This window comes from Macrotis lagotis, chromosome X, assembly GCF_037893015.1.
Source record: "Macrotis lagotis isolate mMagLag1 chromosome X, bilby.v1.9.chrom.fasta, whole genome shotgun sequence".
Lineage (NCBI taxonomy): Eukaryota > Metazoa > Chordata > Mammalia > Peramelemorphia > Peramelidae > Macrotis > Macrotis lagotis.
In genome coordinates, this window is record NC_133666.1 from 156,358,823 (window position 1) to 156,430,911 (window position 72,089).

The window sequence follows — 72,089 nt, forward strand, 5'->3', positions numbered from 1 at the left end:
GTTTCCATTTTATTGAGTGTGTAAATTTTTTTCCACTGTCAAACTAAAGTAAGTCTTCAATGAAGTCAATTTATTTAAGTAGGACAAGGACATAAATGAAAATTTGCCAATAGAAAGGATTTCTTTTAAAAATAACTTATTTATAAAAGGTTATATATTTTAATAGAATTTTCCTGTTATTTTTCATGTATCACTATATATTATCTTTGTTTCTTTGCTCTCTTTCATGCCCTTTAGTAGATTCTATCTCTTTTTATTCAGATTCTGGAGACATGGTCTTTAACAGTCATATTAGGTTGATACCCTAGCCCCAATCAATCAATCAATCAATCAACCAAAATATATTTTAAAATTATTGCCAAATACTAGGCACCATGTTAAACATTTGAGACACAAAGACAAAAATGAGTCTTTGACTTTAAGGAGTTTACATTCTACTATGGGAAAGAACATGTACACATACAAATATAGTATATTTGTATAATATATGTGCAATACATATATGTGATAAATTTTTATTTTTGTTTAATTTGTGACTAGTAGCTAAGCTGATCAGAAAAAGTTTCATGTAAAAGTTGGGCTCCTAAGGGATTTCAGGAGTCTAAGAAGTATAGAGAGTGTGTTCCAGAAATGACTAACTGGTGGTGCAAAGGCATGAGGGTAAGAAATAGAATGTAGAGAATGAAGAGCAAGGTAGCCAATTTGATTGGGAAATAGGGTGTCTGATGAGGACTAAGATGCAAGACTGAAGGACTCTGAATGCAAAACAGAGAAATTTGCATTTGATCCTAGAAGCAATTGAAATCTCCTAAAAGCTTTTTCCTTTTAAGTGGAGTGATGAAATAGAACTATACTTTAGGAATATAACTTAGACTGCTGTGAAGAGTAATGATGGGAGAGGTAAGATACTTGATTCAGGAAAACCAGGAGGCTATTGAAGAAGTTCAGGTGGGAGGTAATAAATTCTTGAACAAGAGTGATGGCTGGGTAAGTGGAAAGAAGAGGATGGATGTGTGAAGTTGTCATGGAGATAGCATTAACATGTGAGAATTAAGGAAGAGAGGGTAACCAGCAGTGACAAATACTGCAAAGAGGGTAAGGATTGAGAAAAGACTGTTGAATTAACAATTAAGAGATCGTTGATAGCTTTGAGAGTTGTTTCAGTTGAGTGCTGTTTGAAAACCAAATTGTAGAGGGTCAAGAAGAGAGAGGAAAGCATATGGAGGTAATAGGCAGTTCTAGGCATTTGGTTATGAAATGTAAGAAAGACATAGTATAGTGGTTTGAGGGCATAGAAGAGACAAGTGAATGTTTTGTATTCCAAAAGAGCAAGAGGTTGAGAAACTGATTTTTTTGTACCTGATTAGGAAGGTTTAAGAATATGAATCACCCCCCCCCCCCCCGCTTATAATTTGGAACATTTCTAGTACAAAGAAGTTTTTCCTCTTAGAAAAGACATATAGCACCAAATATGACTGAAAATTTTTGAGACCTTGATTCTTCTTGGTTCTTGTTTTCTTGGTTTCTTCTATTGCTATCTGAATTAAGATGAGGCTATTTAAATTTGGTTCAGGATATATTTTTCTCTATTCTAGTCATCTTTAGATTTTTTTGATTAATTAAAAAAATTTAAAAAAATGAACACATACCCCAATGTGTGTGTGTGTGTGTATAAATCAAATACATTTATAAAAATACTAATATATCATGTCTTGAAATATATACAAAAATAGAAATGAAAAAGGATGAAATAAATATGAAATAAACAATCATTTAATAATTTTGATCATTGATAATACTGATTTTAGTGAGAATAATGTGATTCAGTAGATTTCATTAGTTTACAAAATCTTAGTTGTGATACAATGAATTGAAGTTTTGTTCCTAAGTTACTTACTTCAATACTTTGTTTTAATAGTTATCATGGCTGAAAAAGATAATTCAATTGAGATATATATATATATATATATATATATATATATAGATCCAAATGGAAGAAGTGTATCATTTGTCATGCTTAGTTAATCATAGCACTCATTTTTCAATTCCATCAACCAATTGTGGAAAGGTTTTTGTTAAAAATGTGACTGGTAAGTTTTCATGTACTCTGATGTCATTTTTGTAAATTAATCAGAAGGGAATTATATTTTTAAATTTTGAGTGAGTGAATTAAACTTCACTGAAAGTTTTCATTTGGAAGGTTTAGGAAAAAACCCTATTGCATAGTTTTTAAAAAATAAAGATTTAAGCGTTTTTGGTAGGGTGTACACCCTAAGGCAACAAAAACTCAGGTTTTAAATATCTTCTGAATTGTGATGACTTCATATTATTTTAGCTAATATTATCTCAAGGCAAAATAAGTATGTAGGATGAAGTTCAGTGAAAACAACAATGGATGTAAATCTGTATTTTAAATAATCTTAGTAACCTTTGTTGTTGTCACTGACTTCCTGGTAGATCTTATCAGATCATCATAATTTGTTTTTTGTAAGAGTTCATATATGGAGTAGGAGAAATGTCACCTCTTATTTTCCTGTTCACTTGGACTTGTATTATTTTAATTAACTTTCTTCACCCTTGTTCAAGAACTTAATTACCTCCCACCTGAACTTCAATTGCCTCCTGGTTTTCCTGTCTCAAGCCTTTTACCTCTCACATCATTACTCTTCACAGTAGTCTAAGTGATATTCCTAAATTTCCTGCATATTCTTTGAACTTATCTTTTTAAATTATTTGTCCATTTTATAAGAGATAGTTTAGTTAAATCCAGTTAATGTAATCTTTAAATATACTTAACTGGGCACATGCAATTGTAATATATTGTAATATACTGAAAGTAATAAACAAATTATAGTATTATTATCAATCCTTCTGGGTTGTGACATTACAACTCTTCTATTAGGATGCCTCAGATACCGTACATGACACAGGACCATTTGACATATAAACTTAGTGAGAGTATCATTCATATAGATTAATTTCTCTTTTTAAATAAGTTTTTAAATAAAAATTAAGTATAAATAGCACTAATATTTTCTTCTTCCACTCTAATGGATCATCTTGTGGACTCCACTTTAAAGAACACTGTTCTAGAGGATAATTATATTTGAATGCCTTTTTATCATCCACTATGTTTAAAATGGAATTTATAATCGCCTTCAAAACTTCTCCTTTTGATCTTTTTTATGTTTAAAATTTTAGAATTATCTTTAATACTTTTTTCTTTACTTTTCCTCCCCCCCTACACTTTAGTAATGGATTATTTCACAGCATTTACAGCATATGCTACCTCTTCTTTCCTATTCCCTCTGCCTACAAAGACATTCATTATCATGCATAAAGGTGCTTTCAAAAATCTTTTAAAACAAGTTTTCTTGCCTTCACTCTTTCCTCACATGAAATCATCATTCATATCTGTTAGACTGAACTAGTCACAGCAGTTCCTTGCTCAAAATCCATCATTGTTTACTTAATTGTAATTCTTATTTCAAAAAGTCCACACTCACTGTTTATAGATTCTGTTACTGTAAACTTGAAGTGCCAAAAAAAGTTTGTGTTAGCTGTTTGAGAAAATGTCTTACTATCATACGCTTTTCCCTAGGGAATCAGAAAGACAATGTGTACTTTATCTGGGTTCTATGAAGACCTTTGAGGAATCTTTGGAGAAGTAAGAGAGGATGTCTTGTTTTTTTTTAAATAAATTTTTTTTCAATCAACAAGCATTTATTTTTCCTCTATTTCCCCCATTGAAAAAAAAATGAAAATGCAATTCTTATAACAAATATGAATAAGTAATCATAACAAATTCCTATCCCAAAAGGTATGCTTATTCTGCATCATTAATCCTTTACCTCTTTGTATATAGCACCTATTGGTCTCTGTAATCAGTCATTCCATTTACCTGAACCAGTTCTTAAGATTTCTTAGGTCTGTTGAAGCTGTGACTATTTGAAATATTCTCATAGTTCTATTCAGTTCACTTAGCATCAATTTATGCAAGAATTCCCAGGTTTCCCTAAAACTATCCCTTTCATTTTTCATAACAATATCATAAAAATAACAACTGTAGCTATGGTGTTTATAGAGTTTTCATTTTAGGATATTTTTCTCTTTTTTCAACTTGTCATCTACTTCTAATGAATCGGAACATTTTCTTTATGATTTCTTGAAATTTGCTATCCAGGTCTTCTTTTTGAGGTCATGGCTTTCAAGTGATCCAATAATTCTTTAATTATCTTTCTTTGACTTGTTTTTTTAGGTCAATTATTTTTGCTATAAGATACTTTTACATTTTTTTAACTTCCAATAGTTTTCATTGTGTCATAGAGTCAATTATGTTTATTTGGTCCATTTTCATTTTTAGGTTATCTGATCAATATGTTTTTGCATATCTTGTACTAAACTTGATTTGCTCCCCAAATCTTCCTTCACCATACATTTCTTTTCCAATTCTTTCCTCTAAAGCTCTCAATTTCTTGATAATGTCTTTTTTTAACTTAAAAAAACTTGTTTTTTCTGTCAAGAATTCTAGTTGATCATGTGACCAAGATCATAAGACTTTGCTTATAAATTTTCTGGAATTATCCTCTTCTTCATTTGTATCTTGGACTTCCTTTGCTCCACAAGAGCTCTTCATCATCAATGTCTATTATTATTATTATTGTTGTTGTTGTTGTTATTGTTTTTCAGTCTTCCTTAATTGAGATTTTGGGTAGGGCTAGACTATGCTAGAGTTAAACTTTATGGGGAATGGTAGGATCCTATATTGCCCTAGTCTAAATTACATATGGTCCTGACACTGTGTTCATTGTTGTTGAGTGTTGTGTTCTTCAAAGAATTGAAGGAAAACTTAGAATTTTAAACTTTCAGTAGGCACTAGATGGTCTCATCTGGAGTCTTTGATCACACCCCTCTGGACCTAGATTTGGGTCCGGGCAACTGAACTTCAGGGTTGCCTTTGGGTAGCAATAGACAATTGCTGGTCCTATAATCTGTCAATTAGTTGGAAGGTTCTGCAGTTTTAGAAAGGCAAAGTTGTAGCTCTTCCTCCTCCTTGTCCAGAATCTGAATCCTGGTCATTTCACTGTGACCTAGATCTGTGATTCCACACTAGGGTTAGAGCAACAGAATTGCACACTCATCTCTGTCCCAGAGTTCCTGTCTAGGTCACTTGTCTGTAGTCTGAATTCATGAACCTAGGTTATAAAAGTGGTCACTTGTAGCTTCTTATTAGATTTCCCAATCACTTCTAATTCTAGCATTCTTCTTTGATCTTTGCAATTTTCCTTTATTATAGCACTAACATGAAAAGGTACCACTTCACCTTTGTCATGTGACTTTTTAAGGTAAGCTCCTTAAGTTTCTTTTTCTTTTGTTCTTAACAGTGTGATCCCCATGACTTGCACAAAACAGTGCTTATGTTAATGCCAAGATATCACTCAACCTTAAAAAAAGGGTGTAGTGATCAGTATCCATCATCTTCTCAACTGTCTTGTCACTACCATCAATTAATACAATTGAGCAAAAAATGTCATGGGTCTTGTGAAAAAACCTTTTCATAGCCTTTCAGGGGGAAGTTTACTTCCAGCTTTTTTCCCTTGCATTAGCTCCTGTCATCCACAAAACAACAGAACCCAGTGGTGTCAATTATATTTGATTGACTGAGTAAAGCACACACACAAATAAGGGAAAACAATGGACACAAAAATCTATATATGACTCCCCTTGTCAGAGAGGATGCTTGTCTTCTCCATTTCCATGCTGAACGGTGTCCTGCTGCTCTAGCCTTAAATGTTTCCTTCAGGCCCCAAACTATCACCAATTAAGTTAGCAGGGTCTTCAAAGGTGTCAAATGACTCCCTGGGCAATTGGCTGTAACTGTTGTTCAATAAATGAGGTCTAATTTATCAGTTTAACTTCACTTCTAAAAACCTAATGCCTCCTAGTACTGGGGTCCATTTGCCCAATGCGTGAAGAGACGCCATAGATAGTGGAGGATTTAAAAGTTATGGGAGTTCTTGTTACCAGCTGTGTGTTTTGTTGGCCACATCTTTTTCTCGCTCATTGTACTAGTTTGCATTTCCCATCCTCTCTCATCCTCTCTCTCTCTCTCTCTCTCTCTCTCTCTCTCTCTCTCTCTCACACACACACACACACACACACACACACACACACACACATACACACACACACACACACACAAACGCACACACACCAATTCACAAACCCACTCTGGTCTGTCTTTGGTACATGCAGTTTTAATGACAGCTTGAGCATAGCAGAACCCTTTATTCCTTTCATGCTGTGTCTTTGTGCTGTCAGTGTATGGAAACTCAAATTTGGAAAGGTTTAATGTGGTTAGCTCTGGCTAGCAGAAGCTAAGCGAATCTGTGGAAGGACTGGAAGCATAGGAAAAACTGGGCTCATTGGTCTTGCTTCAGAATGAAATAAACTGACAACTAATTAATCAAGAGGGGAGTCTTCCTAGAAGAAGAAAATGTTGACACTAATTCAAATTAATCAGTAAGAAAAAAGGATAATTAAAACTAAACCAAGTCTAACCATGTGTAAACATTCATAATTAAAAGAGTTTACCACATTATGAAATATATGGACTAGATTTAGGGGATAAAAATTTCTCTCCTAACATGCATTGGATGCAGTGGGTGACTTTGGAAACCAACAAATAAGGTAAAAATGATAATAATGATAAAAATAATTATAATGATGATGAAATAATAGTGAACATGTATCTAATGTTTTAAGGGTTATAAAGTGATTTCAATGCATGCAGAAGGAAACAGAGACACAAATATGTGTGCACACATACACATATCCCAAGTATCCCAAAAGTGTTAGGGTGGTTTTAAGCCTTAATGACTTAAAATATTAATGGTTATTAAATGTATATGTATATGTATTCTCATATATATATGTATATATATATATATATATATATATATATATGTATACACATACACACACACAAACGTTTATCCACACATATATTCATTTGAGCATCTAAGTTGCTAAGTTAGGTGTTATTTTATAGTTGAGAGAACTAAAGAAAGAAAAATTAGGTGTTTTGACCAGGGTCTTATAGTTGATGAGTGTCTGAGGTTGAATTCAAACCCAGGCCTCTCTAAATCCATGTCTAATACTCTGTGTTTTATGCTTTATTCAAATAAGGCTGATGTGAATCGAATGGAAAATAAAGAAAATTGTGTGTGATTTGCATCAAGGGTGCAATGTTTAGATTTCTGACATAGTCAAGTGACTATTATCAATATTCTAAGTGTAGGCTGATCTCTCCTCAGGAGGAGAAGGTGAAGGGAGGGGAAGAAAATGTTGCTATATAGTCTAGGTTATTAGGAATAATGAAATGTTCTTATAAGAAGCTGAATCAGACTTTATTGGAATGCTAAAGAGGAGTCCTAACTCTTATTAGTATGTAATGTTGACAAATAGAAAAGTATTACACAGAGGAGAAGGGGAAAGAAATGGATAGATAGATATACAATAAAAGCTTAAAAACATTTGATACTCTTCCTGAAGAGGAGAGAGATGTAGTTTGTCCTCTAAAGAAGAATAATACAAAGTCCTAGGAGCTATCAGGTGGGAGATTATCCAGCAAAAAAGAATCTAAGAACAGTATAAGTTGGCAATTTCCTGCTCAGGGTTTAAGGCAGCTATTTGTTAGCCTGATGGTAATATTAGAGTGGTCCACTGTCTCTCTCCAGGCTATATATAACAGATATAACAGAGAATTTCCTAAAATTTATCAAAATGGATGACAACTACTCCCTTTGTGATTTACATACACTCTGATGATGCTGTCAGAAGCAAATGAAAAAGTTTACTCAATGATTATGAAGTCTTGGTCAAAAAATTGGAGAGAACAGGTTATACCTTATGTTTTTCTCATGGTTGCTCACTGAAAAAGGGAAATATTGAAGAGAAAATTAAATTTGGAACATGAATTCCTGACTTAAAAAAAGAAATTTGCGTCTGAGACTGGATTTGATTTTCTGGATGACAGATTCCTGGTTAGAGATATACAACTAATAAAGGCTACTAAAAGTGTATTTGGTCTGTGGTTGCAAATATAATTAAATGGACTTTAAAGAAGTTGAAGATGACTTTGTAAATTCTACAAGTTAGAAACCACAGAACAGCAACAAAAAAGGAAGAAGATATGCCCATTTGTTCATAGGAGACAAATGGCAAGAAAGGATAAAGTAGTGAAATTTAAGGTCTAAAATGTCTGTTCACAAATACCCAAAATTTAGACAATAAGTCAAATAAATTAGATGTTCTAATGCAAAGAGGCAAATTTACATACGTATCACTGAGATTAGGTAGAATTAAATCCATTTCTAGATTAGAATTTTGATTATTAAAAGGAAACTTAATATGAAGGTATGGGATGAAGTAGTATTGTATGTGAAGAAAACCTGAAACCGAAGGAATGATGCATGATGGAAAATATTTGGGTGAAGATCAGTGGAGGGAGAAACAAATGTGATTTTGTTATTGAAAGATACTACAGACCACCTGGTCTGTCAGAAAGAGGAAACAGATGAAGCATTTAGGAAAAATATCATAAGCCTGGTTAAGAGGGGAAGATATCTGTTGAGTTAGCTCATTGTCAAAAGGAAAGCAGTAAATAAATGTAATTTGTCTCAGTAATAATTTCATCCTTTAAATTTTGAAGGAATCAACAGTGGGAAATTTTAGCTCCTATGTGAGTCTGACTGTAAAAGATTGATATTTGGAGTGTAAATGAAGGAAACCCTAGGGAAAGTGCAGATACTTAGTATTTGAGATCATTCATTCATCTCTGAAATTGTTGATTAAATTCAGTTTTAAAATATTTATTAAGTATTTACTAAGTTCAAGGCCTAACAAGGGACTGGTGATACAAGAAAACTCCTTGAAGAGGCTTTCATTCCACTAGGCAATACCACAGGTAAACAGATAAAGAAATACAAAGTACTTTGATAAGGGGGAGAACCTTTGCAATTAAAGAAATCAGGAAATGTTTCCCACTAAGTCTTGGAGAAAGCTAGATTCTAAATTGGCAGAAAAGAGTCTATTTTAGGTATGTGCAGAGGCAGGAGATGGAACAGGAATTCAGACAGTGACTTCCTTTGCACTCGATAAGCAATCCAGAAGACTTCTTACATAGTTAATCTCATGTTCTGTGTAAACCTACAAATAAGAGTACCACTTTAAAAGTTCATATTCTGACCACCAGGCGGTTTTACCTCAAGTCACCAGGTAAGAAGTTTCATCAGAATGTATCCAAGGCTATATGTCCTGGCTTTTCTAGAGGCTGAAGAGCTCCTACGTTTTACCAAAGTGCACCAGCCTATAAGTTTTTAGCTCCCTTTCTCATCTTTTCAAGATTTCATGGCTCATGATCTGAGGAATGCTGACTCTGGTTCATTATTAATCTAGGACAGGCGCTCATTATTTTGCTAGATGAATTTTAATATAATTTGTTTCCTTTATAGTCTTATGCATTTTATTTGGGACATTTAAAAGTATAAGTAAAACCTCATTTTCTGGCAAATGGCTGGATGGGATGAGAATACTAAAGTTGGTAGAGGTATAGTGAAGTCTAAACACACATAGTTAATAGTTAATAAGTTTCAGAATTAGGATTGAACTCTGGTCAACCAACTCATTCCACTGAACCATGATTTAAATGCTCATAAATTCAACCATAGAAACATGAAAGAAATCAGAAGTACAGTACTGTTTCTTCCCTTTTATTTGCTTTCAATTCCTACTAATAGTTTTTTAAAGTGACTTCTCAACCTTAATAATAGTCTAATTAGACCAAATAAGCTTGCAACAATTTTATGTGGGATTAAGGTTGATTTGGGATTCAGGAGATGGTTTCTCAGAGACTCTCCCTTATGAAACTATTACATGATTTTCCACAACAAAAGACCTCCCTTAGATTGCATCAGCAGAGACAGGATCTGACAAAGAAAAATGACACTATAGTTCTTGAAGAAAACAAAACACAATTCCAAATGCTTCCCATTAGCTCTACCCATTCATCTTCCATGTATTTTTATGTCACCTTGTTTTATTTAGATTGAAAACCCACCAGGCAAGGATACATGTTTTCAATGTTCTGGGTATCACCTCAGATACTGTGTAGATCAAGCTATGGAGCCCACAATAAAATAAATAAGTACATTAGAAGAACCAGAGAGAGAGAGGAGATGATGCTATTAAGGACATTATTATGAAGATGTTACTGGAAGAATATTACTGGAGGAAGAGTGGCTGGAAAAACAACAAATGGGGAATTTTGAAGAGGAATTTTTTTTGAAACAGTTGGCCAAGAAAATATTGACTCAATAAGCAATATCTTCACATTCCATCATGATTTTTTCCAAACTCAATATCCCTTCTAGTCATTTGAATTTGATTCCTCTGTGGGAATAACATATGTATTCTACTTTCATCAAATCTCCACCTAAATACATATTTGTATAACAAATAAATTATGGGTAAATTTTGGAATTTAAAGAGTGCTTCTCTTTAAAATTATCAAATAATACTTTTCCTTGAGAAAAAGATTTATTGAAAAGATAAAAATAGATTTTTTGTAGTGTTAAGAATTGAAAATTAATGTTAATACAGAAAAATAAAATATAAAAAGTGCTGAATGTTAAATTTCAGTGATCACTTTTTTGTATGTTCAAAATATTCACAAAAAATGACTCAGATTCAATTTTCCAGGGATATGTCTGCTGGATAAGTTAAATATGCATGTTATCATAGAAAATATAAAACTCACAATCAAAATTAGCAGGTAAATTTTGAATATTTGCAGCTAATTGATTAAACTCCTTTTCTTAGCAATAGATCACAAAGCTTCAGGAAATATAATGGTATACTGATATAATTATATATGTCTAGGAAAAAGAGGTACCATCAATTTTGGGAAATGAATGGATGTAGGTGAGGTCAGGAGCAGGGAAGAGGGAAAGGGTTTCAATGACTTGATATAGATGCACATAACAAGCCATCTGAGTTTTCTCATTGCTGACCATTCCAAAATCCTTCATTGATACTGTATTGAGAGTATTGACACTTTCTACAAGGTTAAAACCATTCCTAATATAGAATATAGCCTTGTCATTTGTTATTCATTTGCTTTTTTCTTTTCTGAACTTCTGAGCAATTAGTGATTTTACCATTCCCTTTTCCCCTACTCCTATCTCAATTCCTAGCCCCAACCAAAGTTGGAATATCTTAGTAAAGGAGTACACTAACTTTACTGAGCATTCCTCTTCTCTTATACATGCCCAAGTCACTACACTCTGAGAATCCCTTCACTATCACATAATACTTTCAGGGTTAATCTTTTCCCACCATCGCCATCACTTTCACCACCACCATTGTGTGACTACACACAATTATTATGTCATCCAATTGACTCTTTACCACAAAGGGATCAACAGTGATAGCAGCACATTTCATTTTCTTCAGTAGCAGCTACATTGGGATCACTGAATCTGTTCTCCCACATTACAACTGAATTTGCCTAAGATAACAGAATTTATAGTTATACCTCTGTCTTTATATAATATTCTAGATGATAACTTTGATGCTACTGTTTATGCATAAGAAAAAGTATTCTTTCTTCCATGTGTATTCCATATAGGACAGTGGTGAATGCCATTAAAATGGAAATTTTACTTCATTTGGGTTTTGATATAAATAACCAGAGGATCAATGAACAATATTATATATGTGAATTCATCTTACAAAATGTTTTGTATGATCTTGAAACATGCATGGTAGTAACCTTTGTTCAATGAGAGTCTTTAAAAATGGTATATGACTGTTTCAGAGTGTTTTTAAATAACAATATTTAAATAAAGATAATAATTTGTATTCATTATGCCTTTTAACAAATATTCAGATAAAGACAATAAAAATTTGCATCTAGTTGACTAACTTTTCATACTGTCATAAGGATATACTTTGATGTGTATATCATTCTTTAATTTTTTGTTTGTAATCAAGGAGGGAACATCTAGTTGATGAGGAGTCAGTATTTGATGTACAGATATTCTTACTTTCTTCTAATTCAAATCTTGGTGAGTCTACTTCCAGTCATGTCTGGTTGAGCCTTTGGTACTTTGTGAAGATGAAAACTTTTCTCAATGACTGTAGAGCCAAAAGAACCAATGGTTTAGGAGCCAATAAGCAGGAACTGAGTGTGTACTCAAAAGGAACAACCTGCTGATTTACAGGTCTCTTTTTTTTCCTGGTGGCAAGTGAGGAAAGACTGATATGAGCTGCTGAGTACAGTGAAAGGTGATTACTGTATTTTTCACCTGTGTACTATGTATCTCTGAGCACATGATACCCGTTTCTTTTGAGTTTTTTCTTTCTTAGATAAATAAGTATGTCAAGAAGGATGTTTTCCTGTGTGAGTGAAGAGAATCAATTAAAGTTTTCAGAAATCTCAGAAGTAAACAGGGGCAGTAGTAGTGGTACCAGAATAGTAGTAACTGAGGACAGAAGAATCAACTATAGACAGATAATGGAAAAATAGTCATTGAAAGATGGAAATAGCTTCAGGATTTGTGACCTCTATGACAGAAAGGACAATCAACAAAAGAAAATGGAACTCAATTCTAAGTCTCAACTGTGGATATTCTTTATTTATTTGTTTTTTCCTGGGTGACTTTGTTAGACTAATCTATTTTGAGTAACCATGGATTTTACTGCATTCCAGAACTTTATATCATCCAAAAATAAAAAAAGACCAAGCACACTTGGAAGAATATATGCTCGAGTCTAGCAGAGAGATATACTTAATAGCAACTTCATTAAGATCTCAGGAAAAGAGAATAGGATTTATTGGCGCAGAGTTAGGAAGTGCTTGCAGGCTACCTGTGTTGTTGACATTTGTGCTTTCTTCCTATTTTACTTAAATTTGAGTCTGTTCTCTCTTGGGACTTTATATGTAGAAGGAAAGAATCCACAGGGAAATTGTTTTATAATAAATGTTCTTGGTATCCCTTCTCAGTATATTCTTTTCCTAAGAACTATTTGTGTTTTGATTGGTAGATTGAAGCACATCACTGGAGGTTCATGAACTACAGTATTAGAAATTATGATCCCTAACCTCTAGAAATCTGAGCGAATAGTCACAGTTATGATTGTGACATGGGGAAGAAAGGAGTGCTATCTTTTGAAAAAGAAAGTAAGGTTTATAGGTTGGTAATTATTGATATTCTTTATCACTTTAAAAAAAACAATGCCATTAATTATTTTTAACTATTAAGTATCTTCCCCATCCTCAATTATTTTGAAAATCCATCCCTTAATATTTTCAAAACTGTTTCCTCTAGCATATATACTTGACTTTTTATGATATAAAATATATAATATATACCAAGTATAATTGACATTGTAGGATATAAAGTCCTGGAATAAAATAAAATCCATGGTTACTCAAAACAGATTGGTCTAAATAATTCACCCACTTAAGAGTTTGATATTGAGTTCTTTGGGAAGCTTATTGAACTCATATATATATATATATATATATATATATATATATATATATATATATGTCTTGGATATAATATATAAATACATTTCCATCTTGGATAGACAGAATAGATGAAAAATGAGTAGGGCCCAGAATTTCTTGAAAGGAAGAAAGAAGGAATTGCAATAGAGAAAAACGTGTAGGACTTTCCATGATTCTAAGATGCTCCCTAACACAAAATCTCATTATTTCAGCACTGATATTTTTCTCAGGATTCTATATTGACTAAGAAGTTTAAACAATTACAGTATCTGTCATGTCAGAATTATTAGTGACTAAGAAGGCATTGAAGAGAGATAGGATGGACATAAGAATCATATTACCAATTATGTATTACATTCATAAAGTAGGATTAAAATATCTAGTTATAATATCTAAAAATATCTGAAGCAAAGGACAAAATAGGTACAGTCTTAATCCTCCACTGGCAATCTTAGATTGCAAAACAAAACAAGAGGAGGGGGCAGAGTCAAGATGGCTGCATGAAGGCAGCATTTCCTGGGAACTGCTTCCCCCAAAACTCCAAAAGGCAACAAATTCTGAGTCTAGCTTTAGAGGGGCAGAACCCACAGAAAAACTGAGTGATACATTTTTCCAGTGCAAGATAACTTATAAGTTCTGTGGGAAAGGTGTGTTTCACCAGGACCAGGAGTTGGAAAAAGCCCTAGTCACAGCACAGCCTGGGAACAGCTTTAAGGGGTGAGGAGAGGATTCTGCTACACCAGAATGAGTATGGAGTAAGGGAGCACTGGCTGCAGAACCTGCAGTGAGAATCAGGAGAAACCAGCCTGCACCTGCAGAGCATAACTCACAGACAGAAAGGGGGTCAGGAAAGACTGCAGAAATTTCCCTGCTCTCCCTCAGGGTAGGACTCTACTGTTTTCCCACACTCAGATCCAGGTTGCAGTTTGGGCTTCCATATTAAGATAGCCAAGCAGGACTCCTCCTACAGCTTCAGGGCAGAGGGAAGTGCTATGGTCATCTACGTATCAAAGCACAGGCAAGAGAGCATAAGACCTTGGAGGAATAAAGGTTCCAGTGGGGTGCCCCCCCAAAGAAAAGCTCCTAAATCCTTGGAAGTGCTGTAAATTAATTAGTCTTGAGCTGAGGAAATGAGTAAACAACAGAAAAAGAAGAATCTGACCATAGAGAGTTACTTTAGTTCCATGGAAGATCAAAACACATACTCAGATGATGACAAAATTAAAGCTTCTGTATCCAAAATCTCCAAGAGAAATAGAAATTAGGCTCAGATGTTGGATGAGCTCAAAAAAGACTTGAAAAGCAATTAAGGGAGATGGAGGAAAAACTGAGAGGAGAAATGAGAGCGATGCAGAAAAATCATGAAAACCAAATCAACAGCTTGGTGAAAGAAATACCAAAAATACTGAAGAAAATAATATATTAAAAACCAATTTAGGTCTAATGGTAAAAGAAAAACAAAAGGCAAATGAGGAGTAGAATGCCTTAAAAAGCAGAATTGGCCAACTGGAAAAGGAGATAAAAAAGCTCTCTGAAGAAAATAACTTGTTCAAATGCAGAATGGAACTAAAGGAAGCTGATGACTGAAAGAAATCAGGAAGAAATAAAACTCTTCCAAAAAAAGCCAAAAATTAGAAGAAAATGTGAAATATCTCATTGGAAAAACAACTGACCTCGAAAACAGATCCAGAAGAAATAATTTAAAAATTATTGGGCTATCTTAAAGCCACAAACAAGAAAACAACCTAGACTTCATTTTTCAAGAAATAATACAGCAAAATTGCCCTGAGATCCTGGAAACAGAGGGTAAAATAGAAATTGAGGGAATTCACCAGTCACCACCTGAAAGAGATCCCCAAAGAAAAACTTCCAGGAATATCCTAGCCAATTTCCAAAGCTCCCAAATCAAAGAGAAAATTCTAAAAGCTGCCAGAAAGAAACAATTCAACTACTGAGGCTCCATAGTCGGGATTACACAGGATCTGGTGGCATCTACATTAAGAGCTCATAGGGATTGGAATATGATATTTCAGAAGGCAAAAGATCTTGGTTTACAACCAAGAATCAAAGTAAAATCAAAGTAAAAAGATGGAGTCAATGGGTGATAAAGGAAAGTACTGGGAAGAAGGGAAAGGAGATGAAGAAGAAGCTAAGAAATGTCACAGAAGAGTCAAGAAAAAACTTTTTCAATGGAGTGGAAAGGGGGAAGGCAAGGGGGGATGAGTGAGCCTTAATTTTCATCAGAAATGGCTCAGAGAGGAAATAATATACACACTTAATAGGGTGAGGAAATCTATCTTACCCTAGAGAAAAATGAGAGGACAGGGATGGGATAAGGGGGAATGGGTGGAGGGAAGGGGGGAATAGGTGGTAGAAGAGAGGGAAGATTGAGGGAGAGGGTACTCAGATACAACACAGTTTTGGACAGGGCCAGGATGAAAGGAGAGAGAATAGAATAAATAAGAGTGGGGAAGAATGGAGTTGATGTACAGCTAGTAATAGCAACTGTGGGAAAAATATTGAAGCAACTTCTCTGGTGGACTTATGATAAAGAAAGTAACTCACTCCAGAGACAGAGCCATTGGAATCTGAACACAGACTGAAGTACATTTTTTCTCTCTCTCTCTCTCTCTCTCACTATTCTTGAGGTTTCTCGTCTTCTTGGGGGGAGGGGGCTTTATGTTAACTTATAAAATTATTGTAATAATAGTAATAATAAATTAAAGTTCACTTGCAAAAAAATAAATGAAAAATAAAAAAAAATTGGCGATGGCAAAAATAAAATGAAACAAAACAAAACGAAAAAAACCCCAAATCCTTAAAGAAGTCTTCTTATACAAAAAAAGAATTTGTGAGTAGACATGAATGAATGTATAGTTTGAGGAGGTACTCTGTGTTGCTAGAATGACTATCCAAATTAACCAAATCACAGATTCATTGAAGCATTTAAACTAGGGTCCAGCCCAGCTATTCATTCAGTATTTGGCTTTTCCAGAACCTTTACCTTTCCTTATCTAGTATGTTAGAAACTGAATTGTTCATTTCCAGATATGGTTACTGACAATTTATTTTTTTCAGTGCTGTTATCTGAGCTCCACAATCTTCACTGGTCCCTTGCCATTTTTTTGTGAAGATTTTTTTCTCTACCACTCTTCATTTGACAGAATTGGTGAAAGGGTACATGTGAGGCATTACTACTTGTGTCCTTTGTTTTCCTTATCTTTAACAAATGAATTTATTTCTATGTCTTTTCATTTGTTTTTTAGATTTTTCAAGACAATGGGGTTAAGTGGCTTGCCCAAGGCCACATGGCTAGGTAATTATTAAGTGTCTGAGGTCAGATTTGAACCCAGGTACTCCTAACTCCAAGGCTGGTGCTCTATTCACTGTACCACCTAGCTGCCCTGTCTTTTCATTTATAATTCCCATTTTTATGACTTTAGATTGCTTGAACAGGCCAACTTGAAATTATTACAATCAAATGCTATGCTGTTTTCTTATCCTTTTATTTTCTTTTAATTTGTTGTTGATTATTTTTTATCTAACCATGGTTCTATTACATAGAGATAGCTGATTCAGTAATGACTGCTACCTTAGTAATCTTTTTTCTTGATTTTTAAAAAATAGAAAATTTCATTTTTTGATAGTGTCATGGGTTGGCATAATATAAGGAATAAGGTGCTGGACTTAGGGTTGGAGCAACCCATACTCAAAACTTGCCTTGAGCTTGTAATTTGAGCAAGTTACTAAATGTCTCTGAACTTAGGTTTCCACAGGAATCAAATGGACAAAATAATACTTAAGTATAATCCTTATAGTGTTATTGTGGGGCTAAAATGTGCTAATATATGTAAAATACTTTGAAAATATTTAATATTCTACATCAATGTTGGTTGTTATTGTGAATACTTGTTATGCCCAGACTCTTTTGACTACATTCTTTTTTAAAAATATTTTGTTTATTTTTTTCCAATTACATGCAATGATAATTTTCAATGATTTTTTTGCAAAGTTTTAAGTTTTATATTTTTCTCCCTACTTCCTTTCCTGCCCCTTCCCCCTGACAGAAAGTAATATAGTATAGACTTTACAGGTTAGAAAAATAGTAAACCAGGGAGAACTTGTTTCAGTTCCCTCTTAGTAAAATGAAAGCACTTTATTATCATTTAGCTACTTCCATTTGCTATTTTATTCCAATTGCATTTAATTTTCTAAATTTTACTTATCTAATGTTTTCATTTCAAAGTTTCTATTCAGTTTTGGACTCTTAATTAGAAATTAGAAGATTCACTTTTGAGTCCTCTATTCCTTTAAAAGTCTTTCTCCTTCTACTGTATGAATATACTGTCTTGTAAGTTAAATCATTCTTGGTTGTAAACTTTTATCCTATTCTTTTTTGAATATCATAATCCAATAATTCTTCTCTTTTATGAGGAAATGTCTCATATGATTATAACTATGGTTTCTTGGTACTTGAACTCTGCCTGTATTTTTTTTTGACCTGTAATTTCTAGATTTTGACTCTGACATCCTGAGAATTTTCATTTTTAAAAAGTGGATACTGATATATTCTTCTCTTTTTACCTTATCCTTTGGTTTAGATAGACCTAGTCAGTTTTCAATTATGATTTCTTGAAATATAGTGTCCAAGTGATCTTTCCTTGATTTCTTTTCCTGATTGCTTACTTATAATGATGGTTCATTCAAATTTTCTTTTTTTTCCCCTCCCTCATGGAGACCTTTGAGCTATGTTTGCTCCTTCCTAATTTTCAGGGAGTCAAATACCAGGTGAAAATTTTCCTTCTTTTATTCTAAGCTATTTATTCTTTTTTCCAATTCTTTGTTCCAGAGCTATTATTTCATCATCTTTTTAAGTCCTGCTTCATTTATTCCAGGTACAACTGTAATTCTTGTGAACAATATTTTTTCTCTAAGTTTCTGCTTACAATTGTTGTGGAGTTATTCTCTTTTCTGGATTTATCTTCTTGACCTATAATATTTCTTCAAAGTGATTGAAGTCTTCTGTTTACTCTTATCTCCAGCTTCAGTTGCTACCTTCACTTTCCAGGGTTCCTGTCTCTCATTTCCAGGCTTCAGATCCACCAGTCATGACTCATCAGTGCACCCTTGGTTCCTTATCTAAAAATCAGAATCTATTTAAAACTGTTCTGTAGTTTCACATTTGAGTATTGTGGGCTTCCGTCTGCCCTTTCTTTATCTCCTGCCTCACAACAAAAAAGCTGCAAGGTTTCCTGGATCTCTGGTTAGATGTTGGAAGGCTTTTAGAATTTTTAAGTCTGCCTACTTCAGCATTTTTGGAGAAGGGGTCCTATTTTTGTACAGTGGTCGACTGGATGAAGGGATCATTTGCTTCTCTTTAAATTTATTATTCATTATTCAGTCTTGTTCCTTTTAAGATCTTTTCTGAAGTAAATGTGAGAGAATGGGGTTCCTATATATTCTTTTAGTCTACCACCTTCACTGGATGTTCACCTTCATGAAAGTGAAGAAAAGTAAAACTGGGTATAGTCAAACTCAGGATTTTGGTAATTCAGATTTTAAAATCCTTAAGAAAAATAAGTGAGATCCCATGGCCTTAAATTCCCCAGAGAAACATCCATAAGAGAAAAGAAAAGCCCTCAATAATAAAAATTGTAAGTTGTAATGGGAATCAATTCTGATGAATATTAAGGATATGCCTAATGGATCTAACATGGAATCACAGAGAACTCATGAACCAAGTTTAAATATAAAATATACATAAGAAGATGGAAGCAAGGGTAGATCAGGGAACATGAATACAAAAAGTATTATGGTCCTGAAAGAATTGATTAAAATGTTTGTTAGGAGCCCTACATTTCAGAATGAATTGAGGATTGATATAGATTCTAAGCACAATAAAAAGAGAGGGGTAGTCTTTTAAGGTCCATTTAAACATAAGGAAATATCAAGGAAGTAATATATTGCTTAGAATACATAAGATTAAAATAGCAGATAGGGCTTCCCCCACAATCTTTTACCTTCATCTCTGGAAGAAAATGGGTACCATGTTTCATTTTCAATTAAGTATTTTTTAAATAACAAAAATATATTTTCCCTCTCCATCCTATCCCTTCTTTCATTTAATGAAAAACAGAAAACAAATTCCTTATAATAATTATTCAAAGCAAATTCTTCCAATAGATGTTTTGATAATTAGACAAAACTACTCAAGATTAGGCAGAACTACTTGCCTTTAATTTTATTCCTGTTGTCTCTGTCAAAGAAGAAAATGTAGAAAGTGTGGAAGTGAGTGGAGAGCTGACCTTGAATCCAGGAAGACCTTAATTTAATTCCCAACTCTGACATGTCTTGTTTGTGTGACCCTGGTTAAGTCATTGATGCTTTTAGGACTCTAGACAACTTTGATGTTAATTTGCAGATCAGATGTTGATCTGAATTGGTAGAGGGACTTTCCTCACTTAGATATTGAAATATTAATGAAATGACAATTTCATTTCCTATACATATTCCTATAGCTATATTTTTGACTAGGAGAATGGAAACTGAAGATATGATAAGAGAACACCTGTTCCTTTTAAGGAATTCAATACTTCAAGTCTGGATGAAGTACAATCAAAGTTGTTGGAAGAATTAATGAATATGATAGCTGACTACTGTTGGAGATATTTGATTATAATAAAAAAGAGAGGAGTCAACAGAACTGAGAAAGTCAAATGTCCCAATTTTTAAAGAAAGGAAGAGAGGATAGACTTCCCACTGTAGGCAGGTGTGTTTGGTTTTAATTCCTTACAAAATCTATATACAAAGGAACAAACACACATATGTATATATACATATTTATTTGTTGTTAAATAATAGTTTATTTTTAAGTTCATTTTCTCACCCTCTTAGTTCCTTGTTAATTAAACAATGAAAAAGATTTCAACAGTATGCACTGTCCAGCAAAGCAAATGCCCACATTGGTCATGTCTAAAGATTCATATTTCATTCTTGATTTTAAGTCCTTCACTTCCCTGGCAGGAGATAGGTAGCATATTTCATAGTTGATCCTCTGGAAATGCACTTTTTCTTTGTATTGATCAGACTTTTAAAACCTTTTAAAATAGTTCTTTCTTTATAATGTTGTCATTGTATAAATTTTTTTTCATACTTCTAAGTTTATTTCACCTTACAGAATAAGTTCATGGAGGTTTTCCATTTGCCTTCCAAACTATTCATTTTTCCATTTATTATGATGCAATAATATTCCATTACATTCACAAGCCATATATTTTTAGCTATTCTTTAAAATAGGTGTTTACTCTTTGAGTTTACAGGTTTTTGCTTTTACAGCAAGAACTGCTTAACATATTTTTTACATTTGGGTCCTTTTTCTTCGACTTGTTTTGGTTATATGTATAGTAATACAGCAATAATCTTTGGATCAAGACATGCACAGTTTAGTGACTTTTGAGTGATAGTTATAAATTACTATACAGAATCAATCTACCAATCTGTTATCTAAAACCTATCTAAATATCTATAACTCTTGCCAAATAGAATAGATGACCAGTCTCTTGAAACTATTTTAGTACTTCTTTTTTCTTTTTTTAAATTTATTTTCTTTAGTTTATTTATACATTATTAAAATATTCTTGTTGTAAGAGTAAATATAATCCCCCCCTTCCCCCACAAAAATATAAAACTTCAGTAGGGATAAAGTGAAAGAAGAAGAAAAAAATGTGCTTCAGTCTGTGTTCTGTTACCATCAGCTCTGTCTCTGGGGTGGATTGCATTCTTTATCATAGAAGTTACTTCTGTAGTTTTCCACAGTTGCCATTTGTGATTGTAAATTCCTCTATCCATCCCCCCCCACTACCATTTATTATATTTTCTCTCTCCTTTCACTCTTCAAAAATGTTCTGTGGGGCAACTGAATGTCACAACAAACAGAGCACCAGCCCTGGGGCCAAGAGGTCCCAAGCCTACATCCCACCCCAGAGACCTAGTAACCTGGCCCTGTGGTCCTGGATATGCCAGTCAATCCCATCACCCTGCAAAAAGTAAAAAAGAGAATGTGTTATATCTGACTATCCTCTCCCATGATCTACCCTCTCTTATATCAATCATATCCCCCTTCCCCTCCCCCTGTACCCCATCTTTCCTTTTTTCCTAGATTTCTATTCCCTATTAAGTATGTATGTATGCTATTTCCTCTCTGAGTCATTTTTGGTGAGAATGAAGGCTCCCTCATTCCCCTTCCATATCATTGCAAAAGTTATTTCTTGACTCTTTTACATGAAATATCTTACCCTATTCTACCTCTCCTTTCTCTTACTCCCAGTTTATTCCCCCTTTCACCCATTGACTCTATTTTTACAATATATTATTCCTTCAAATTTGGTTCTCTCCTGTGTCTTGACTATAATAACTACTTCTAACTCTAATAAATGAGGAGGTATACATGAATATTATCAGTATCTTCTTCCCATGAAGGAATACAAGCAGTTCATCATCATTAAGACCCTCATAATTTACCCTTCTCATCCACCCTCTCTATGCTTCACCTGAGTCCTATACTTGAAAATCAAACTTTCTGTTCAACTCCGGTCATTTCAACAGGAAAATGTGAAATTCCCCTATTTCATTGAAAATCCATCTTTTTCCCTGGAAGAGGATGTTCATTTTTGTTGAGTAATTGATTCTTGGTTGCATTCCAAGCTTTTTGCCTTCTGGAATATTATACTCCAAGTCCTGCGAGCTCTTAATGTAGAAGTTGCTAAGTCCTGTGTAATCCTGACGATATTTGAATTGTGTCCTGGCTGCTTGTAATATTGTTTCTTTGACTGGGAGTTCTGGAACTTAGTTAAAAATATTCCTGGGGATTGGTATTTTGGATTTCTTTCAGGAGGAAATCAGTCAATTCTCTCAGTTTCTATTTTACCCTCTGCTTCTAGGATATCAGAGCAATTTTCCTGTAGAAATTCTTATTTTTTTTCTTTTTTCTTTTATTTTTTTATTCTCATTTTGTACAAATGGTTTTTTACATTAATAAAATATTCTTGTTTAAGAGTAAATGAAATACCCCTCCCCCATAAATATAGACTTGCTTGAGTGATAAAGGGGAGAGAAAAAAATTAAAATTAAAAAAATAATAGTAATAATTGTAGGTATGGCCAGGTGGTGCAATGGATGGAGCACCAGCCCTGGAGCCATGAACACCCCAGCCCATATCCGGCCCCATGCACCCAAAAATCACCCAGTCATGTGACATGCAAGCCACCCGATCCCCACTGCCCTGCACAAACCAAAAAGAAGGAAAAAAAAAGACCCAAAATAAAATAAAATAGTAATAATAGTAGGGGTGGCTGTGTGGTGGACAGAGCATTGGCCCTTGAGCAAGGAGCACCTGGGTTCAAATTTGGCCTCAGAAGACCAACGATCACCCTGCTATGCATCTCCAGGCAGGCCACCCAGCCCCATTTGCCCTGCACCCTCCCCCGAATAATAATAATAATAATAATAATAATAATAATAATAATAATAATAATAATGATAATAAATGTGCTTCAGTCTTTGTTCCAACACCAAGAACTCTGTCATGGGTGGATCACATTGTTTATGGTAAGTCCATCCCAAAAATTACTTCCATATTTTTCCAACGTTGCCATTACTGATCGCAACTCCCTCCTTTCTTATTTCTCCACTACCGTGTACTATATTTTCTCTCTCCTTTCACTCCGATTCTGCTGTAGGGTCGCTGAGTGGCGCAGCAGACAGATGCCTGGTCCTAGGGCCAAGAGGCCCTGAGCCCCCATACCACCCCTTAGGCCCAGCATCCACCTGACCCTATGGTCCCAGACAGGCCATCCAATCCCAGCCCCTTGCAAGAAGTAAAAAAGAAAATGTGTTATATCTGACCACTCTCCCCCCATGGTCCATCCTCTCCACCATCACTCACATCCCCCCCTTCCCCCTGTTCCCCCCACTCTCCTTCTTACTCCATATGTCTATACCCCATTGAGCATATATGCTGTTTCCTCTCCTAGCCACCTCTGATGAGAGCAAAGTTTCCCTCATTCCCCTTTGCCTCCCCGCTTCCATATCATTGCAATAACTCATTGTAATAAAGAAAAATCTTATATGAAATATCTTGGCCTATTCCCTCCTCTCCTTTTTCTTTCTTCCATTAGATTTCACTTTTTTCTATTGACTCCATTTTTACACCATATTATATCTTTGAATTCAGCTTTCTCCTGTGCTTCAACTATGAAAGCTCCCTCTACCTGCTCTATTAACTGAGAAGGTACATATGATTATTATCAGTGTCATTTTTCTATACATTCAGTTCATCCTTGTTAAGTCCCTCATATTTTCCCCTTCTCCTCCAATCTCTATGCTTCACCTGAGTCCTGTATCTGAAGATTAAACCTTCTGTTCAGCTCTGGCCTTTCCAAAAGGAACCTTTGAAATTCCCCTGGTTCATTGAAAGTCCATCTTTTTCCCTGGAAGAAGACATTCAGTCTTGCTGGGTAGTTCATTCTTGGCTGCATTCTAAGCTCTTTTGCCTTCTGGTATATTGTATTCCAAGTCCTACGAGCTTCCAATGTAGTTGCTGCTAAGTCCTGTGTGATCCTGACTGCAGCTCCACGATATTTGAACTGTGTCCTTCTGGCTGCTTGTAATATTTTCTCTTTGATTTGGGAGTTCTGGAACTTGGCTATAATATTCCTAGGGGTTGGTTTTTTGGGATCTCTTTCTCGGGGGGAGTGGTGGATTCTCCCCATTTCAATTTTGCCCTTTGCTTCTAGAATATCAGGGCAATTTTCCTGTAGTAATTTTTTGGAAATGATGTCAAGGCTCTTTTCCTGATCATGACTTTCAGGTATTACAATAATTTTTAAATTATCTTCCCTAAGTCTGTTTTCCATATCAGTTGTTTTTTCAATGAGATATTTCACATTTTCTTCTAATTTTTCATTTTTTTTGATTTTGAAGTATTGATTCCTGATTTCTGGTAAATTCGTCAATCTCCCTGAATTCTATTCTTTGTCTGAAGGATTTGTTCTCCTCAGAGAGTTTTCTTATCTCTTTTTCTACCTGGCCAATTTTGCTTTTTAAAGCATTCTTCTCCTCAATAACTTTTTGAACTATTTTATCCATTTGACCTAAGCTGGTTTTTAGCATGCTATTTTCTTCAGCATTTTTTTGGATTTCCTTGACTCAGCTCCTGACTTCATTTTCATGTTTTTCCTGTATCTCTCTCCTTTCTTTTCCCAGTTTTTCTTCTAACTCCCTCATTTGATTTTCAATGTCTTTTTTGAGCTCTATCATAGCCTGAGCCCAATTTCTGTTTTTCTCGGAGTCTTTAGATGCAGGAGCTTGTGCTTCCCCATCTTCAGACCGAGTGTTTTGAACCTTCTTGGGCTCATTTGCAAAATATTTCTCAATGGTGTTCCTTTTTATTTCTCTGCTTGCTCATTTCCCCAGCCTGGGCCTGGTTTGGGGGTGCTTCCTGAGCTTTTGGGATACTCCCACAAGGGTCTCAGTGTGTGAGGGTCTGTCTTCCCTCCTGGTCTGTGAATGACCATAAGCACCTCCCTCTGCCACAGGGCTGGGGTGGAGGGGGCCCCTGCTGTTCTATGGGGGGGCCTAGACTGGGATCAGGTTCTGAATGTGGTCAGAGCCCCAGAGTCCTGTTCCAGGGGCAGAGGACAGAGCTCTGCAGTCTCTCTCTCTTCACTCCCCTCTCTCAGCTCAATGGGCTCATGCCCTGGGGGCTCCTGCTTACCGGCTCCACCTGCTTCTGTTCCTGGATCTGGGCTGTGGAAAGACCATGCTGCACAGAGGTCCCCCTGCTGTTTCCCCACTGTGTGCCCAGTGTTCCCCGGGGCATAGGTCAGGAAACTCCCCCACTGCTGTGAGCTGCACTCCCAGCACCCTGGGACTTCCTCCGGGAGGCTGAAGTTCTTTCACTCTGGCGGGCCACCCCTCTGGCGGCCACCCCTCCAACCCGGGGAGCAGAGCCTTTCTGCTCTTTTCCAGGTTACCTTGAGTAGGAGAACTGCCTTGCTGGGTCCCTTTGTGGGTTCTGTCTCTCGAAAGTTTAGTTAGAGTCCTTAGCTTATAAGTTTTATCAGAGAGCGCCTAAGACTTGATTCTTTCTTGTCGCCATCTTGACTCCGCCCCCCTAGAAATTCTTTAAAAATGAAGTCAAGTCTCTTTTCCTGATCATGACTTTCAGGTAGCCCAATAATTTTTAAATTGTCTCTTCTTGATCTGTTTTCCAGATCAGTTGTTTTTTCAATGAGATATTTCACATTTTCTTCTAGTTTTTCATTCTTTTTGTGTTGAATTATTGTGTCTTGATTCCTCACAAAGTCATCAGATTCCTTTAGCTCCATTCTATATCTGAGAGATTTGTTTTTCTCAGAGAGCTTTCTTATTTCCTTTTCCATCTGGTCAATTCTGCTTTTTTAAGGCAGCCTGTTCCTGGTTATGGGGTGCTTCCTGAGCTTTTGAATATTATTGGGACATCCCTGCAAGGACCTCAATTCCTTCAAGTTCTTATGGGAGGCTCTCACTGCTCTCTTGGTCTGTAAATGATCTCATGCTTGCCCCTCTGTCCCGGGGCTGTGAGGAGGGTTCCTGGTTCATGAGGGTCCCAGACTGCAACCAGGTTCTGAATATAATCAAAGACCCAGAGTACTGACCCAAGGACAGAGGAGAGACCTCATCAGTCTCCCCCCCACCACACACACACACTCCCTTACCTTTTCTGGGATGAGCACTTTGGGAGCAGCTGCTAGGCAGTTCCCTGCTGGGCAGCTCCATAGGTCTGCTTTTGTTTCCTGGGATCTGGGCATTTCAAGTTGTGCTTGGTGCTCCCTGGGGTGCAAGTCAGGAAACTGCTTCTGCAGCTAGGAGCTGACGCTTCTGGGCACCCTGGGGCTGTTTCTGGGAGGCTGAAGGTCTTTCTCTCCTGTGTGCTGCCACCCACTCCAATAGTACAACAGTTTCCACTATTTTACAGGTTACCTTGGGCTGGAGAATTGCCTCACTGGCTCTGTGGGTTCTGTCTCTCAAAAACTTCGTTGAGTCATAATTTTAAGGTTTTTGAAATATTTTGGAGAGAGTTCCTAAGAGAGGCTGTTCTCCTGCCACTATCTTGGCTCTGCCCCTATTTTAGTACTTAGAGAATATGATCACTTTCCAGAGGAGTTCTGAGATTTGGGCTGACTTGCTAAGATAGGGATTGTAGTTTTTGGATTGGGCATAGATGAAATGTAACAATGGTTAATTAGGAGTCCTAAAAACTCCTAAATTTTTTATGTTTAGGTCTTAACCAAGTTTTGAAAGAGTTTTTATATACTAAGCATTTATGTTTATAAAATAAAAATATTTGTCTCACATCTGATTTTCTTTGATGTACCATTGCAGCCCTCTTTGGGGAAAGTCAAGACATAAACTGCAACTAAAATATTAAGTAATTTCCCCTGAGGTAAAAGTGTGCAATGAGACAAAAATATGTAAGAAGAGAAACAGGTCAGTATTCCTCAAAATATGTTGGTGGAACCCCTGGGCAAACCTGAGACCCTTTCTTTTCTTTTTTTTTTTTAACTATTAAAGATTTATTTATTTTGAGTTTTGCAGTTTTTCCCCTAATCTTACTTCCCTCCCCCCACCCCCCACAGAAGGCAATTTGCTGGTCTTTACATTGTTTCCATGGTATATGTTGATCCAAATTGAATGTGATGAGAGAGAAATCATATCCTTAAGGAAGAAACATAAAGTATAAGAGATAGTAAGATCAGACAATAATATATCAGGTTTTTTCCCTAAATTAAAGTTAATAGTCCTTGGTCTGTCTTCAAAGTCCACAGTTCTTTCTCTGGATACAGATGGTATTCTTCATTGCAGACAGCCCCAAATTGTCCCTGATTGTTGCACTGATGGAATGAGCAAGTCCATCAAAGTTGATCATTGCCCCCATGTTGCTGTTAGGGTGTACAGTGTTTTTCTGGTTCTGTTCATCTCACTCAGCATCAGTTCATGCAAATCCCTCCAGGCTTCTCTGAATTCCCATACTTCCTGGTTTCTAATAGAATAGTGTTCCATGACATACATATAACACAGTTTGCTAAGCCATTCCCCAAATGAAGGACATTTACTTGATTTCCAATTCTTTGCCACCACAAACAGGGCTGCTATGAATATTTTTGTACAAGTGATGTTTTTACCCTTTTTCATGATCTCTTCAGGGTATAGACCCAGTGGTATTGCTGGAACAAAAGGTATGCACACTTTTGTTGCCTTTGGATGTAGTTCCAAATTGCTCTCCAGAAAAGTCGGATGAATTCACAGCTCCACCAACAATGTAATAGTGTCCCAGGTTTCCCACAACCCTTCCAACAATGATCATTATCCTTGGCCAGTCTGAGAGGTATGGGGTAGTACCTCAGAGAAGCTTTAATTTTCATTCTGAGACACTTTCAAAGGGTCTGGTGAGTCAAAATTATTTTTGTAATAATACTAAGATGTTTTATTTTCTAGTATGATAAATACCAAGAGATTTAATTCACATATACAAAAGACCTTTGTGAGTTCCTCAGTTTTTAAGAGTGTAAGGGTCCTGATTCTAAAAAGTTTGACAATAACTCCTTTGGTGAGTCTCCTCCTGAACTAAATCTAATCATCATTTATATGGGCCAGTACAAGAGGGAACCATTAGGGCACAAATTCTCTTGACCACTGCCTTGAACCCAGTTCTGGTTTTTAATGTTTAGATATAAAGGGATGTTATTTCAGAACTAGTGATCTGAAAAAGTCATAGTTTCATAAATATTAAGGAAGAGCATGCTGAAGCCAGTTTAGGCAGACTCTTGAATGATTATTAAATTTTCAGTGTGAGCATTAACACCTCAGAAACTGGCAAACAAAAGGGCTTGATTTATTGTTTTGTTGATTTCTAGAATTTATATTTAAAGAGTGATGGGAAAAATGTTAAAAATGCAGATTAAACTTTAAAGCCTGTCCTTACTATATTTACTCCCTCAGAGATACAGGTATTAAACATTTGCTCTGGATGGGTCATGTTAGACCCTATTTTATATCCTTGGTTATTAAATTAGTGAATATAGGGAATACTATAGATATAGTGGGTTAGATAGGTGGTATAGTGGAAAGAGCTCCAGGCTTGAAGTCAGGAGGATATGAATTCAAATACAATTTAAGACACTTACTAGCTATGTTACCCTAGGCTTAACTCTTATTTACCTTAAATTCATCATCTGTAAAAGGGAAATACAATCCACCACAGAATCTTTTCCAAGAAAATCCCATGGACAAAGTCCATGGCAGATTCACATGGAAATGGACACAATTGAACAACCACAACAATAACTAGATATGGTACAATTAGATTTTAAAAAAGAATTTGACAAATTCTCTTTTTTATCTCATTCATTCATTGATTTGTTCAATAGGTAGTGATTAAACACTTATTATATGTCAGGTACTTACGTTTAAAAGATTAAAAACGAAACCCCTGGGCTCAAGGAGTTTATATTCTATTGGAGAGAAATAAGGTGCATAGAAAATTTAATATAAAGTATATATAAAATAATTTCTGAGTAGAGGGCACTAGCAATTGTTGGGGGGGTTGGAAATCAGGATAAATTTTCTGTAGTGGGTAGTATTTGGGTTAAACTACTTGGGTAGTTGGGTACTTTGTTAAATTTTGAAGGGCAATATGGCTTCTATGAAGTGAAATTTAGGAAAGAGCACTTTGTTGACATGGGGCATAGCCTGAGCAGAGGAATGACATGAGAGCTATGTTGTAAGAATATTAATTTGGCAGCTGAGTGAAGTACGGATTACAGAGGAAGTCAGGGAGGCCAATTAGAAGGTGATTAAAATATCTCTGGCAAAAGCAGTTGAACACAAGAATTAGGGTGACGACTTAAATAGTTAAATAGATTTCAATGAGATACCCAAGGAATAAAACTTAATATCTTTCATCTCTAAATTTTAATATTATATGTTCGTATTCTGTTTTAAAATGTATTTTCTCTCATAAACAATGAATATCTTTGGAATGAATCCATTGGGACATTGTTTATTTGTATACATGTTGTGGAAAGAGGCAAAAGATAGATTGTAAAGTCCAAGTCAGGACCCTATTCTCCTAGGTTTAGAAGACACAAGAACTCCTTCAAACATCTAAAAGACTTTAATGAATTATCATTTTTTCCATTGGTCCGGAGAGCGAAACACATTTATTCATTCCCATGGCATAGTGGGTTGAGTCTATTCCATTTTACTTTGGGATTACTTCTTTCATTAAAGCAGATGATTCTTTAACTTAGTGGGCAGAAGACTTGAAATTTTTTGCTCCTATCAATTCAACCCTCACAATACATGAAATGATTCCCGATTTATTGAACCCCCCATTTTTATATTGATATCATACATTATATTTGTTGCTAGCCTACAGTTTTTTTTTAATCCTGGAAACAAACCAGGAATGGAGTTAATTACCCATTACACCACTAATGCTTATCTTCACCTCAGGACTGCTTCCAAAGTACTTGGAAGTTGTTATCATGTAAAAAAAAAAAACCTAGCATTTTCTCAGGTTTCCTTAGCTTTTCTAAGTGAGATTAGTGAAAAATATATACATGCTAACTCAACAATAGATGAGGAGGGATATGAAAATAATGTGCAACAAATGTTTCTCCCACACAAAGAAAAGCCTAATTATTGGATTTTGTCTTTGAGAATGTGAGAGCTAAATAAACTTTGTTTTGTGTTTTTCTGCATATCATTTCAATAATGTTATTTAAGAGACACTTTGACAGATGGAAAAGGTGAAAGACAAGCTATAAGTAAATGTCAAATGTACTTGAAAGGAATATAGTTCCCTGTCCCCATATTGGAATTTAGAGGTAATGAACATTGTTCAAATCAGTCCAAATTACCTATTAATTATTCAAAAGGAACATCATGTATACAGATGAACCATGATCAATTATGTTTTATGTATGCAACACATGTAGTCATTTTCAAAAATGTAGATAATAGAGAAAGAACAGAGAGCAATATTGAAGTCTTCTACCACTATATCTTTTTTTCCTTTTTTGTGTTAAAATCTTAAAATCCTGAATTTTTCATTTGGTAACTCTAGCTATAGATATAATTTTTTGCCATAAATAGTCAAGCATATTTATATTCTACCTTGCCCATATGTTATGGCATGGAATAAGGTGCTTTGTTTTACTTTTGTTACAGCAAGTGACCATTATTCAGGGAAAACCTGGGAAAAATCATTATATTGAATTATTCATAATGGTAAAATTGGTTGTAATGAGATTGACTCAGTATGGACCACTGGCCAGAGCTTGGGAATATTTTCCTTATGGTGAGTTATTTGATGTACTTATATTCTTTAAAATGGGATTCAAACTGCATTTGAAATGGGAATTACAGCTATGTTAACAACCAAGCACACAAGGTAAGAAATTTCAGGTCACTAGTTAGAGTGATAGATAAATAGATGCAGAGACAGAAAAGTATAACTGAATCTATATTATAAAACCATTTATACATGTATGAATATATGTTCAACACACATAAATATGTAATATAAACGCATGTCTATATACATATATGATGCCATATATGTATATACATGTATATGTATATACACACACAGTGTTATTTCTTTAATAGTGTAGGATCCAGAAGGTGAAATGATAGTCAACTAATCTAATCTTATGACACATGAGCCAATTCAATAATGTTCAGGAAGTATCTTCAACATCTAACCATTCTATCTCTCATTAGAGATAATCAGTGTGGCCCTTGTTCAAAAACTAGACTACCAGATAATGTCTAGAAACAGCCTCCAAATATGATTTTATTTTCAGGTTCAAACAAAATCCCACATTTTATGGGGATTTTCTGTGTTTTAAAAATAGTCTTTTGAGGAGAGGGGAAAGAATTATTTTTTTTATTCATAAAAACATATTCAATTCCCAGATTCATAGATTAAAACTATTATTTTTGATTTACATGCACATAATAAGTAAAAATAACTGAACTATGGCATAATCAATTTGATTTTTCCTATCTTAATGAACAAATCAAAGCAATTTGATTAAATTGATCAACTGAATAAGCTGAGTTGATTGGTGAGCAATTGAGCATAAAGTTGGTTAAAAAAATACACACAATATATTATTGACTCATTTGGTTGCACAGAAATGGCAACAGAATTATACATATGAGAATTCAGAATCATTGCAAGAAAGAATCAAAGAGGATAGTAAGATTATACAGTACAAAAAGAGCTCATGCAGTCATTTAAATTCTTGTTCCATTAATTCTGCACCTATTTCTTTGTCACCACAATATTCAATAAAATAATGTTGTCTTATTTTTTAATATCTCTGTGGATTGCAATCTGAAAATCTAGGTATGAGTTTCAACTCTGGTACTTGCCATTGCTGTGACATTGGACAAATCATTTCATGTCTCTGGTATTTAGATTCCTCCTCTATAAAACAAGAAAGTTGGACTAAATGATCTCTAAGATTCCTTCCTGTTCCCCTAAAGTTCGTGATCTTATTATGACTGAAATTCATTAAAGGTTAAGGTTAAGGTCAAATAGGCTGAAATTTACTCTATAATTCAAACAGATTGCTGGTAAGAAATTTAATTGTTTCCTAGGGAAGAAATTATACTTTGGCCTAGAGGTTAAATATTAGTGGACAATACTTTAATAATTCTTTTAATATAAAATTTGGAAAGTTTAGTCTTAGTTTAGGAATTTTAGAACCAAACCTTCAATATACAAGTAAATATTGGAAAGAATTATAGAAAGTGATTGATTGTTAATTTTTAATTTCTGACATTCATAGGTTTCTTATAAAGCTGGGAGGTCCATATTTATAATAGCTGATAGGGATTTGTGAGCACTTCTTTCAGACCTGGGTGGTTATCTAATCATCAATGAAACAAAAAAATCTGTCAGTGTTTTACATTGTTTTACATAGATTGCTTTGAATAAGTTGAGTATTATAAAACATTCATCATCCAAGACTTCCAGTTTGTTACATTTCAAACATTAGGCTCAATATTTTCTAAATCATTTCTCACATGTGTTCTGCAAAAACCTATTTGCCCCTGAGAATCAAATAGGGCATTCTAGCACAATGGGAAACTGGCCCAGAATGTTTAGTCATTGTATCTTTGATCCAGGGAATTCAAAGTACTTTTCTGTTTTACATTAATGTCAGTATTAATCTTAGATAAATAGCACTGATGCCAAATGAGTAAGAAAAAAGTATGTCTTGAACAGTAACAGTAAAGGATATAACAATGCTTTAAGATGGGTGGATTTGAGAATGTGACAAAATCTTGAGCTTCATTCTTATCAAGATGGCAAAGTGAAGAGGCTGCTAGTTGGCACAGAAGACAGAGCACTGACCCTGGAGTCAGGAGGACCTGAGTTCAAATCTGGATTCACACTTAATAATTTACCTAGTTGTGTGGCCTTGGGCGAGTCACTTAACCCCATTGCCTTACAAAAAGACCAAAAAGAAAGCAAGATGGCAAAGTGGAAGTAGAAAAGTTTAGTTGTCCCACAAATACTTTAATAGATATAAGATAAAGGACCCAGACAAAGACATATTTGAGACATCTCAGAAGAAATTACTGGAAGAGCTTGTTATTAGAAAATGTCCACTCAAAGTAACAGTCCTCTGAGTACTAGGGAAATGATCCAATCATAGCTGCATTGTAGGGTAGAACAGTTCAGGGAAGACTCACAGATAAATCAGAGATCCTCCAGGAAAGTCTGAAGTTGTGTATTGAGGCAAGGAGATAGGAGTCTGAACAATTATCTATCAAAGGAGTCTAAATCATGAAGCTGTATTACTTTGACCACAAAATGTTATCTGCATTTAGAGAAAGAAATGATAAATAGATGTACAGATTGATTTTACATTCACACACATACATATTTATATCTAATGGTAGCTATCTTTAGGGCGGGGGGGTAAGAGAAGGAAAAAGGAAAAAAAGAAAATTACATGGCAACTTATTATAGATTTAGAAAGAACAGCAAATTGTATGTAACAGATTTGTAGTTTCATGTGCAATTATCTTTTTTTATTCTATTGTTATTATGGAAATGCTTGTTTTATTTCAAAAATTAAAAATAAATTTAAAAGCTCATTCACATTTACGATGGTAGGATTTAGAGCTGATAGAGACTTTGAAAACAATCTTAGGGGAAGCTAGGTGGTATAGTAGAGCGCCAGCCCTGGAATCAGGAGGACTGGAGTTCAAATCCAACCTCAGACACATAATATTTGCTCAGCTGTGTGACTTTAGGCAAGTCACTTAACCCCATTGCCTTGCAAAAAACCAAAAAAAAAAACCAAAAGCAAAACAAAAAAAAAATTTATAGATGAGGGAAATGAGATCCAAAGAGGTAAAGGACACAAGCAATATATATGAAAACCTACCTGGACAGTCCAATTCTACATCTAATGATTCTTCTCTTTTACCCTTTGATCAGTCTGATGAAAAAGAATTTCTTTGAAGGTAGCCATTTTTCTCCACTTTAACCTGGAAAATCAACTCAGAGGAAGGAAAGAAGAGCTTGCAATGCTATGCATGTATGGAGCATGTATATATTGATCATTTTTTAATGATAATCTTTTTATGATCAAATGTTTATTTTAAAAATTGCTCATGAAATGAACTATAATGGGTACTCCACATAAGTCCAATTGTGCTCAAAATCTGAACATGACACTGGCTTCTTTAAGGATATGTTTATGAACATTGATTTAGAACTTCTAGGAAGTTTCCTAGAAATCATCCAGCTCAATGCCATCTTTTTTACAGGTAAGGAAATTGAAACCAAGTCAGGTTAGATATCTGGTTCAATAGATAGAGACCAAGATTTGAAGTCAGAAAGTCTAGAATTTTTATTAGCTGTGGGACTGTTGGAAAGTCTTTTAATATCTCTGTGACTCAAATTCCTCATCCTTGGGGATAATAATAATAATTAATACCTTTACCTCAGAGCTGCTATTGCCAATATAAAATGAAATATTTGTAAATATTTTAACAGTACTATAATAAATGTGGTTATTTTAAAAAGTACTTTATTATTGTTAGTGTGGTTACATGGATATTAAGTAGTCCAATATTTAAATTCTATTCCTATGACTTCAAATGACACTCTTTCTACTATGTTACATTGTCAGAGAACATGTCCTACAGGAGTCTTCAGAGTTAGAAAAGCTTTGAATATAGGATCAGAGATGTCTCTTATCCTAAGACCTGCCTAGACCATCAACTAAGTTGTAGAAGGGTTGAAAGTTAAATCTATAGAGGATATACACTGAAAATATGATAGATTCTTTCTGTTTTTTGCTTTTTGCAAGGCAATGGGGTTGAGTGACTTGTCCAAGTTCACAAGTAGGTAATTATTGTGTCTGAGGTCATATTTGAACCCATGTCTTTTTGACTCCAGGACTGGTGCTCTATCCAGTGTACCACTTAGCTGCCCCCCCTCAAAAAATTATAGATTCTTTTATTAAAGCATTGATCTAAGAAGCATTAATCACCCTCATTGATACAGATTACACTCACTTTTCACAAGTAGCTGTACACCAAAACTTCTATTAAATACTGGCCTATCTTATAGTAAAGAGGCTTCCTAAATATAGCTAGATTGTTCATTGGCAATTCTTTTTCTTGTTTTGTTGAATATATATTATATATATATATACATATATATATATATATATATTTCATTTTTCAAAGGGGCTGCTCCCTTTGAACATATCCACTTATTTCAGGTTTCACTCCTCATTCTCTGCAGATAGCATCACTGTCTTTACTAAAAAAGCTACAAAGTTTTAAAAGAAACTCATTCAATTTGTTAATACTTGGTGAGCTTGAAAAAGAAAATATTTCAACTATTCCTTATAACATACTTAATTTCTGAACTACTTAAGAATGTGACTGAGTATATATATATATATATATATATATATATACATATATATATATGTATATATATATAAAAGACACAAGTTGCCAGGATATAACAATAACATCATTTGAATTTGTGTTTTATGATTTCAGTCCATTGCTCTTTCTAATACATGTTGAAATATTTAGTATGGAGAGAAGATATGAGATCAAAATAAGATTCTATTGACTGGAGAGTTAAATTTTCAGTGTAAACATTTACAATTTGAAAATCAGGAACTGCTTTAAATTAGGGTTTGATTGATTATTTTGTTTATTGTCTAGACTTAAAAAAATAAAGAGTTAATAATGAAGATTAAACTAAGTGTGTTATGTGTACATTTTTTTTTCTTCAAAGAAAGGTAGGAGGGATGGAGACATGATTTCTACAAATAGGGTTGCCACTTGAAAAAATCCTTCACTTTATTTACTCTTCTTTACCCTAAAGCTATTTGATGGAAATTTTGGGGAGATAGTCTCAACTCAACATAAAGAACAATTGAAGCAATCTAAAATTGAAATCGTAGTCTTGGGCCCACCCCTACTCACTTATTGCTCCACCATTTGCCATTCACTATACATAAACCATAAAAATTTTTTTTCCTTGAGAACTCCTTTCTCATATGTCACTACTAGTTTTTATTACTGTGCCAATGAAATGATATCTCATAAATTTCATGGCTTTGTAATCATAGCTCTTAAAATGCTTCTTAGGCATAAGCAGTAGGACCAAGGGCCACAAAATTTCTCTGTACAAAAGACTCCTACTTTTACCTCATCTCAAAGTACACAATTCAAAGTTTCCTCACTAATTTCTTCTGAATACAAAACTGAGTTTGAGGGTTTTCATTTCTATCTTCATACTCTTCTATCTTCACACTCTGTGGTATTCTATATACACTCTTAGTAGACATTCAATAACTGATTCAGGTTGAGTGATAAGTGCAAGTTATATAAGGAAACAATGGATTGGTACAATGGATTGGACCCTGAAGTCAGGAAGACCTGAATTCAAATGGCTTCAAACTCTTAACACTTACTAGCTGTGTGACCATGGGAAAGTCACTTTACCCTGATTACTTCACATCCGGGATTATCTCCAGTTGTCCTGATTCATATCTGGCTGCTGGACCCAGATGGCTATGGAGGAAAAAGTGAGGCTGTTGACCTAACCCAGTATCCCCTTATTCAAATTCAATGTCACGGTCTTCTTCATTCTTTAAGAATGAAGTCAAACAACATTATTAGAGGTAGTAATTATTTTTTAATTTGAAAGGAACTTTTTATCTATGGAAGTATTCAAATAGAGGTTCTCCAACCATTTATTAGGATTGTTTTAGGGTGTACGGACCTCTTCAGTTCCCATACAATCTCATGATTCTGCCACCTTCTTGTTCAAGGAGGTTGGTGTTCCATAAACATTTGTATGAAAATCCTCTCAAACAGTTTATGACACACAGGACTTTCACAGTCATGGACATTTTTTTGAGAGTAGATTTAAGGCTTATTAATTGCTCATGTGAAAACAAATCCAATGTAACATCAAACCTCGTAGGAATTACATTTTTATAAAGTACAACCATTGTCTTATTTCTCCTAATATATTATTCATAGTTATAGTAGCAAATGTAATGTAAAAAGCTCTCAGCCTACTAGCCTATATATATATATATATGTATATATATATATATATACATATATATATATATATGTGTGTGTGTGTGTGTGTGTGTGTGTGTGTGTGTGTGTGTGTAATAATTCTGAGGAGTCTGGGATACTCAACATTGATTCCTTGTTGTTTTTTTCTATATGAAAAAAAGTTCAAAGTGGCTGCCTAAATCCCCAAAGTCTCTAGGAAAAAAATGAAATCTTCTTCTCCCAGACCACAGTGTGGTGAAATAAATTAGTCTAATGATTTATGTTTACTGTTTTAGTCAATTCTGATAGAGATTATAGAGACAAAATGACAAACTGCCTCAGTGGTGAACTTAAATCATGTCAGCCAATCTTTAGTTTTTCCTTACTCTAATTGCTCCTCCTGTTCATTTATCTTCCCAGGCAATCTTTAGAAGAAATACTAGTTCAATCAGTGCATGTGCAAACCACCAGAGATAAAAAGTTTAGTCTAATTTGTCTCACCAAATTGTAATGCCGCTAGTAAACAAATCTTGCTTTGAAAAAAGACTAAAGAAATCTGAATAATCATAAGGATAAAATGTTTCCCTCCTTTATTTCAATAGATACCATTTTATAGACTGATTTCTCTCTCTCTTTTTTTTCTATGATTATATGATGTTCCTTTAAATTAGCACTTAGTGAGGGCTTTGGGACACAGGCACACCAATTTACTGTTGAAGTAGTGAATCATTTTACACTTCTGGTATACAATTTGAAATTATGTAATTAAAGTTATTAGACGACTCATACCCTTTAATTTAGGGATTACATTACAGGCATAATACCAACAAGGAATGCAAAGACAGAAGAAAAGGTCTTGAAATTTTAAAGAACCCCTTTTTGTGATAGCCCCAAACTGGAACTATAGTGAATATCTATTTTCTGGAGAAAAGACAAATAAATTATAATGTGTCAATGCAAGAGTTTGTTATTGCATTCTAAGAAAGAACTAATATGAAAAATTTAAAAACTGAGAAGATGCAGATGAACTGATTTCTAGCAAAATAAGTAGAACTAGGAGAACAATATTCAGAGACTTAAATAATGTAAATGAAACAATACCCAAAGGTATAAAATTGATAAATTGTAGTGACTAATTTTGGTTCTGGAGAAATATGATTAAATATACTTGTCACCCTCCTTTTAATAGAAAGGTAAGGGAACTATAGATGTAGAATGCATCTAGATAGTGCTGGATATTATTTTGCTTAATTTTTTTGTTACAAGAAAGAATTCAGTGGGATAAAGGACAAAGGTTAAATGAAAGTTTACTGTGGTGTCACAACAAAAGGCAACAGCAAAAATTATAAAAACAGTAACAAATCTTATATTCATTTAGTCATCTTGATGCCTATGCAATTTGAAGCTAAAGATTTAGGTATTCTTTTTAAAGGGGAAGAGAGAGTAATATACAGATGGAAAATGACTGCATCCTTAAAGAAGGATGCAATGTGGGCTGGCAACGAGATTAAAAAAAAAGCCTGCCCTAAACAAAAGAAGTTTCTAGGGATACTGCAATTACATAAGTTGAATGAGTTTGAATAAAAAAATTTGTTAAACATTTATTATAGGCATGTGCTCTCACTTTGTGGGATCATATGATTTGCACTAGGTCTCCAGTTTCCATTTTATGGAACTAGTGAATTTATTATCTCTTTTTTGGTTTTTGTTTTACTGTTAAGGATTTGTTAGGAAACTGTAAACTGAGGTGATTGTGAAAATTACGAGGGTTCATCCAAAAATCTTTGCACATCAGTCAAACTTCTCCCTGGTACAGTCAAATAAGACAGTCTAGTTTGGATATCTCCAACTATCAGAAAAATCAGATTAGACTAAAATAATTTTTGTGTAGGTATAAGCCAGCTTGAGTTCCATTCTTAATTTTGATAGTCTTTCTATAAGCTTTAGGGACATCTGGGACAATTTTACAATCCTTAAAATGTGGATTAACAATATATATCCAGTTGCTGATTACCTAAATGATGAATCACTTGAAATGATTGCATGTATTTAAATATGTACTACTTGAAGTTATTATTATGTAAAACATAGTAATTGGTTCCAGTTCAATGGAAATGTAGTGTAAATTTGAATAATTAGATCACTTCATGGAATTCATTATGTTGAGGATCTATTAAATATAATAAAAGAGGAAGCTAAAGTAACAATGTGGTATTATTATCATCTTGTCACAAGAAAAGTCAAAAAGGGGATGGCTAGGTGGCGCAGTGAATAGACTACCGGCTTTGGAGTCAGGAATATCTGGGTTCAAATCTGACCTCAGACACTAATTACCTAGCCATGTGGCCTTGGGCAAGCCGCTTAGCCCCATTGCCTTGGAAAATCTAAAAAAAAAAATAAGAAAAGTCAAAAGTTCAGAATCTTAAGGGTTTATATACAACTTAAACATTAGTTGAAGTGTAGAACTTGATACATACTTTATTGAATAGGGAATTTGAAGAACAATGAACATTGAACAGAATCTAGAGATCCAGGTCCTAATTCTGACTTTGTCACTAATTAGCTGTGTTCCTTTGAACAGGTTATATAAGATCTCTGTGGATATATTTATCAATAAATAGAGGGATTGGACTAGGCATTCTCTAAATACCATTTGGTTTATGAAATGTTATGAATCAGCCATCTTGTGGTTGACTAATTTATACAACTATATTAGTGGTCAATCCTACCTAGCAAATTGATTAAATTGACTATGCAAGAATCTTAATTGACAGTTAAAATGATTAAAATAACTATACTGACTTTATGACAGTCTAGCCATTATAGTTGTAGGTATGTCTTTGACCTTGGAAAGATTGTAGAGTGGTGAAGTTTGCTTTCAACACTATATTTTGTCTCTTGATTCAGTAAATCCCTCTCTTTTGAACACTAATTGCTGACCAGCCACTGAGCCTTGGTAGCTGATTACCCTTAATCCATTCTCTCTAACTTTGTGCTTCCAAATAGTCATCCCATCCTCTGTCACCCTCTTCTACCACCACTGACAGTTTGCCAGTGAAATCGTTTCTTCCTCTAAGTACTTATCCTGAATTCTTTCACCTCAAAGAGCTTGGTTGTCAAGCAGTCAGCTAATCTGCTAAATTCATTTATGTTTATGTGCTAATGGGAGAAAGCTAAAGGGTTTTAACTATGGTCTTCTAGAGACAAAGTCCCTGCCTTCTGCCAAAGACCATTAATTGCTATGATGGTCATGCCTGGGTAATGGGGCATTTCAATTCAATAAACATCTATTAAGCACTTAGTTTCATAGTTTCAGAACTGGAGAATACTTCAGAAGTCATCTATCTACCCTGCCAGAAGAAGAGCCTTCTTTTACACTTCATAGCTATTAAAGATTAAGAAAAAAAAAGTGCCACTAAAGTCCTTGGTACTGTCAAATGGTGCAACATTGGAAACCAATACAATTTTATCAGTGAAAGCCTGCCTACTACATCTGGTCATCAGATCACATGTTAAGATCCATGCTTGTTTCTCAGCTTCTTTTTTCAAGGTAAAACACTAATGTAACCTCTACATTCCAAGTTCTTCCATCACCAAAAGTCAATACAGGTGATTTCCCTTTTCCAAGAAAGGAGTCAGTTTTGAATTGAGGGTGACTTGCATCAGTTAACAAATAGAAAGCTACTTATTCAACCTAGACCACATGACCTACAGAACCTAAAGTTTTGAATCAAAGTGGACCTGCTCTTCACAATAGAAAAACAATTCCCTCAGCATCTATACCTATTGGAAGTCACTTTTTCCTAAACCTCATTGTGCTGGCTAGAGCTGAATGCAAAATTATTAATATTCTACTTCATTCCATCCCTAAATGTAAACATCTAGAAGGAAACTTTCTAACAATTGTTAAAGATGTTAGAGTAGAAAGGCTTATAGATTTAGTATCAAGATTCTGAATCCAGAATAGGGTTGATAGATTGGGAGAACAAAGAAGGGAAAAGGACTAAAGGACATGATGACATCAAAGAGCAGGCATGGGTGAAACTGTAATAGAAGAAATTATGAAGATGGAGGGATGACATTTCAGAGTTCTAGATTTTGGGGGGCAGTTCTTTTTTGAGTGATGGGGAATTCTAAGAAATGACTATCCTTGAGGGTGTCTGTGGTAAAGTGCAGATGAGGGCCATGAGAGTTGTGCAGTTTGATGAATTGAGAGATCAGGATGTAAGAAAGGCCATCCCCATGTTGGTGATCTCCAAAGGTTAACTTAATGAGGGAGAATGTCAGTTATATGATGAATTCATTGAGGAAAGAGGGAGAGTTACCTGGAGGTCAGCAGATGACAGTTGACAAGGATCTTGGCAGTATAATTTAATATGAAGGGTGAACTTTGAAGGAAATATTGTTGAGAGATGTAGCAGAACAAGGGCCTGGAAGTGAGAGTGGGGAGTCAGGAGTATGCAGATTTTTTCTTCTGATACTATGTGTGTGAGGGTGCAAGAGAAGGATGGCAAGAAATGTACTTACTTCCAAGAAAACCAGGTTTCCTCAAGTGTCAAGAGATGGAAGGAATATGAGAGAAAAATACAAAATTTGATGAGGAGTTTGATAACAATAGAAAAGAAGCAAGACCACTACTAAATCTATTTCCAGAGATGATAAAAAGATAAACTTGTATATTTTAAAATGTTTATAGCAGTCCTCTTTCTGCTGGCAAAGATCTTTACATTGCAGGGATGCCCATCAGTTGGGGAATGACCGAAAAGTTGGGGTATATGATTTTGTTTAACTACCACTATGCTATAATAAATGAGCTCAATGATATTAGAAAAGCATGAAAAGATTTGCACAAAATAATGAGGAATGAAATGAGCAGAACCAAGAGAACATTGTATATAGAAATAGCAATATTGTTTAAGAATGACTTTGACTTAATGAGTTGTTTTGAGCATTATAAATGCTCAAATTAAATATAAAGAATATGAAGAAACTGTGAATATAGAGAAATAACTGATAAATAGATATATAGAATAATTTACACATGTATATCTACAAATATGTTTATTTGGTAACTAACTAATGGTAACTATTTTTAGGTTGGAGAGTGAGGAAGGAAGAAAAGAAAAAAGATTTACATGATAATTTGATTATATATTTTAAATAAACAGCAAGTTATAAATAATAGAGTAGCAGTTTTTGTGCAATCATCTGTCATATCATATTTTGAAAATCTTTGTTTTATTACATAAATCAAAAGTGAAATAAATTTAAAAAAATAGAGGAAGAATGATAGCTTTGGACAGCCATTTTTGTGTATTGGTTCTCACACCATACCAAGAATGTTATTTACATGGGTTTCAGAGCAGTTGAATTTCCATTTATTTATTTATTTATGCATTTATTCATTCATTTATTTATTTATTCTTATTTTTGTACAAATGATGTTTTTTATACATTACTAAAATATTCTTGTGTAAGAGTAAATATAATACCCCCCCAAAAAATATAGACCTGCATGAGCAATAAAGTACAGGAAAGAGAAAACAATTAAAATAATAATGATGATGATGATGATGATAATAATAATAATAGTAATAATAGGTGCAGCCAGGTGGCACAGTGTATGGAGCACTAGCCCTGGAGCCAGGAGCACCTGAGCCCAAATCTGGCCTCAGACATACAACAATCACCCAGGTGTGTGACCCTAGGCAAGCCATCCCAACCCCATTGCTCTGCAAATCCCTTCCCCCAAAAAAGACCCCAAATAAAATAAAATGATAATGATAATAATAATAGTAGGGGCAGCCAGGTGGTGAAGTGGACAGAGCACTGGCCCTGGAGACAGGAGCATCCAGGTCCAAATCTGGCCTCAGACACCTGACAATCACCCTTCTATGTGGCCCCAGGCAAGCCACCCAGCCCCATTTGCCCTGCAACTCCCCCCAAAATAATAATAATAGTAGTAGTAGTAGTAATAATAATAATAATAATAATAATAATAATAATAAAATGTGCTGCAGTCTGTGTTCCAACACCTCCAGCTCTGTCATGGGTGGATCACAGTCTTTATGATAACTCCATCACAAAATCTCCTTCCATATTTTTCCACCATTGTCATTGCTGCTTGCAACTCTCTCCATTCATACTTCCCCACTACCATATACTATATTTTCTCTTTCCTTTCGCTCTGTCCCTCTTTTTAAATGTGTTGTAGGGTAGCTGAGTGGCACAGCAGACAAATACCCAGCCCTGGTGCCAAGAGACCCTGAGCCCACATACCACCCCAGAGACCCAGCAACCACCCAGCCCTATGGTCCCAGTCAAGCCATCCAATCCTAGCTCCTTGCAAGAAGTAAAAAGGAAAATGTGTTATAAATGACCATTCTCCTCCCATGGTCCACCCTCTCCACCATCACTCACATCCCCCCTTCCCCAGTCCCCCTTCTCTCCTTCTTACTCTAGATGTCTATACCCCATTGAGTATATATATATATATATATATATATATATATATATATATATGTATATATATGCTGTTTCCTCTCCTAGCTACCTCTGATGAGAGTGAAGATTCCCTCATTCTCCCTTGTATTCCCCTTTCCATATCATTGCAATAGCTCATTGTAATAAAAAATTCTTATTATATGAAATATCCTAGCCTATTTCACCTCTCATTTTTCTTTCTCCAATTACATTTCCCTTTTAGCCCTTGACTCCATTTTTACACTATATCTTCAAATTCAGCTCTCTCCTGTGCTTCATCTATAAAAGCTCCTTTTACTTGCTCTATTAAATAAGAAAGTTCATATGGGTGTTATCAGTATCATTTTTCTATACAGGAATACATGTAGTTCATCATCATTAAGTCCCTCATATTTTCCCCTTCTCCTCCACTCTCTATGCTTCACCCGATTCCTGTATTTGAAGAACAAACCTTCTGTTCAGCTCTGGCCATTCCAACAGGAACATTTGAAATTCCCTTGGTTTATTGAAAGTCCATCTTTTTCCCTGGAAGAGGATGTTCAGTTTTGCTGGGCAGTTGATTCTTGGTTGTATTCCAAGCTCTTTTGCCTTCCAGAATATTATATTCCAAGCTCTACAAGCTTTTAATGTAGTAGCTGCTAAGTCCTGTATGATCCTGACTGCAGCTCCATGATATTTGAATTGTGTCCTTCTGGTTGCTTGTAATATTTTCTCTTTGACTTGGGAGTTCTGGAACTTGGTTATAATATTCCTGGGGGACGATTTTTTTTGGATCTCTTTCTCAGAGAGATAGTGGATTCTCTCAATTTCTATTTTGCCCTCTGCTTCTAGGATATCAGGGCAATTTTTCCTGTAGTAATTATTTGAAAATGATATCAAGGCTCTTTTCCTGATCATGACTTTCAGGTATTCCAATAATTTTTAAATTATCTTTCCTGAATCTGTTTTCCAGATCAGTTGTTTTTTTCAATGAGATGTTTCACATTGTCTTCTAATTTTTCATTCTTTTGGTTTTGAAGTATTATGTCTATTTCTCGTAAAATCAGCAGCCTCCCTCAGTTCCACTCTATACCTGAAGGATTTGTTTTCCTCAGAGAGCTTTCTTACCTCTTTTTCCATCTGGCCAGTTCTGCTTTTTAAAGCATTCTTCTCCTCAATAATTTTTTGAACTGTTTTATCCATTTGACCTATGTTGGTTTCTAACATGTTATTTTCTTCATCATTTTTTTGGATCTCCTTGACTAAGGTGCTGACTTCTTTTTCATGTTTTTCCTTCATCTCGCTCATTTCTTTTCCCAATTTTTCTTCTATCTCCCTTACTTGATTTTTCAAAGTCTTTTTTGAGCCTGAGCCCAATTTCTGTTTTTCTTGGAGTCTTTAGATGCAGGAGCTCGTGCTTCCTCATCTTCAGATTGAGTGTTTTGATCTTTCTTGGGATCATAGGAAAAGTATTTTTCAATGGTGTTCCTCTTTTTTCTCTGTTTACTCAGTCCCTCAGCCTGTGCCTGGTTTTGGGGTGCTTCCATGTGTGAGGCTCTGTCTTCCCTCCTGGTCTGTGAATGACCACAAGCACTCCCCTCTGCCACAGGGCTGAGGTGGGGGGTGGGCCTGCTGTTCTATTGGGGGGTGGGCCTAGACTGTGATCAGGATCTAATGGGGTCAGAGCCCAGAGTCCTGTTCCAGGGAGAGGGGACAGACCTTGGCAGTCTCTCTCCACTCCCCTCCTTAGGCTCAGCACTCACCCTGTAAGCTCCTGCTTACTGGCTCTGTCTGCTTCCAGTTCCTGGATCTGGGCTGCTGTGGCCAGGCTGCTCACTGAGTGCCCTGAGGGCTGGGTTTCACGCCCTCCCTCTGGCAGAGGCCCCCCCTTCCCCCACTGATCCCCCAAGTTGTGCCAGGTGCTTCCCAGGGTGTAGATCAGAAAACTGCCCCCACTGCTATGGGCCACTGCTCCCAGCACCCTGAGACTGCCTCCATGAGGCTGAAGTTCCTTCGCTCTGGGGGCTACCCCTCCAACCCGGTGGAGCCAAGCATTTCTGCTCTTTTCCAGGTTACCTTGGGTTGGAGAACTGCCTCACTGTATCCCTCTGTGGGTTCTGTCTCTCAAAAATTCAGTTAGAGTCCTTAGTTTATGAGTTTTGAAATAACAGAGAGAGCACCTAAGAGAAAATCCTCTCGGGTTGCCATCTTGGCTTCACCCCTGTCATTGAATTTCAGTACTATATATTGTGTCTCAGAGATTGAGCAGAAAGTCAAATCTTTTCATTTTTATTGATGAAGAAGCAAGTCCACAGAAACTGTACCTTGCCCGGTAAATTAGTGGAGAAGAAGGTAGTCAAGAAGAGTTTCTAGATTCCAAGACTAATAATGCTCTTTTTAGAGATGATTCTGATTATACAGGCATGATCAGGGAGCAGACAAATTGATCCTAGTTCTGACTTTACCATTTTGTGAGCTGATTCAAGCTATCTTACCTCTCTTGGGTCCTAGTTACCCCATGAAAAGATGAGGAATTTATACCAGGTAATAACCAGCATCTTTAGACAGATAACTTCCAAGAGATTTCAGTTAGAGAGTTTAAGAACCTGAGATTGGGCTTTGATTTGAGGGATGCAGCTGTGATTGCTGTGCTGGAATCTCTAGCTAAGGACAGGACTTTTGGGGGGAGTAAGATAAAAATCAAAATTTTGGAGGCAACTTAAGATTTGACAAATCACTTTTTTTAGGGGGAGTTAACTTTTCAAAAGTGGTATATTAAGGTTCCAGTTCTAGTTTTTCTGGTATTCAAGATGATCAGGAAAGGATCACAAATTATGGAATACTTCAGCTTTGTCTTTCATGATGTGAACTGAGAGGACTAATCTAATAAGTAATAGGAGTGGTAGTAGAATTTCATGCTAATAATTTATTATCCTCTCACAGTTCGACCTAGCCTCAATACCATGAGTCAGGGATGGCAATGACAAAGTATGGTAATTCCAACCAAGGCCATGTACAATGGGAACATGGTATGCACTGAGATCATAAGTATAATTGTAAAGACCCAACAAGGATCCTAAAATGATGGTAAATTAAGCTTTAAAGATAGTACTAATAGGGTTAGTACTCTGATTAGTTTATTGTGATTATTTCTAAAATTCATAGAAATGAACAGGGAAACAAAAAGATGTAGGTTGGTCATATTCAAACCACTATGACATCAAGCTATGTGGCCCCACTGAGAAGCTCATTAAACAACTCCTACACAACCATCAGAAATCCAGAAGGGGGCTATCTTTAGGAGTTCAGGTTAATGAATAAGTGTAAGTTATACAAGGAAAAGTGCCAACTAGGTATTTCAGTGGATAAAGCACTGGCCTGGGAATCAGAAAGACCTGAATTTAAATCAAGACTCAGACTCTTGATACTTACTTAAGCAAGTAACTTAAACCTGATTGTCTTGCATTCATGACCATCTCCAGCCATCTTGATCCATATCTGACCATTGAAGCTAGATGGCTCTGGAGAAGAAGGTAAGGCTGGTGACTAACCCCTCACTCAAATCCGATGTACAATGGGAACATGGTATGCATTGAAATCATAAGTATAATTGTAAAGACCTGACAATCATGTGATTGTCATGTCATCACCTCCCTGATGTCATGATCTTTGAGAATTAAGGACAAACATCATCTTCAACATCATAAACTGTAATATAACTTTATACACTGCAAAAATCTAATATCTACTGAATATCTAACAAGACATGACCTACGATGATATATTAGAAACTTGAGTGGACTGAAAGATAACAAATTCACATATTACAAATGAATAAGAATCATCAAATAAATTATACTAGAAATGTATTCTGTAACTCCCAAATCATCAAGAAATTGCATTGGTCTCTAAAATGATGAATACCATCTTAAATAGAAGTTGCCATACAAAATGTTCTTAATTTCCAATCAATAGGAGAAGAAAAACTTTCAAAATAGTGAGATGGACTACTGGCAGTGGTGGTAATTTAAAAAGTTCTAGCTGAACCCATATCCCTTGATAAATGGCATAGCAAAAGTTGAAAAAGCAAAAGTTCAATAAGACCAAAGGAAACACCTATAAAATCTTTCATCCAATTCAGGTCTATATAAGATGATAGTCAAGTATCTGAGATGATTTGGTTGTAGTGCATCAGAAAAGTCTAAAGCTAGCATGCTCTGGCACGTGAAGTTAAAAGTTAGCAGAATAACACACCCTATCAAAACCTTGGCAAGGAGCAGAAGTAGTTCCTGCTAGAAGGTGACAAGACAAAACCATCTCAACACCCTTTGCTTCATGAAGGACTTTCCTGGAGGTTTGTGGTCATGCAATCTCCAATGTCTGGCTGGGGTTGGTCAGTTATAACAGGGAACAAAGTTACCTTCCAGTAGCTAATTATAGTATATGAGGATAGAACAGAGACACCTGAGCCAAGGAAATCTGCAGCTCGTATGCTCTGAGCCTTTCATATTTAACAGGATTGTTGGGGAGGTAAAGGGGGACAAAACTAACTACAAATTGATGATTGAACCCAAGGAAGAGGAGCCAAAGATGTAGCTGGAAATCAGTGCTCACAAAGGAGATTTCTAGAGGGCAGAAATCAGAAAATGAAACAGAATGTGGGAACCACAATGCAGGCTTTGAAAGAAGGCATGGAGAGAGATTAGAAAAATCATCCCATCTAACATGCAACAGAACCTGGTCTTGAAATAAAGTTCTATTAATGAAAATGTATAATAATAAAAACTATATATAAACAAAATGTATAATCAAAAAAAAACAAGGGGAAAAAATCTAATACAGTGGAGAAATAATATGGGTTATGAGATGCTCAAGAGGTAAGCCCAGATGAAGAAAATGACTCTACAATTAGTACTAGTAGAGCCTTTTAAAATGGCCTGCTAACACAGCCTCTAAGAATGGAAATAAGAAATAATAAAAGAAATTTACAAAAATGAAATTAGAGCACTTAAGGAAAAAGTAGAGCAGAATAAACTATTAAGACAGATAAAAGAAAACTTCTAGAAAAAAGAGAATGGAAGAAAGAGAGCAAGATGATTCAATGAGACAAGTGATAGAAAAACCCTTGTCAAAAGGCTGAAAAATGAGATCAAAACAGTTCTTTGGAAAAGAGGTTAAGGAGAGAGTATTTAAGAAATATGATTAAGGGGGCAGCTAGGTGGTGCAGTGGATAAAGCACCGGCCCTGGAGTCAGGAGTACCTGGGTTCAAATCCAGTCTCAGACACCTAGCTGTGTGGCCTTGGGCAAGCCACTTAACCCCATTTGCCTTGCAAAAAAAACCCTAAAAAAAATAAATATGATTAAACTAAAACCTAAATGACACAATTAAATAAAAGATAGTTGCCCAGAATTATTAGAACCAAAGAGTAAAGTAAAATACTAAAAGATCCTTTCCTGAATTTCTAGAAATTCTAGAAAACAATGAGAAAAACCTTTGTCAAAATTCAGATCTTTTAGGTTAAAGAAAAAATACTGTTCACACTTCAAGTACAAAGATATCAATCAATATAATGCAAGACTATGTTGTAACTGAAATAAAAGAAATGAAAGTTTAGAGTATGATATACCAATATGAAAAATAAAAAGGCATGTAACCAAATAATAATTTACTCTGTGAAACTGAACATAATCTTAAAGATTTTATTTATTTTGAATTTCTAGTTTGCTTATAATATTGTTTTTTTATGTCTAAACCTTGTATCCGTTTGGATCTTACCTTGGTATAGGGTGTGAGGTGCTGGTCTAATCTAAGTGTCTTCCATACTAACTTCCAATTTTCCCAGCAGTTTTTATAGAAGAGAGAGTTTTTATCCCAATAGATGGACTCTTTGGGTTTATCAAACAGCAGATTACTATAATTGTTTTCTGCTATTGCACCTAGTCTATCCCACTGGTCCACCACTCTATTTCTTAGCCAATACTAGACAGTTTTGATCATTGATGCTTTATAATATAATTTTAGATCAGGTAGGTCTAAGCCACCTTCTTTTTCACTTTTTTAAATGAATCCCTGGAAATTCTTGACTTTTTATTTCTCCATATGAATTTACTTACAACTTTTTCTAATTCATTAAAGTATTTTTTTGTAATTTTGATTGGGAGGGCACTAAACAGGTAGTTTAGTTTTGGTAGAATTATCATTTTTGTTATATTAGCTTGACCTATCCCTGAGCAGTTGATGTTTGCCCAGTTATTTAAATCTTATTTAATTTGTGTGATAAGTGTTTTGTAATTGTTTTCAAAAAGTTTCTGAGTCTGCCTTGGAAAATAGAAAACTGAACATAATCTTACAAGGAAAAATAGATTTTAATAAAATATGGTATAAAAGAACATCAAGAATTAAACTGATAATACCACAGCCAAATATAATTTTAGAAATGCAAATATAGGAGACAGAGAAACCTAAAAAAATAAATGCAATTGAACAATGAGAATTGTCTAAACAATTATTAAATATTTACATTCCAAAAGAAAAGAAAATAGTGTATCTTCAGAATTCCAGTATTTTCAGAGGTCACAGAGGAAGTTTTTAGAAAAAAGAGAAAAAAGAACCTCATATTTGTTTTTGTTGATTTGATGGTTTTGAGAGAGAAAAGAAAAAGGGGGGAAATGTAACACAGGGGAAAATGAGGAAGAAAAACAAAATCTCACCATTTGTCAAAGTGGGAAAACACTAGAAGAAGAGTACATAAATTAAGGTGAGGAGGGGAGAAGTTTTAGCCAAATTTGGTCAAGGAAGATTGAACACACATAGATACAAAGAGTTTGGTGTTGAAATACATGTAATTCTACATGGTCATAGGCAGTGAAAGAAAAAAGGTAGGAGGTTTAAAAAAGGGAGGCTAGAGTTGAAGAGGGAATTGTCTCAGGCAAAATGAACTTCATCTCTAAAGACTGAGTCCTCAAGAGGAAGGGATTAAAAGGAGAGAGAAGCAAAGTGCAAGAATAAGTGATCTAGGTAGGCTGATTAAAGAGATCAAGGACAAAGAAGTGGGATCAAACCACTATTATAGATTACTGATGTTGGTCCCATTTTCTTTGGGGAAAAAAAAGGAAAAATTATAAAAATACGTGGAGGAAAGAACCCATAATTAACCTCAATATGTTAGGAAAGGAACATTGAACAGATGGCTGAATCATACAAATTTGTATTTATAAGAAATGGAATTATTGTTCATTTTTTGTTCATAATTAAGTTGTTATAATCAAAATTGAGAACCAGATTATCACTGCTAGCAATTATAATGCATCCTGTATGAGCTCAAACCAAAGTTAACACTTATGATTTAAAAAAATGTGGCATCTACCAAACACCAACCAAAACCTTATTGAGTTTATGGATTGTATATCAGAAAACACTTGGTCTTTCAGGTAATGACAGAAGGCAAGTTTCTCATTTTTCTTAGTTGGGTGGTATAATAGTTAGAGTATTGGGTCTGGAAATGGAAAGATCTGATTCAGTTACTTACTAGCTATGTGACCCAGGGCAGGTCAATTAACTTCTATCTGCCCAAGTTTTCTCAAGTGTAAAAGCAGTATAATAAAAACACCTACCTTACAGGGCTGTTGTGAGGATTAAATGAGATAACATTAGGGGGTAAAATACCCTGCACAGCATCTGGAATATAGTAGAAGTTTAATAAATACTTGTTCCTTTTTTTGCCTTTCCCCATGTAGATTTCAAAACAACCTTGAGAATTGAACAAATAAATGTTATTGGAATAGGACCATTACCATTAAAATAATTTTTACCCACAATCCCCTAGACAAAGCATTGATCAATAAAAATTTAAGAACACTTAACAAATGCTCATAAGTTGTAGGTTATATGGGAGCAAAATGTTTTTAAGACATAGGAATATAGCAGAAGAAATAGAAATCATTTGTGAATGGGATTAAAAATTATCCCCTTTGTTGTCTGTTACTGAATCTATCCCAATGATGCTTTCAGAGAATCTATAAAATATGAGCTCATATTTCAATACTTTCTATTAGAAAAAAGTAGATTAACTATACTTCCATAATTGTTTATAAAAATATTAAATATAAAAGAATAATAATAAGATAATGGTATCACATGAACCATTTCAATCTGAAGTTCATTTAAAAAAAGATGAGAAAAATGAGATAAAATATTTATGATATGGTATAGTATAATAGATAGGAAAATATGCCTCCAAATCAGAAAGATGGGAGTTAAAGTCCAACTTCACACATACTTGCTCTGTGACCCTGGGTTAGTCACTTGGCTTTGGTGGTGCCCTAAGCAACTTTCTAAGACTTTAAGTGTCAGGTTTGGGGCTGGAGGTGGAGGGAAGGGAATTCCTCACTAGGAAGTACTTATGTTGATAAAATCACAGGTCCCATAAAAACAGTAATAATAGTAATAATAATACTCTCATTTATATATCATATATATATATATATATCACTTGAAATCTTTTGATGTAATTTTTATTTTATTTAACACCTTTTCAATTAATTAGCCTTAATTTACTCTCCCTCCAATGTTCCCCAATAGAAAAAAAAAAGAAAAATAAAGCCATTATAAACAAATGTGCATAGTTAGTTAAAACAAATTCCTACATTGACCATATCAAAAGAATTCACTTTGAGTCCATTGTCTCTTGTCAGGAGGTGAGTAGCATTTTTTATTTTCCATCCCTTCGAATACTGATTGATCACTGTCTTGATTAGAATTGTTAAGTTTTTCCAAATTATTTCTATTTACAATGTCATATTATGATGGAAATCATTTCACTGTGCCTTAGTTCATATAAATTTCCCTGGTTTCTCTGAAATGGTCCTTTTCAAATGTTTTAAGGCACAAAATGAATTGCATAACATTTATATACAGCAACTTATTCAGCCTATATATATATATATATATATATATATATATATATATAATATTTATAATATATATGTATACCAAAATGTGAACACCTTTAGTTTCTAACACCTTGCAGCTAAAAAAGGATAAAAAAAAATCTATCATAATTAAATTTGCACATATTGGTTTATATTACTTTGATTCTAACAAAAATCCTATGCTATGTTGTGATTATCAATGTCATTTTGCAGATGAGGTAACTGAGGCTTAGAAAACTGAAGATACTCTTCTAGGATCACATAGTAAATCAAGTCAAATGTATCTGCTTAAAATCTAGCACTCTAGCCACTTATCATTGAAAATTTAGTGTTACTGAATTACCAGTGCCTGTATTAGATCATGCTTTTATTTCTATTCTAGTCACTGCTACTTTGAACACAGAAATATTGCTATATAAAAGAAAAGAGTTTCAGTAATTTGGAAGGAAAACTGTTCTAAAGAAACTTGAAACAGAACCTAGTAGTGAGCAATTTTGTTTCAGACAACAGTTACAAAATGTTTGACCAAAGTTCTCCCTGGTTAGTCTGGAAATATGTTTTCTCTGTAATTAAGAAATTAAAGAGGAAAGATAAGTGAGAGCATCCCCACTTCTGGATGACAGAGGACATAACTCATGCCAAGGGCCTGAATTCTTATCACATCCCCATTATGCCCATTTATCATGTCCATTCATCTACTTATCTGGTCTGCTGGAGGGTGCAAACATCAAAAAGCCCTTGGAGAGACTATGATATTGGGCATGACCCTTCAAAATGCATCATCAAACAGAAACAATGTCAAATAGATTACTTGGCAAGAGATTACATGTAGAAAGCTACACACTTAAAAGAATGCACAGTTTAAGGGAGAAAGAAAAAAATAGCATCCTTTAATTTAAAAAAAATTCTAATAAATCTTTTTTTCCTGGTCTAGCTTTCCCAACTGTCATTTCCAATCTAGTGTATTCAGACTCGCCTGGCTTCAGTTATTTGCAGTAAAAATAGTTTTAAAGGGAAAAATATGCTGTCAGAAACTTAATAGTCCATTTTTGTCATTACACTAAGGTTTTATACAGGTTCTTGTAACCAGTCAGCCTGAATGGAGTGCTGAACTGAGAAAGATGCCAGTTTGAACCAGAGAGAAGCTTAAAGGGCAGGAATATAAGGGGAATGGCATTCAGCAAGAATGAAGTGAACAAAAGCAGAGCTTGACAGAGCCAAGAGCACATCATGCCTCAATACATTTCTTAGACACTGACAAGTTCACAGCTCATTACTGAGATCACATTTTTAAGGCTGCCTATAAAGAACATCAAATTAACCATTTTCATGCAGATTGATTTTGGCCAACTGCTAGGGAATAGATTGGGTTCTGACATGATTGGTCTAACTTAGTCATTAAGCTGATCAAAGCAAATGAATCCCAAATTATAATTCTAATGACCTTAATTGTCAATTTGATTGATTATGTATGAGCAACTTGGAGTAGCAGATCGAGAACTAGATTTAGAGTCAGAAATCCTGAGTCTTAATTTCAACTTTGTGAGTTTCTTCACTTTGGGTAAAATGAAAAAAAGGATTGGACTAAATACTTTTCTGTATTCTATATTTCTTCATTTATCAATATTAGATTAGTTTGACTTACATAGGAGTTATAACTACTTAAAAACAATTTATTAAAATAGTCAAATTAGTAGACTTGTATAGCTCACAGGCATGCCCTTATTAAAAATTTCAAGGAGAGTGCTCTATAAAACACATGGCATTTTTCTTTATTCTAAGAGGTATCTATTTGCACTGTGCTTATGCACATTAATTCTATACTTTTTAATCTGATGATAATATATAATCTATGAGAATGGTATCTGAATAGAGGGACTCATTGCTTTAATCCACAGAGGAAAACATTGGCAATAATATTAAAGAACACATGGTAGCTATGTTGGTATAGTGGATAGACTTGACGTGGAGTCAGGAAGAACTTAGTTTGAATCCCAACTCAAATAGTTACTAACTGTGTGACCCTGGTCCAAGACATTTAACTTCTTTTTACCTCTGTTTCTTCTTCTATGGTTGTCATGATAATCAATTGATACAATATTTATAGAGCACTTTGCATACCTTAAATACACATGATTACATAAGGGTGCTGTGAAGTTCCAAAGCAACAAGCTATTTGAATTCTGAGTGGGAAGGTAAATTGGTAGAGAGCTAAGACAAATGTCTTGGAAGTTGTAACATTTGATGTGGTCCTTGATAGATTGATAGGAGCCCAGCAGGCTAAGGAGAAGAAAGAAAATTCTCTGAATAAGACACTGTCCCTTATATGAACATTTTATTTAAATTAAAAGAAGGAAAAATGATATTTGTGTAAAAAAACAGAAAAAGCAGTTTTAAGAGAAATAGAATTTTGAGAGAGCCTGAGGAAAAAAGTGACTGTATCAGATAAAAGTGTTTGAGTAGAGTGAATCTTTGAGACTATCAGAGTGAAAGTTTTGCTACTCAGGAAAAATTGTATGTTGTTTTCCAGTGGCTAAGTTGAATATGACTGTCTGAGTTTCTCCATAAAAGGTTAGGACTATGCCTCTCCCCAGTGACATGAGGTAGGCCAACTCTTCTCTCCAGACCCAGTAGAGATTAGTTCCCCCCAAAGGTGACAAAACTGAATATAGGACCCAATTGGCCCCTGTATCCCTTAACACAGCTTCTTGCTAACCTAAGAGGAGAAGAAGTTCTATCAAATAAAGTCTAGTCTCTCAAACTTGGTGGGTGCCAATAATCACAAGAATCATCATAATCTGCCCTGCTGATCTTCCATAATGAGGTGAGGACCAACTATCCTCATTATTAGCTTTTCTATGCCTATAATTAAGTCAATTACTTTTGTTAATTGGATCTATGGATGTTTTGTTTCATCTCATGAACCTGAACTAAAACTTAGGCCTGAGAAATGTTAAATCAAGGAACTGCTCAGGGAAAATAGAAAAAGTTATATTTGATAATGCGTGTCGTATCTGAGAGAAATGTCAATATATTCAGTCTAAGATCCATGAGTATTACTCATGATAAGACCATTCAGGTAGGAGTATTGAGAAGAAGCTTGACCAAAAGAAAGGTGAGAAGACTCAGAGAGGCTAACTAGAGAAGCTGCTAATGGAAGATAGAGAAAAAAAGTTGAAAGAGATGAGAATTTGGAAGAGAATTTAAGAAAAAGTGACAAAGCAAATGGAGGTAAGTAACTGACAGGAACTGAATACAGCTAACTACATTATAGATAGATGCTATAGTTGATGCTGAGAGGGGCTCTGATTGAAGGGACAGCTTTGATGTTTATTAGAGAATAATGATGTGATGTCCCATGTGATGTGATATCCAATGCCTCCAATTTTGATATGAAGATCAGTCTTTGGAAAGGCCAACTATAGTTAAGAGAAAGTACAACCCTTAAAGGCTTTCCTGTATCATCCTTGGTGCTTCAAAGCAAAGACTCTCAAAGCCTTTAGAGAGGAAACTTGAATAGCTTTATAAACCTCATAATATTTAAAAAATATATTTTTATTTATTCCATTATGTATTTTTCAATTATATGTGAAAAATTTTTACAATAATTAAAAATTTTTTGAGGTTGCATTAGCTAAAAAAGATAAAATTTATTTCATTGGCTCAATAGTAATAGAAACATGACTGTATCAGGAAATTAGAGAGATTCAGTAGAGAAGCAGATGACACATGAGGCAGATTATTCCCTAAAATGTCCTCAAACATCCAGATAGACCAGACTAATGTGGGTTTTCCTACTCATGTGCCTCACAAATAGATTTATCAAAAATCATTGATGACATAGGAGAGAGCAATTTCAGTGCAGTTAGAGTGGCAGCCTGATTACAAATGGATAAAAAGAAAATGTGTGATATGGAAGTTGAAACTTTGGACATAGGTAATAATTTCAAGAAATTTAACAGAGGAGAGGAACCATTTGGATTGGTAATTGAATAGACACAGAAAAGTCAAGGTAAAGTACTTTTTAAGACTAGTGGGGAAAACATGTTTATGGGCAGATTTAGAAGAAACCAAAACTGAAGAAGAGATTGAAAATCTATGGGATAGGGTGTGGCTAGGTGGCGCAGTGGATAGAGCACTGGCCTTGGAGTTAGTTGTACCTGAGTTCAAATCCAGCCTCAGACACTTAATAATTACCTAGCCATGTGGCCTTGGGCAAGTCACTTAACCTCATTGCCTTGAAAAATCTAAAAAAATAAAAAAAAATCTATGAGAAAAGGGGTAACTGCTAGAGCAAAGAAATAGAACAGGGAATGGTATGAGAGATTCTTTTGAGGACTGAGGGATAGCAAATCAAAAAGAGCTCAATGTCCTGCAAAGTATGAGGCAAGGCCAGTTATTAGATTTAAATATAGAGACTTATAGTAGGGTGTTTGTTGGATGTAACTATGATGTCAGTGGTGGGTATGTATCTTTGGGGAAAAGAGGAGAGAAGAAAGTGTTTGGAATAGTCTCCATAAAGAATTTTATAAATCATTGAAAAGAATAGATTATATAGATTCTTGAGCAATATCAAAAGGTCAATTTCCCATAAACTATAAAAAACATAATGAATTCTGAGCAAGAAAATATTTTTAAAAGACTTATACATTATAGTTTTATAGGCAAGTTCTCTGACAACAAATGTTTTAAAGTAGATTTGGGAGTAGAAATAAACATTGAATACTCAAGAATATTCCAAATATTGAGAAGAAAAATTTTCTTTCCTTAGTGATACTGAGATAAACTTTCTTTTTTGAGCTATAGTATATACTGTATACCTGAAAAAAATACTGAACATGTAAAAATTGCATTCTTTTGCTTTTCTGCTCTAAGGGAAAATGTGAAGGTTTCCTGGGAAAACAGAGAACAGCCAATATAATTTTTAGAGCTCTCAGGTTAGGGAAAGTTAATCCTCAGTCAGCCAAATATGATTCCCTGCATCCTTCAGTAACTGCCAGAAAGTAGTCTACTCCCAATAATCTCCTCTGGCTGATTCCTGGACTCCTCAAATTGCTCAGTTAATTCCCTGATATACCATAATTACAAAACACTAATAAAGACACTGTTCACCTAAACTTTTTTATAAATGTAAAATGATACTCTAATTAAAAATACAAATGTTTTAATCTAAGTAAATGTAATCCAAATTATTTAAAATATTGCTAATTATACCACTTTTGCTATGGAAAAAGAAGCCACATCTCTATCCATTGATTCAAACAATGTAATAGCCATTATTAAGCTGGAAGGAAACCTTCTGGGAAGGTAACACAGAAACCCTGAACTTAAATAAGATTAAGAGTTGTTCTAAAAAGGGTTTAAGTCAATATTTAATCAATCATTAGATATCCGTTGCTATATAAAATTTTAAACACAGAAAATGAACACCTTGAGACACTCTTAGAATATATAAGGCAGAGAAATTTCAAATAAACACCATCCTAGCCAGTGAGTAAAACCCTCAGTTGTTTTGGGCTGCAGAATGGCATAGCAGTATAGACAAAACATGATAGGGCAATAGATCACAGTAATAACATTTGCAATAAACAATAACAGAACAAAGCAGACATCTATAAGAATCCCACAAGGAATTTACGTTATCCATAATTTTTCTTTATATTTGAGAAACGGTGTCAGGAAGGACCATTACATTCAATGGCACCAATTAATTTCTGCAACTTTTAATGGCATCTTTCTGAGTAAAAACCTCAGATAATACCCCAAGTGCATGATTGATAACCATTTATGTTTGATTTGTACTGAATTTCTTATTTTTTTTAGTGTTTTTAAAGAGTCCCTCTGCAGCCAATCAAGCAATCAACATGAAATACTCAGATCGTCTCTTGAAAAGTATAAGAACATAGAAAAGACAATGTGGCTTCTTTTGCTGGCTGATAGGTTATTGGTGATTTTATTTAAGTAGTTTTCTGCATGATGGATTACAGGAATTTTTATTTCAAGAGAAAAAGATAGTCAAAAGAAAGCACTTGATTTCTTTTTCTATATCCAAGATATCAGAATATTAACTAACCCTTTAAAAATGTGGAGTAAATGCATTCAATTTGAAACAACCTACTCAGAGAAAGTAATAAACTATTTCTTTCCTTTACTTTTTTTGGTCTTTAGTGAAATAAAAGAAAGAAAAAGAAAAGAAAGGAGAGAAAGGCAGGAATACAAAAAATAGAGGAACAATTAATAATTTATTTCACATTTTTATCATATTTTAAAATTTGCAAAGTATTTTTATAAAAGAAAGGAAGAAAAATGAAGAAAAACAAGAGACTTAAGTTGAACAGACAGTATCTTATAAAACTCATTTGAAACCCATATTTTCTTTCCATAATCACATTTTTTGGTAGGAATATAAGAATTAAATCCTTGATTAACTTGGTGATTGAATTTAGATTCTTCTTTCTTTAACCTTGAAATCTTCAATTAATCTTAAATTTATTCATAAATACAAAATGGGTTTCTTTCCTGAAATAGTGGGCCATAACATTTCTTCACACAGGAGAAACAACTCTAAGTAATGAAAGGAATGATGGCAAAAAAATATAAAGAGCCTCTGGATCTTAAGGTATAGCCAAATGATACAGAATAGTTAAACACACACACACACACACACACACACACACACACACACACACACACACACACACACACACACAGAAAACTGGTGACTTTGTTTCCAGTTGTAACCTCTTTAATGTATAACGAAATGAACATGTGGATATCCACTTATTGGAGTGGAGTGGAGTGAGGAAAAAGTAATTTTTGACTTTTTTAAAAGTTTAAATGACTTTTAGGAATTCTTTCATTAATGCTATAAGCAAAATTCAATGGGACTACTATAGAATGTGAGCTCTTTTAGAGTAGGAATCATTACATTCCTTTTTATGTACTTGTGCTGGCTAATGTTCTATTAGATAATTAATAATTGCTTGTTGATTGCCTGTAGTAATCTTCCTTCCTTCCCTCCAGTCTTCCTTCCTTCCTTCCTTCCTTCCTTCCTTCCTTCCTTCCTTCCTTCCTTCCTTCCTTCCTTCCTTCCTTCCTTCCTTCCTTCCTTCCTTCCTTCTCCTCTTCCTCCTCCTCCTCCTCCTCCTTCTTCTCTCTCTCTCTCTCTCTCTCTCTCTCTCTCTCTCTCTCTCTCTCTCTCTCTGTCTCTCCCTCTCTGTCTCTGTCTATCTCTCTCTCTCTGACCCTCTTATCTCTGTCTCTTTGTTTCTGTCTCTCTCCTCTCTGTCTCTCTTTCTGTTCCTCTCTGTTTGTCTCTGTCTCTCTGTCTCCCTGTCTCTCTGTCTCACTCTCTTTGCCTCTGTCTGCCTGTCTGTTTCTTCTCTCTGTCTCCATCTCTCTGTCTCTGTCTCTCTATCTCTCTCAATCTTAGTGGGTTAGCTAAAAGTTGGGTTTGAAAATTTGTAGTTTTAAAATGCCCCAAACTCAATTTTGAGGATACCCAAACAAAGAATAAAACAATCGAGCAGCTACTTATTCAAGTGGGGGCTTAGATAATCTTCTTTTGATTGTGTACCCCTCTTTTGAGCAAACACCCCTAATAGATGCATATTCATTATTTATAAATATATAATGCATTGCTATATGAATCTATGTACACTTTATAAAATATGCAAAAATAGAAGCATTTGAGATAAAAATGAAGCAATAATTTTAAAATATATCATTTTAAAAATTAATCAAAATTTATTAGTTCTCATTAAAATATTAATTGATAATTAATCTATATGATTAACTCATAATTTAATAAATTAGCACCATTTTAATGAGAGCAATGTGATTAGATCTGGTTCATTATTTTTAAAAAACAAGTTTGCTTAAAACTTTGACAGTACTTTACAATATGTTGAAGGTAAGGAAACTAATGAATGAGGGCACCACTGTCAATTACTCCAGATTCTTTCCTCGGGTTGTTTCCTGAATTATATGTACAGAGGTGGGCTGTTAAATGTAACTAGTTCTCCAAAAATAAAAATCTATACACAACACACTTTTAAGTTTAATTTACATATTAACATTTTCACTACCACTTTCTTAATTTGAGAGAATCAACAAAACAAGAACTCAAACTCTCATTACACTTTTTGCCAATTTCCAAGCAGTAAATGTTCATCCACACTGACAGTTTAATTTTTGTGATCCAATTTGAGCTAATTCCATCGTATCCCTCTGTGCTGAACTGAATAAGGGTGTCAGTGCAAATGTGTATTTTAGTATAGTTGAGTTTTGGTCTTTTAAAAATTATTTTTAAAATAAACAAAAATTTAGAGGTCATCAAAGTGATATAGTAGCTAGAAAGGGTTGAGGAGCAGCCAAAATGGTATTTTTTGCTGCCCAACAACTCCAGGAAAAATTCTAGGAATAGAATAGAGGTTTGTATACAATATTTGTAGATCTGATCAAGGCCTCCGATACCATCAGTTGTGAGGGTCTATGGGAAATTATGTCAAAATTTTGTTGCCTGAAGAAGTTCGTCAATATTGTAGGTCAATCTCTTGATGGCATGCTTTCCCAGATTATGGATAGTGGATGATGCTCTCGAGATTTCCCTGTCACCAATGGAGTAAAACAAGGTTGTGTCCTTGCTCCCATACTTTTTAGCATGATGTTTTCAGTCATATTATCAAATGATTTCATTGAGGATGAACATGATCTCAAGGTCAGTTACTTCACTGATGGCAAATTCTTCAACTTGAAAAGGCTACAAGTCAAGACCAAAGTATAGAGAGTGTTGATGTATAGTCTTCTGTTTACAGATGATTGTGTACTCAATGCAACCACTGAAGCTGTGATGCAGCAAAGTATGGATTGATTCTCTGCTGTTTGTGTTTATTATGGTCTAACAGTTAACACCACAAAACACAGGAGCTCCATCAGCCAGCACCATACTATCTATATATGGAACCATTGATTACAGCAAATGAGAAATTTTGAGTACTGTGTACAAATTCACTTACTTGGCAATGTCCATTGACAATGAGGTTGACATTCACATTGCCAGAGCTAGCTCAGTATTTGGGAGGCTCTGAAAGAAAATGTAGGAGAGGGAGCCAAGATGGAGACATGAAGGGATCGAGTCTTAGGAGCTCTCTGATAAAAACTCATAAACTAAGGACTCTAACTAAACTTTCGAGAGACAGAACCCACAAAGAGACCCAGTGAGGCAGTTCTCCTACTCAAGGTAACTTGGAAAAGAGCAGAAAGGCTCTGCTCCGCCGGGGTTGGAGGGGCGGTTGGAAGAGGGGTGGCCCATCAGAGCCAAAGAACCTCAGCCTCCCGGAGGCAGCCCCAGGGCGCTGGGAGCCTCAGCTCACAGCAGCGGGGGAGTCTCCTGGGCTGCACCCCAGGGAGCACCAGCACGGAGTGGGGGAGCAGTGGGGGACCTCTGCCAGAGCGAGCACGTGGAGCCCAGCCCTCAGGGCACACAGCCAGTATCCTAGACCGGAAACAGAAGCAGGCAGAGCCCATAAGCAGGAGCCCCCAGGGCATGAATCCATTGAGGTGAGGGAGGGGAGTGAAGAGAGAGAGAGAGACTGTGGAGCTCTGTCCTCTGCCCCTGGAACAGGACTGTGGGGCTCTGACTACATTCAGATCCTGATCGCAGTCTAGGCCCCCCCATAGAACAGCAGGGCCCCTGCTACCTCAGCCCCGTGGCAGAGTGGGGTGCTTATGGTCATTCACAGACCAGGAGGGAGGACAGACCCTCACACACTGAGACCCTTGTGGGAGTGTCCCAAAAGCTCAGGAAGCACCCCCCCAAAACAGGCTTAGGCTGGGAAAATGAACAAAGAAACAAGAGGAAGACCATTGAGAAATATTTTGCAAATGAACCCAAGAAGGATCAAAATACTCAGTCTGAAGATGAGGAAGCACAAGCTCCTACATCAAAAGACTCCAAGAAAAACAGAAATTGGGTTCAGGCTATGATAGAGCTCAAAAAAGACTTTGAAAATCAAATGAGGGACTTAGAAGAAAAGCTGGGAAAAGAAAGGAGAGAGATGCAGGAAAAATATGAAAATGAAGTTAGCAGCTTAGTCAAGGAAATAAAAAAAATGCTGAAGAAAATAGCATGCTAAAAACCAGCTTAGGTCAAATGGATAAAACAGTTCAAAAAGTTATTGAGGAGAATGCCTTAAAAAGCAAAATTGGCCAGATGGAAAAAGAGATAAGAAAACTCTCTGAGGAGAATAAATCCTACAGACAAAGAATAGAATTCAGGGAGATTGATGAATTTAATAGAAATCAGGAATCAATACTTCAAAACCAAAAAAATGAAAAATTAGAAGAAAATGTGAAATATCTCATTGAAAAAACAACTGATAAGGAAAACAGACTTAGGAAAGATAATTTGAAAATTATTGGAATACCTGAAAGTCATGATCAGGAAAAGAGCCTTGACATCATTTTCAAAGAATTACTACAGGAAAATTGCCCTGATGTTCTAGAAGCAGAGGGCAAAATAGAAATGGGGAGAATCCACCGATCCCCCCGAGAAAGAGATCCCAAAAAACCAACTCCCAGGAATATTCTAGCCAAGTTCCAGAACTCCCAAGTCAAAGAGAAAATATTACAAGCAGCCAGAAGGACACAGTTCAAATATCATGGAGCTGCAGTCAGGATCACACAGGACTTAGCAGCAGCTACATTGGAAGCTCGTAGGGCGTGGAATACAATATACCGGAAGGCAAAAGAGCTTAGAATGCAGCCAAGAATGAACTACCCAGCAAGGCTGAATATCCTCTTCCAGAGAAAAAGATGGACTTTCAATGAACCAGGGGAATTTCAAAGGTTCTTTTTGGAAAGGCCAGAGCTGAACAGAAGGTTTGATCTTCAGATACAGGACTCAGGTGAAGCATGGAGATTGGAGGAGGGGGGGAAATATGAGGGACTTAATGTGGATGAACTGCATGTATAGAAAAATGATACTGATAATATTCATATGAACCGTCTCAGTTAATAGAGCAGGTAGAGGGAGCTTTTATAGTAGAAGCACAGGAGAAAGGTGAATTCGAAGATAAAATATGGTGTAAAAATGGAGTCAATAAGAAAAAAAGGGAAATGGAATGGGAGAAAGAAAAAGGAGAGGGGGAATAGTCCAAGCTATTTCACATAATAAGATTTTTTTTATTACATTGAGCTATTGCAATGATATGGAAGGGGGTAGGCAAGGGGGAATGAGGGAACCTTTGCTCTCATCAGAGATGGCTTGGAGAGGAAACAGCAAATATACTCAATGGGGTACAGACAACTGGAGTAAGAAGGGGGGGAGCAGGGGGAAGGGGTGGGGATGTAAATAAAGGAGGAGAGGATGGACCATGGGGGGACAGTGGTCAGATATAACACATTTTCTTTTTTTACTTCTTGCAAGGGGCTGGGATTGGATGGCCTGCCCAGGACCATAGGGCCAGGTGGATTCTGGGCCTAAGGGGTGGTAGGGGGGTTCAGGGCTTCTTGGCCCCAGGGCCAGGGATCTGTCTGCTGCGCCACTCAGCAACCCTACAGCAGAGTCAGAGTGAAAGGAGAGAGAAAATATAGTACATGGTAGTGGAGAAATAAGAAAGGAGGGAGTTGTGATCAGCAATGGCAACATTGGAAAAATATGGAAGTAACTTTTGTGATGGACTTATCATAAAGAATGTGATCCACTCACGACAGAGTTGATGGTGTTGGAACAAAGACTGAAACACATTTTTGGTTATTATTATTCTTTGGGGGAGAGTGCAGGGCAAATGGGGCTGGATGGCCTGCCTGGGGCCACATAGCAGGGTGATCTTTGGGTGTCTGAGGCCGGATTTGGACCCAGGTGCTCCTGGCTCAAGGGCCAATGCTCTGTCTGCCACCCAGCCACCCCTACCATTATTACTATTTTATTTTATTTTGGTTCTTTTTTTTTCTTCTTTTTGGTTTTTGCAGGGCAGTGGGGATTGGGTGGCTTGCATGTCACATGGCTGGGTGATTATTGGGTTTCTGAGGCTGGATATGGACTTGGGTGCTCGTGGCTCTAGGGCTGATTCTTCATCCATTGCACCACCTGGCCATACCTACAATTATTACTATTATTTTTTTTAATTTTAATTTTTTTCTCCCCCCTTTACTTTTTTGCCCAAGCAAGTCTATCTATATTCAATGGGGGGAGGGGTATTTTGTTTACTTGTAAACAAGTTTATCTTATTAATGTAAAGAAAACATTTGTACAAAATGAGAAATGCCTGTTTATATCCTTAGATCAGTTATCAATTGGAAAATGACTCCTATTCTAATAAATCTGAGTAATTTGAGTCAGTTCTTATATCTTGGAAATGATACTTTTATCAGAGAAATTTGATATAAAGATTTTTTTTCCAACTGTAAAAAAAAAAAAGAAAATGTAGGAGAGAAGATCTATTAGACTGACTACCAAACTGAAAGTCTACAGAGCTGTTGTATGACCTCATTGCTCTATGTCTGTGAAGTCTGGACAGTCTACCAGTGCCATGTCAAGAAACTGAATCACTTCCATTTAAATTGTCTTAGGAAGATTCTGAAGATCCCCAGGCAGGAGAAGATTTCAGACACTGAGGTCCTTTATTGAGCTAAACTTCCTAGTATTCCAATATTACTATAGAGAATGCAACTACAATGGGCTGGACACATTCTTAGAATGCCAGACATAGGATTGTCAAAAAAATTATTTTATGGAGAACTCATACAGGGCAAACACTCACAAGGGAATCAGAAGAAGTGATACCGAGACACCCTGAAAGTCTCATTGAAGAACTTTAGAACTGACTGTATGGGGCGGCTAGGTGGCACAGTAGATAAAGCACCAACCCTGGAGTCAGGAGTACCTGGGTTCAAATCTGGTCTCAGACACTTAATAATTACCTAGCTGTGTGGCCTTGGGCAAGCCACTTAACCCCATTTGCCTTGCAACCCCCCCCAAAAAAACTGACTGTACACTGACACTGACTGACACTGGCACAGGACTACTCAGCATGGTGTCACTTCATCAGTGAGGGTGCTGTGCTCTATGAGGAGGGCAGAATACACACCCCAGGTATTCACATGGACATTTGTGTCCAACCTGTGGTAGAGCATTCTGAGCTCATATTGGTCTGATCAGGTCCAATAGGGCACACTGTAATTTGTCTCTAACATAGTGATGTCATTTTGGTCTTCTTCAATAATGAAGGACAAGAATCAACAATAACTAAAGCACCGAGCCAGGAGTCATGAAAGACTTGAATTCAGATTTAGCCTCAGACACTTACTAGCTGTACCTGCCGTACTTACCAGTTGAGCCTGGACAAGTCATTTAAGTTGTTTGCCTTACTTTCCTCATATGCATAATGAGGATAATAATAGATTCTAGCTCCTAATATTGTGAGGATCCAATGAGATAATTATTATAAAGCATTTAGCACTGTGGTTGGTACATAGAAAGTGCTATATAAATATTAAACCAGCATGCATACTTTATTTTTCTTAAATCATAGAGTAACGAATCTTATTATTGTGATAGACTGTTAATTAGCAATGTCTAATTTTCTGTAAATAAACAATGGGGTCTGTTTGGGATTTGAATCTTACTATTAGCAGGAATGGAGTACAGGGTAGTTGGCATAGCAATCCATTTACTTGAGAAATTCAGTAAATATGCTATCCCCATCCAGAGGAAGGAAGAAAAGCAAAACAAAACAAAACAAAACAAAAAACCACAAAATCCTTCAGATTTTGAACTGAACACTACATTCACTTAAAAAAAATCTCTTATGTATTTCTTTCCCTTAATTCTGATTCCTCATACCAAAAGTGACCAATCTGTAAACATGCTTAACACAAATGTATATGTGCAATATTAACCTGACTGTTTGCCGCTGAGGAGAAGGGGGTGGGAAGGGAGGGTGGAAGGAATTTTGTAACTTAAAAATATACATAAGCATATGGATGAAAGTTGAAAAATTTTCATACCACATATTTGGAAAAATAAAATCAATAAAAAAAAAGAAATTTAGTGAGTAATAGAGTAAGAATGATTGGTTGGAATGATCATCTTTAATTTATTATGGCAACTATTGAATGACTATATAGTATACTGCAGTAACCATTTACACTATTTTATACATTACAGGTCCATTTAAAATATACTTTTTTAATTTTTTTTGCTAGAAAATGGGGTTAAGTGGCTTGCCAAAGGCCACACAGCTAGGTAATTATTAAGTGTCTGAGGTCAGATTTGAACTCAGGTACTCCTGACTCCAGGGCTGGTGCTCTATCTACTGCGCCATCTAGCCACCCCTAAAATATACTTTTAAACATTTTTTAACATAGATGTGTATTAAACTTTGTCAAAGACTTCTCTGCATCTTTGTTGTTTTAGGTATCAAGATTCTGTCTTATGCTCATCACTCTCTGAAGTCTACTTTCATTGAACTCTCATTTGTGACTTCCTCTAGGTTTTGGACATACCTCTTTGGTTTTTCTTTTTTCTTATCAGACCACTTCTCAGCAATTAAATCCTGATGAAACTATCTTGGAAGATAGTTTAAATCAGATCGAGGGTAATTGACTGGCCTCAGACCTAAATGTGAGTTAAGAGAATGTCTATTCCAAGCATGTGAAGACTTCCTCCAGTGGAATTGATGTATGAGAACAATTTGTTCCAAAGGCCATGGCTTTGGCAGGTGCTGTGCAACACATAAAGCTTGGTCAGATAATGAAAATGCAAAGATCATCTACTACAACCCAAGCCATCACCAGTTTTTCTGACTTTTGTTTTGCCATTGGACTTAGATTATGCTGGAAGAGTGAGTGAGGCTGATGACTTTGTACAACTCTGTTTCACTTCAATTTAATTCATATGCGAGTAAAAATATCACCCTGTGATATCATTGGACTTCTTCAAAATAAAGGACAAACAACAATAATTGACTTATAATTTTTAAAATTTTGAAAAATAGCAAATTCCTGGTAAAATTCCAATCCAGTCTCATTTCTTTTCCCCTTACAATTTGGCTTCTGATTTCATTATTGCAATGAATTACTCTCTCTAAAGTTACTAAAGATCTCTTTATTTCCAGAACTAGTGGTCTTATTTCAATCTTCATTCTTCTTAACCTCTTTACAGTCTTTGACATTGTTGATCACCGTCTACTCCTTGATAGTCTCTTCCCTCTAGGTTTTTAGCATACCACTTTTTCTCTTCTTTTTTTCCCCTCCTATCAGACCACTTCTCGGACTCATTTGCTAGATTCTCCCACTAACCACGAGTGTCCAACAGGCTTCTGTTTTATCCCTTTTCTCTCCTATACTAATTCACTTGGCAATCTAATCAGCAACTACAGAATTTTATATCATCTCTGTGTTGATGATTTTCCAATCTGTCTTCCCCTAACCCTTCTATTGACCTCCAAGCTTGTATTTCAATTGCTAGATGTCTGAACTCTTTATCTTTCCCCCTAAGTGTTCTCTCTCTCTCTCACTCTCTCTCTCTCTCTCTCTCTCTCTCTCTCTCTCTCTCTCTCTCTCTCTCTCTCTATTTCCATATAACTGTTAAGAACACCACTCTGCCTCCAATTCTGTCAGGCTTGCAATCTATATGTCATTCTCAATTCCTCAGTATCTCTCAATTCCCTATTTTATTTGAGAAATGAAACCTTAAGCAGAGAAACTTGTGGTAAAACTTTTCCTCAGTTTCCTGTTTTCCTATTAGTTTTACTTATGCAAAATCTTTTTAATTTGCTGTAATGAAAATTATCTGTTACTTCCCAGAATCTCTTCTATCTCTTCGTTGGTCAGACACTCTCCCCCTTTTCATAGATCTAACTGGTATTTTTTCCCATACTCTCTTAATTTAGTAATGATATAACACTTTATGTCTAAATAATTTATCCTTTGTGACCTTATCTTGATATGTAGTGTCAGATATTGGTCTATGCTTACTTTTTGTCAAACTGCTTTCCGATTTTTTCAGAAATTTTTTAAATTGTTGAGTTTTTACTTTAAAAACTTAGAGCACTTGGTTTGTCAAACACTAGATTATTATAGCTATTGTATACCTACACTAATTTATTAGTCAATTTCTTTAAAAACTTTTTTTTATTACTTAGCTTCTTAGCCAATATCAGATTATTTTGCTATTACAGTTTTGTAATATTAGTTTGAAACCTGGAACTGCTAGGGTGCCTTCCTGAACAATTTTCTCATTGATTTCCTTGATATTCCCTTTTGTTCTTCCAGATGAATTTTATTTCTATTTTTTTCTAGTTCTATAAAATAATTCTTTGGTAGTTTGATTAGAATGACATGGAATGGTCAATTAACATAAGAAAAATCAACATTTTTACTCTATTGGCTTGACCTACCCATGAGCAATTTATAATTTCCAATTGTTTAGATCTGTCATTATTTGGGTTAAAAGTACTTTGTGGGAGACCTTGGGCTTCTCTATGAACTTTCATATCTTCAATGAGATGTCCCTGAGAAAACATCTTTCCAGCAAATCTCCTCCATAGTTTTCCTCTATAAATTTTTTGAAAGTACTTGGCTGTTCACATTTTTCTTTTCTTCAGGCACAGAGAATTTGCAGAAGCATTTTTATTTTGAGGAAACAACCCTTTCATTTTTTGATTTGGAGTCTTGAGATGTCAAGATCTTAGTTTTATCTCTCTTTTTATATTTATTGTTCAGTCATTTTTCAGTCATTTCTGACTTTTTGTGATCTTATTTTGGGGATTTCTTGGCAATATACTGTAGTAGCTTGCCATTTCCTTCTCCAAGTCATTTTACAGATGAGGAAACTGAGACAAATGGGGATAAGTGACTTGCCCAGGGTCACAAAGTTAGTATATGTATGAGGCCATATCTGGCACTCTATTCAGCCACTAGCTGCCCTTCTCTTTTCATAGAAGTCTCTAAACTGAGCAGCAGATTTTGTTCTTAATAAAGTAGCCCATAGCTGACATCAATGAGGTATTGATTTTCAGACAAACTCTGAAGAACATGACCACCTTTACACTGGACATTGGAGAGCTAGTAGCATCATGCAATCTCATCTGTAAACCCAGTATTTTATATCTTACATTTTCTTTTGTTTCATCTGCAGGAACTCTAGAGAGGCTATAATCTGGGTCAACTATATAGCCATATTTAGTCAGAAAGATAGAAACATTATTGCAGCATTCAAAGTATAATCAAAGAGTTGAAACTATGTGACAAAATTGTGAAAAAATTCAATTGTTCTAATCTGTTTCACAAAATGAAATTGTGGGAAGTAGTAACCTGAAGTCCTAAGCAAGGTGCTGAAATCTATCAAATTCTGTTACTTTCCATTTCCTTTTTATGGCTTTCTCAACCTCTTTCTTTTTCTCACTATCCATATATACACAAATTATAAAGAATCTTTCTTTTGGAGTAATTTCTCTATTCATTGTTCTCATTTTCATAGGTTTCTGTATCAATTGTCCTCTTTATGATTAAAAATCTTTCTCCTGGCTGTAACAGCATTCAAATAACCATCACATAGTGTCTGATGTAGACAAGCTGGCCTTGTTTTAAAGGTTTTTCCAAGGCAAATGGGGTTAAGTGGCTTGCCCAAGGCCACACAACTAGGTAAGTATTAAGTGTCTGAGGCTGGATTTGAACTCAGGTATTCCTGACTCCAGGGTCAGTGCTGTATCCATTGCACCACCTAGCCACCCCAAGCTGGCCTTTTTTAAAAACTACTTTTCATACTCAAAACTACCAGTCATCCCTGGGTCTTTGTTTTGTCTTTTCTGTCAATGCATTATGCCAGTACCCTTTTCGCATCTGTTTCATATTTGTACTTTATTTAAAAAAAAAGACCATCAGGGAAGGTGATGTCATGATAAAGATGTGAATTGGATGTGACTGAGAGGGTGCTGTGCTAAACCACCAGTTTTCTTATCCAGAACCATTTGGGTCCAGTGGCCAGATATGAATCAGGATGACTGGAGATGACCCTGGATACAAGGCAATCAAGGTTAAGTGATTTGCCCAAGGTCACACAGCTAGTAAGGGCCAAACGTCTAAGGTCACATTTGAACTCAGGCCCTTCTGGTTTCAGGGTCAGTACTCTATCCACTGTACCACTTAGTTCCCCTAAGCTTCTAGAATCCCTAGTTCACTTTAAGGCCAAGTTCAATCCCCTTACACCCCCCCCCCCCGCCCCTTTTTAGGGTTTTCTTTTGCAAGGCAAATGGGGTTAAGTGGCTTGCCGAAGGCCACACAGCTAGGTAATTATTAAATGTCTGAGGCTGGATTTGAATTCAGGTCCTCCTGACTCCAGGGCTGGTGCTCTATCCACTATGCCACCTAGCTGTCCCCACTCCCCCTTTTTTTAAGAAAGATTTTATTTATTTTTAGTTTTCCCTCCCCCTACCCCCCCAAAGGCATTCTGTTAGTGTTTACATTGGTTCCATGTTATACATTGATCTCAGTTGAATGTGATGACAGAGAAATCATATCTTTAAGGAAGAAATATAGAGTATGTGATAGTAAAATTACATAATAATATAATGCTTCTCCTTACCCCTTCTACATGAAGCATTTCTTGATCCTCTATACTACTTGTGCAGTTTAGCTCTTATAACTAATTCATTATATCAGAGATCACTGGGTATGCTGACATCCTGAAGGAGAGATTCACATTTGTGGAGAACTCCCCATAACTGATAAGGCACAAAGATCCTGGGATTGGAAGGAGCCATCACTCCAGGCCTGACTTCTTGGACACACTTCTTAATAGGTGTATTTAATATCCTAAATTGAAGACTACTCCCTTCCTTTGATGGACAAGACAGAAGTAGCTTTTCATGTCCTGCTTTCTGATAGTGGAATGTATTTAAAAAAACCCTTTTCAAAGCTGTATCTTTGGGGGTTTGGCTCTCTAGTTGGAAACCCCATGTAGACCTGCATAATCAGTGAACTTAGAGAAATATTAATAGACCTGCATAGTAACTTAATTATCTTTTGAGCTTTCTTGAAGCCAGACTCTTGAGGTCAAACATTTGTGCCTATTAGGAAAACTCTGAAGTTATTATACATTTAATCTAATTATTATTTTTAAGGCCAAAACTCATGAAAGACTTTGACTCAGTGCCTTATCCCCAAAATGTCAAGTGGTTAATTTGTTTCTACTTATAAAATATGAACAAATTGATAATGATATCCTGTATCAAATGATTTCCTCCTGGCCCATTTAATCACAGCAAACAAAATGCAGATAACAGACAATGAGTTGTGAAAATTTTAAATAAAGCATTTAGAAAGGTTTTTATATTCTTTGTTACTCCTTAGAATGAGTAATTTTTTTGGTAGAGGGTGTAAGTAAACTTGATATACTTAAAAGGTAATTTAGAGAATAAACTTGGTATTTTTAGAAGGCTA